At 48.6% G+C, this 69,721-nt stretch overlaps 4 protein-coding genes across 7 annotated transcripts in view; 3 read left to right on the top strand and 1 right to left on the bottom strand.

The window, feature by feature from the left end:
- COPS7A (COP9 signalosome subunit 7A) overlaps positions 1 to 3,132 on the top strand; it is a 7,262-nt gene extending 4,130 nt beyond the window's left edge. For 2 of the 3 annotated variants that reach the window (XM_019476536.2, XM_006271397.4), the window contains 6 exons: positions 176 to 251; positions 557 to 645; positions 723 to 925; positions 1,469 to 1,574; positions 1,874 to 2,025; positions 2,518 to 3,132. In XM_019476536.2, coding sequence (XP_019332081.1) covers positions 176 to 251; positions 557 to 645; positions 723 to 925; positions 1,469 to 1,574; positions 1,874 to 2,025; positions 2,518 to 2,557 — 666 coding nt within the window. In that variant the 3' untranslated portion in view covers positions 2,558 to 3,132. The remainder of the gene's footprint in view (positions 1 to 175; positions 252 to 556; positions 646 to 722; positions 926 to 1,468; positions 1,575 to 1,873; positions 2,026 to 2,517) is intronic. The other variant, XM_059720427.1, reaches the window with a different exon arrangement.
- Positions 3,133 to 14,699: 11,567 nt separating this feature from the next.
- Positions 14,700 to 24,421, top strand: LOC109280377 (transcription factor HES-7.1-A). Its single transcript, XM_019476325.2, has 4 exons — positions 14,700 to 14,865; positions 21,447 to 21,542; positions 21,825 to 21,906; positions 22,332 to 24,421. The coding sequence occupies exons 1-4, from the start codon at positions 14,770 to 14,772 to the stop codon at positions 22,772 to 22,774; spliced, it is 717 nt and encodes a 238-aa protein (XP_019331870.1). The 5' UTR covers positions 14,700 to 14,769; the 3' UTR covers positions 22,775 to 24,421.
- Positions 23,820 to 29,405, bottom strand: MLF2 (myeloid leukemia factor 2). 2 transcript variants are annotated; one of them, XM_059720428.1, is made up of 9 exons: positions 29,252 to 29,405; positions 29,019 to 29,092; positions 28,698 to 28,824; positions 28,248 to 28,283; positions 26,586 to 26,639; positions 26,007 to 26,132; positions 25,494 to 25,653; positions 25,166 to 25,405; positions 23,820 to 24,421 (listed from the first exon to the last, which is right to left on the bottom strand). In XM_059720428.1, the coding sequence occupies exons 2-8, from the start codon at positions 29,066 to 29,068 to the stop codon at positions 25,227 to 25,229; spliced, it is 732 nt and encodes a 243-aa protein (XP_059576411.1). In that variant the 5' UTR covers positions 29,069 to 29,092; positions 29,252 to 29,405; the 3' UTR covers positions 23,820 to 24,421; positions 25,166 to 25,226. The 2 variants fall into 2 exon arrangements, with proteins under 2 accessions (XP_059576411.1, XP_059576412.1); XM_059720429.1 differs by lacking the exon at positions 26,586 to 26,639.
- A 7,701-nt stretch (positions 29,406 to 37,106) lies between these two features.
- Positions 37,107 to 44,317, top strand: PTMS (parathymosin). The gene is made up of 5 exons (XM_059720430.1): positions 37,107 to 37,447; positions 39,189 to 39,260; positions 40,683 to 40,764; positions 40,907 to 40,974; positions 44,095 to 44,317. The coding sequence occupies exons 1-5, from the start codon at positions 37,400 to 37,402 to the stop codon at positions 44,143 to 44,145; spliced, it is 321 nt and encodes a 106-aa protein (XP_059576413.1). The 5' UTR covers positions 37,107 to 37,399; the 3' UTR covers positions 44,146 to 44,317.
- The last annotated feature ends 25,404 nt before the right edge of the window (positions 44,318 to 69,721 follow it).

Genomic DNA, 69,721 nt, shown 5'->3' on the forward strand with positions numbered 1-69,721 from the left:
ACCATATCTTTAACCTCCAAACCAGTTAGGGTTGAAGCACTTAGGAAACAGCCTGGTTATGTTAGAGGTGTCCCTGCGTGCCGTGCTAATAGAGCTGGGAATTGGGAGTAGGAGTTCGGCTGTAGTGTACAAAATGTCTTGCTGTTTATATCAAGTGCTCCCTTTCCTCACACAGCTGGCTGAGAGTGAGTTCTCCCCCATCTTCCGTCTGCTCACCGTCTTTGCATATGGGACATATGCTGATTACTTGGGTAAATACATTCCTCTCTTACAACACCTTATGCCATGTTTCCGGAAGCGGGTGAGGCATCAGTTTAGTCTCCCAAAGAGCAGAAATGGTTGAGAGACAGCAAGAGGGAAGGAACAGCAAATGACATCAGGAAAAGGTTGCACAGGAAGCATCTGCCTGGGCTGGGTAGGGGTCTATGAAGCCAGAAGATGTCTTGCTAGAGCCCCATCATTCAGAATCTTGGAAAGAAAAACCCTGGCCCAGGGCAGGGAGAGGGGATATGGGACATACTCGGCTCTAATGTCTGGCTTTCTTCCCTGAGAGCAGCTGAAGCGGCCAATCTCCCTCCTTTGACTGAGGCGCAGAAGAACAAGCTGAGACACCTATCAGTTGTTACCCTGGCTGCCAAGATCAAGGTAGTGGCTGTCTCTCTCTCCCGGCCCACATTCCCCTTGGAGCTACCTTGTGCTAATTATCATCTCTGTTGCCATAGTGCATCCCCTATTCGGTGCTGCTGGAACAGTTGCAGCTGAAGAACGTGCGGCAGCTGGAGGACCTGGTGATTGAGGCTGTGTACGCAGATGTCCTCCGTGGGAGCCTGGACCAGCGGAATCAGCGCCTTGAGGTTGACTACAGCATCGGGCGGGACATCCGAAGGGAGGAGCTAAGCACCATCACCCGCACATTGCAGGAGTGGTGAGGAGGAAGCCCCCAGGGCCAACCCCACACAGGCTGCAGGAGTGGTGAGGAGGCTCCCCCAAACCCTCTGCCTGCTGTCAGAGGGGGGGAGGAGGTGCACCACCCACCACACAGAAAGAGTGAGCTCCATTCCCAACCCCTGTGTGCTACTAGAGTGATGAGGAGACACTTGAGAAGTGGAAGAGACTCTTCCAAATTCCCCTGTCTGCTGCTGGAGCATGGTGTGGCACTGTGACCCTATTTCCTCACTGTACAGCTCTGTCTGCTCTGGACCCCCTCAGTTCCCATCAGTGACTTCTGCAAAATGAGTGTCACCTCTTTCAGATCCCACCCCACCACCACCACCCCTCCCCATGTCTTTACTGTGGCACTGGTGCTCCAGTGCCCTTTCTGTGTGGCTATATTCACCTCCTCCCAGGGCCAAAGCTCTGAGGCCTCCAGCTATGTCTGGGTGAGAGTTCAGGTCCCACCCATCCATCCTCCCACTTCTCCATTGCCTTTTGGATCTTCCGTGTACTCAGGTTTGTTCTTTCCCTGCAGGTGCCAAGGCTGTGAGGTTGTCCTGTCAGGCATTGAGGAGCAAGTTAGCCGGGCTAACCAGCACAAAGAGCAGCAGCTGGGCCTAAAACAGCAGATAGAGAGTGAGGTGAGTGAGAGGGGCTGGTTATTCCATCACTGTTGACCCTAGGAGTGGGTTGGAACCAGTGCTCTGCATTTACATGACCTTATCTGAACCAGGCAGTGACACTTCCCCCCTGCCATGTTAGGACCTTCTGTCTGGGGAGAGTCAGGACAGCTGGGCACTACTTTACAGACCCTCAGAAGTTCTGTATTATAAAGATTTCCTCCCTCTTCAGGTTTCAAATGTTGGCTAGTATTAGACTTCAGTTTAACTGACTTTTTCATTGAAACTTGTCTTTTGTTCTCGCTTTCCCATCCTGGTAGGTGGCAAATTTGAAGAAGACCATTAAAGTCACAACAGCAGCAGCTGCAGCAGCAACATCCCAGGATCCAGAGCAGCATTTAACAGAGCTCAGGGAGCCAGCTCCTGGCACCAACCAGCGCCAGGCCAGCAAAAAAACTTCTAAGGCCAAAGGGTAAGGAGCTGTAGCAGCTTGGAGTGGCCCTTCCCCCTGTGTATCCAGGGGACAAATCTGTGGGACCTTTGTTTCAGGCACGAACACAGGCATAACAAGGCAGCATTGGCTATGCTGCTGCCACCACTGGCAGTGCAGAAGCTATCTGCCAGCTACACAAGTAGCTGTTTTTGCCACCTCATCTTTCAAGATTGCTGCCCTGGTCTCCCCACTCTCAGTTATGCTACTGAATGAGGGTGCATCCCATTCTCCTATGTACACATGTGACAGCAAGCTTAGCTCTACCTCAGCTCTGTTTGTCCTCCACTAATGGGGGTGAATTGCAAGGGTCCTCAATTTGAAGCAGCAACAGTCTGTTAACCCTGTTTGTGGCCGCACATTTCTATAGCTGCAGGTGGCAGCCACTTTTGTTTATGTGCATTTGGGGAGGAGCCTGTGTGGCCCTTGCTCCTGTCAGAGCTTTTGTTTCTCTCTTTCTTTTTTTTTATGCAGACTCCGGGGCAGTGCGAAGATCTGGTCTAAATCAAACTAGCTGGATCCCTGGGAGGGTGAGAAGGAGAGATTGGGTGGGGGGGAGAAAAAGCAGGTGTCCAGTGTATGACACTTGTGATCTCATCCCCTGTATCTGTATGTCCATTTGGTTCTCCTGCATGTTTGATCTTTCCCATCTTCTATGCACTTTCCCCTGTCTTATCCATCACCTGTACCAATATCTGCTAGCCTTCTACAGCTATCTCTTGTCCTCTAAACTTGTCTGTCCCATGTGTCATCATCCTCCCCACACCCACCCATTTTTCTCTCTCTCTCTCCCCTCCACCCCCCATCACTTGACAGGTAAATTTAAAGAGCCATAGCACTAACTCCATTTCAGTCACCTTTATGCCAACAGAATATCATGGAAGCCTGGAAGGAACCTGCCCTTGCACTCAGCAGCCATTTTGGTTCTGTGGGATCCTTGGACAATTTGCTCCAGACTGCCATCTTGATTGTTTGATCTTTGTTTTGCTGGGTTGGGGTGGATTTTGTGGGGATTGTTTTAAAATAAAAATATATATAAATTATAAATAAATATATATATAAACAATAAAGATAGATCTATGAACACTCCCATCTGTGATGGTGTTTCAGTATGTGGGCAGGAAGTTTCATGCAGATCTTTGAAATCTGACATAACTATGGTATCAGGGATTCCCTGCCCCTCACCTTTTGGTGGAGATGGAATGAGAGGTCCAGCTGGTATGCTGTCATTTCCAATTCAAGAGAGAGATTGTTGCATGGCCTGGGGTGAGGGATCAGAGAGGTACTTACCTCTCTCTTTCTGTGCCCTAACAGGAGAGAGGTTCTAATTTGTGATTCATTCAAGACTGTAGAATGACCAGAGCTCTTGTTTCTGAATATGCAGTTGAGACTGGAGACCAGAACACCTTCTTTCAGGGATTCAACAGACTGACTTTATAAATTAGAAAAGGAAGAGTTAATAATCCATGGGGGGGTGGTTAAATTGCAACTATCTAATTGACCTCCTGCATAACATAGGTTGTAGGATTTCAGCAAGAGGTTTCTGCATTTAATCCATAGTTTACAGATGAGCTGCAGTGTATCAGCTGTCAAAAAAAATAGTTATTGCAGATTTAGTGCTAATTGATGCCATATGCCATTCCTGGACTCTGAGAGTTAGGTAATAAAGCCTTTCAGAAGCTGGCAGTAGCCACTATGACTGATTCAATATGGGAGACGAGGGATATAATGAAGATAAACTATTAGAAGAAGTACCATTGTTCACGCTGAATTCCACAGGTCTGAAATCCGGCATTTGTCAGCATATATCCAGTTGATGTATGCTCCAACTACATTCCCTGTGTAGGTACTAGTTGAAGCAATGTGGCAGAGAAGATAATGAGGAAGTTGGAATGAGAAAAGGGTTGTGGGACAGCTTTCTCTTTCTGCCGGTATTCACTCTTGGCTATGGTAAAGTATACATCTTTATTGAGAGGCTGACATGTGCCTAGAGAATGATCTTTACTCAGGTGATGAACCAAAATTGAGAAAAATCCATTTTAGTTTAAATCCCCCCCGAAAGTAGAAGCCACTGAGAAGGAAGAAAGGGAAATCAGATTGTAAACCATATAAACCATAATGTAGCAACTTATCTTTTTTTATAAGAGAAGCCAAAAAACAAAGGAAATCTATGGTCAGCAGAATTCAGAGAAAGGAGGTTTCCTTTTTCTTTTTTAGGTATGGTGGGAACAAGGAATTCTAACAAAGTCACTCAGAAAAGGAAGGTGCAGTCAGTAAATGTGTGTTTGGTACTGAAGATTGGGTACTGATGATGTCTGATTCTCATGATGAAATACTTTCAATAAACATGGATGATAATTAAACAGCAGGCACTAAAGCTAGACATATTTTTAAATCACTACATTTGGGTAATTTGCAGTGAGGACTTCTTAAAGAGCTGCCAAGGAGGTCTCTAGACCATTAATCTTTATTTTCAATAAGCCTCAGAAGAGGAAGATGGAACAACCAATAGGCCTGTCAGCCTGACATTGATCTCAGACAAAATAAAGGAACAATATATATGAGACTTGATTAATCAAGCATCAAAGGAAATTAAGGCACTGAATGTCAATCAACCTAGGTTTGTAAGATATTGATCTTTGTGTGTTTTTTCCCCCTGAGATTACATGTTTGACATAAAGGTTACTGTTAATACAATAGATTGATAGAGTATTTGACTTGGTACTGCACAGTATTTTGAGTGAGAACCTAGACGGACATCAATTCAATGTGGCATACAGTGAATGGATTGAACACTGGCTAAATGGATAGATCTTAAACTTCAAATGAGGAATCATTATTAAGCAGGTATATTTCTAGTATTATCTCACAGGGATCAGTTCTTAGCTATATGTTATTCAATATCTACTGCTGAGTGTAGACAGACCTAACAATTCTAGTCCTGTTCCATCCAGTGTTATAATGATTTAGCTTGTGTATTGCTAAAGGAGCATGCAGAGGTAACAGTGGATGCATGTTGCCAAGCAGCAGCTTCCCCTCCCCTTTTAAAGTGGTTAAAAAGTATGTTTGCCCATAGCCTTGATCCGTGACTGAGAAGTAAACCTAGATCTACGGGGTGGTCAGCCTCAGCCCATGGACCAGATCCAGCTTGCAGAGCCACTCTGTCCAGCCGGAAGGGTTTCCCACAGATCCAAAACTTGGGCAGGGGGCAGGAGGTGGGAAAGCAGTGGCAGCATTAATTGCTGTTTCCCTGCTGTCAGTTTTCCAGGCCTGTGGGGAACCCCATGGGCCAGATAGAGTAATCCTGCATGCTAGATTGAACCTGTTGGGCTGAGTGGATGTAGTGTGGACCCTGTGGAGGTGGCACAGGCCCAATCCAGATGGCATGGACCTGATCCAGGCAGCACAAGACCAAATGGAGGCAGTGGGGGCCCAATCCAGGTAGCATGGGCCTAGTCTGCCAGTGCAGGGCTGAGTGGAGGCAATACAGGCCCAATCCAGCCGGTGGACCAGCCCTGTGCTACTCATTTGACCCACAGGACCAAAAGATTGAGCACCACTGACATAAAAACATTCTTTATTAACATTTGCAGACAAAGATTAGGAGATAGATAAATAATCCATTTGTGATTGGTACCACTTGTTTAAATGGGTGCAAATTAACATTTTAATATAGCCAAATATAAACTTGTACATCTAGAAACCAAAAATATGGGCCTTACTTCTGTTTGTTTTTTGAACACCCTCCAGAAATCACTCCAGCACTGCTCTTGTTTCAGATCTTAATCTTGCTCAGATCTGTGGCGTCTTTTGTTCATATCTCTAGTTCATTTGTGTCTTTCCTCACTATGTCCTTCCATCTCAACCTTGGCCTTCCCATTTTCATTTTTTCCTTTTGCTTCAGTTTTCAATTCCATCACGCCCTGTACTTTCTCCTTTATTATACAGGCTATGCCCTAGTCATCACATTCTAGCTTCCTTGGCTTTCTTAGTGGTGCTCCTCACACAAAGTCGTTTCCTATTGTTGTCATTTTCACATCACTCAAAATATTCAATATTCACCTTGGTATTCTTATCTCAAGTTGCTCCAGTGCCCTTTCATCCTTCCTTTTTGTTGTCCAAGCATCTACTCCATGCAGTGACACCCATGTCACCACTGACAGAACTTTGTCTTCAATTTACCCAATATGTTTTTTACAGCACCTAAAACTGTTTTCCATTTATTCCTCCCTGTTTGAACTGCCTTTCTTTCTTGCTTCCTAGCTGCCTTCGTTATATTATGCAGATCTAAAGTACTTGAACATCCATGCTTTGTTTAGGGCATACCCTTTCTTGTATTTCACTACGTCTTCCAACCATCTTGGCAATTTACCATTACTGCTGTTCATCTGGTATTTATTTTTAGGGCAACTTTTTAAAAACGTTTCTGCTAATTCATATACTTTTCCTGCCCTTTCTCTTCTGTCTTTGCTGTTACAATATTTTTGCAGATGATCATGTTATATGCAGGAGGCCTCTGTGTCTCTTCACTCTGCAGATTCATTGTTAACCAGGAGCATGCTCACTGTTGAACCTTGGTTGAACCTTGCCACAATGTCAAACTCTTCTGTCCTCCACCCTGCTGTTCTTGTCTCTGTACATTGCTTCTACAACACTCACAATCTTTCAAAGCTCCCTAATTTATGCAGGATGCATACATTACCTCTCAGTGAACAGAATACCCTCTCCAGGTTGACAAATAAGTAGTTCAGTTTCTTGTTCCCCTCTAAATGTTTCTTGCTTTTGTCTCATCTCAAATACTGCACCTGTAATTTCTTTACCCTGTACAAATTCTTTTCTTTATCCATAATCCTTTCACATGCTCGTCAAGCTTTATTCTCTATAGTGTGTACAACTTAGCACACCACCTTTGTACTTATGCACAGCTACTATTATACTTTCCTCCCAATTCCCTTAGGATTCATTCTTCGTATCCAACTTGCTTCAGCAGTTGCCAGATCCACTTGATTCCTTCTTCCCACATCACTTTAACTATATAGAAATTTCTGATGGATCACACCTTTTACCATATTTCATTTTTTCCACAGCTATTCTACTTCCCTTGTTATCTCTGGTTCTGGTCCCTCAACTTTTTCTGTTAAATCCATTGTTTCTCTTTAATTTTCTACAGTTAGTTCTTCAAGATGGTCTTCTTACTGGTTCTTGGTGTCCTTTCCTTTAGTCAGGATGGTTTCATCTTTATCTCCTGTTGATGCTGCATTCCACACACAGCGCATCTACACATGCTGCTATGGTGATATTGTTACTGCGCCATGATTTAGTACTTCCTTTTGGAAGCAACCAGCCCATGCTGTGCTGTATGCATGGTGCACAGTTATTTTTAGCAGCTACTTCGCCATAGCAGCATGCTATACTGGCAGAGCACATTGCTATGGTGACATAGCTCCTGGTCACATGTAGATGCCTGTGGATGCTGCGTCACTGTAGCGCAGGGGCGGGCAATTATTTTGGGTGGAGGGCCACTTACTGAGTTTTGGCAAGCCATCGAGGGCCGCAAGACAGGCAGCTAGGGGCAGATAGATATTAATTTTCTAAACTTTTTAGGGGCCCCGCAGGCCAGGTAGAATGGCCTGGTGGGCCGCATCTGGCCCGTGGGCCGCATTTTGCCCACCCCTGCAAAACGCATTGCTATGGCGACATACTGTCATGTATAAACCTGCCCCCTTTCTCAATGCTTTCTTTTTATATTTTTTTTTCCTCCTCCTGCTACTTTTAACGTGTCATATCATTTTCCCCATTTGTTAGCTTTTCGGGCTTCCTTTTAGTAGCTTTATATCTTTTCCAACTGATTTATAATATCTAGTTTTTTGTCATTTTTCATATTACATCCATTCTCCAGCCCTATGATTTGTATAGCTAAGTTCTCTTCACTCTTACCTCTCCTCTACATTGCTCAATGTTTTGTCCTTTCAGAGTCCACACTTTAGTTCTTCCATTCCTCCTCTTTGAAAATCCGGTTTGGTGAGCATATTGCTGGTCAAGACCTGGGTTTCCTAGATACAGCTTTGCTAAAATCTTATAGATTCATAGATGTTAGAGTCAGAAGGGACCTCAATAGATCATCGAGTCCGACCCCCTGCATAGGCAGGAAAGAGTGCTGGGTCTAGATGACCCCAGCTAGATGCATATCCAACCTCCTCTTGAAGACCCCCAGGGTAGGGGAGAGCACCACCTCCCTTGGGAGCCCATTGCAGACCTTGGCCACTTTAACTGTGAAGAAGTTCTTCCTAATGTCTAGTCTAAATCTGCTCTCTGCTAGCTTGTGGCCATCATTTCTTGTAACCCCTGGGGGCGCCTTGGTGAATAAAACCTCACCAATTCCCTTCTGTGCCCCCGTGATGAATTTATAGGCAGCCACAAGGTCGCCTCTCAACCTTCTCTTGCGGAGGCTGAAAAGGTCCAGTTTCTCTAGTCTCTCCTTGTAGGGCTTGGTCTGTAGGCCCTTAACCATACGAGTGGCCCTTCTCTGGACCCTCTCCAGGTTATCCGCATCCCTCTTGAAGTGCGGTGCCTAGAATTGCACGCAGTACTCCAACTGCGGTCTGACCAGCGCCCAATAGAGGGGAAGTATCACCTCTTTGGATCTATTCGTCATGCATCTGCTGATGCATGATAAAGTGCCATTGGCTTTTCTGATGGCTTCGTCACACTGCCGACTCATGTTCATCTTGGAGTCCACTAGGACTCCAAGATCCCTTTCCACTTCTGTGGCACCCAGCAGGTCATTTCCTAGGCAGTAGGTATGCTGGACATTTTTCCTCCCTAGGTGCAGCACTTTGCATTTCTCCTTGTTGAACTGCATTCTGTTGTTTTCTGCCCACTTGTCCAACCTGTCCAGGTCTGCTTGCAGCTGTTCCCTGCCCTCCGGCATGTCCACTTCTCCCCATAGCTTTATGTCATCCACAAACTTGGACAGAGTACACTTCACTCCCTTGTCCAAGTCGCTGATGAAGACATTAAAGAGTATCGGTCCGAGGACCAAGCCCTGCGGGACCCCACTGCCCACACCCTTCCAGGTTGAAACCAGCCCATCCACCACGACTCTCTGGGTGCGACCCTCTAGCCAATTCGCCACCCACCGGACTGTGTAGTCATCCAAGTCACAGCCTCTTAACTTGTTCACCAGGTTGAAGGTTCATCCTCTGAGACCACTGCTCTGAATGTCCAGCAGTGTTGGCAGAGCAGAACTTTATTGGAGGACTGGCATGGAGGAAGTGGACTCAGTACTTTTCTCTCTTGAGACATGGGAAGCAACCCATCTCTCTACAGGATTTCAGCAAGCCTGGCTGAAGATCAGATCCAGTCTCAGTGGGTGCATCTACACAAGGCAATTACTGCAGAACTGCCTAATTTGCTACACAGTAAAGTCTCAGCATCAACACGTGAAGCCATATTAGGGTCAGTAAACTAATGAACTCTGCTGTAGAATAGTACTTGAAAACACAAGTACTATCCTACAGCAGTGTTCTTTAGTGCACAGCAACATATGTGTAGATGCTGACAGGGCTGGCTGGGACACAAGGATGCTAGCTAGCCCTGTACTGGAGTAACTTTGTGCCCAAGCCAACCCCTCTGCAGCATGAGCCGGGTCAGAGCACTCCAGGCTGGCAGGCTGACCCCCCCAGACCTCTTGTCAGCTAGGGCTGCTCCGACCCAGCTCAACGTGCTGCAGTCCTGGGTGCATGTGCAAACATGGCGCTTGGGAGCAATAAACTCCAGTGCGATATGTGCTGGAGTTTATTACATTGTATTAATTTAACGCCTAGATGTGCCCAGTTTGGTGAAGATCAGTACCATAGTTTGAACAAAGGCTGTGTGCACAAGGGCTGAGTAGAGGACAATAAACAAGAGCAAGCCCTTTTCCCCCAGGTACCCCTAGAACTCTTGGAGCAAATCACCCAAAATTCATGTCAATAAGCTTGCTACAAGCATCTGCAAGCTTGATCAGTAATGATTTATTATTTTCTTTCAAATGTGGTTAGAAATATCAACTAGAAATTGAACCAAGATGCAATCCCAGTGGGAATTCACCAAACCATGGTTATATCCCCATTCCATGGTTATTCCTTATTAAAAAATATGTTTTGAGACCTTTCAGTAAGCCAGGATATAATCCACTTAATATGTGTCATATTGATTCTGCATTATGGTAAATTTTAATCAGCACCATGGTTTACAAAGCCTTGCAAAAGCTCAAGTAAATGACATTGACTTAAACTCATCAACAATCTTAGTCATTCTGACAAAGTCTGTTTTCCATGAAAAGGTACTGAATGGCTTTGAATATATTCCCATCTTGTATCTCAATTATTTTTAGTCCTTTCTCCCCAGAAGCTCCCCACCTTGGGTCTGTCTCATCTCTGGAAGGTCACAGGGCTCTGCATGTTGGAATTTTCTAGGTGAGAGTCAGTTTTCTTGCAAAGGAAAATGATAATGCTCCTATGTATAAAATCCCCACACCCTCTGGGAAGAGGAGACTGAGGAGGAGCAAGTCTGGACCAAGTAGAGGGATGACAAAGGTCTTGAGGTGTTAATAGGGACATGATACCAGGTTTCCTCTGATCACCTGTCAAATACCTGTGGCACCTCATGCCCTTTGAAAGAGGAACCCAGGTGAAACCATTGGGAGGTGATTCCAAGAAAGACAGGAAAATCGGAGCTCTAATAAAGAGGATCAGTAGGACAGAACCCAAGTGCTAAGAAGTTGCTGAGATCCAATAGGAAAGAGAGTCAGGCCATTTCACACCCACTCTAGCCTTTTGATATGGGTCTCTGTAATGGTAAAGGAGCTGTGGCACCTCTAAGGAGAGCTGAAGGACATCTATCCTGCATGATAATCAAATCTGACTTGCCTTTCACAAGCCCTCACAGGGTGGGCACAACTACTCCTGTAAAAAGGAAGTGAGGCACAGAAGTGAAAGGCATTACTACAAAGTTCACCTATGGAGAACTGCCAGTCCCTCTGCTCCACTTGATTTCACTCTCTTTAGTCAAACCCTGTTGCAAGCCTCAGGCTTAAGGGTCTTAGATGCCTTGGATCCTTAAACTAAAATCCTTGCTTCATAGTCCAGGATAGGTTTAGCTCGGCCCTTCTTCTTCCTCAATTCAATACAGAGAGTGCCATTCTGATTTAAATTGCAGCAAAGCACACTTAGCGCATACCTCAGGAAAGACTTCCTAACTGTAATAACTGGAGGAAAGTGTAACAAACAGTGTAGGAAAACTGTGGGATCTCGTTCCCTGGGTGTTTTAAGAAGAGGCTGGTGGAAATTTGTCTAGGATGGTTTAGATATAGCGCATCCTTCATCTCTGCTGAGATTGGACTATGACTTTTGAGGTCCTTTCCACCACTGACTGTGATTATTTTCTATATGATACTATTCGTATCCTTTACATCTGCACAGCAAAATGGAGTGACCAGACCAGGGATAGGCGTAAGCGTGTTTACTTTACTCAGGCTAGGATTGGTGATAGAAACAGGAAAGACATGACAACATTGGTGTCAACAGAGAAGCCAGCAACCAGGGTACAAGCCTGATCAGGACCCTAGAAATGTACTCTGCTGTCTCATACTGATGTCTTGTGTTTACAAGTCTTCATTATTCTTATGCCAGCTACCTAGCTTACAGGTAGTGTGCCTTCTTGTACTACAGTCACACCTTAATTTTGCTGTGTAGAAATACCCTGAGCTAGGTCTGTTCTTTTCTGGGTTAGCTATCATGAAATGGCTCTTTTCCAAGAGTCAGTGATACCCTTGTTTCCTTGATTGTCTGCCTCTGATTTGATGTGCTTTCCCCAGGAATGGCTGCTTTGTGACCTAGAGGAGTTTAGGGCAACATTTTAAAAAATATTTTTCAGGTTATGGGGAAATTTTCACTTTTTCAGAATGCCTTCTATTGTATTTATTTTGGTGGGTACAAATTATAAGACATTTCAAAAGTATATATTTCCCAAAATAAATGGGAAGAAGAAATATCTTAAACTCCTTGTTTCGCTTAAAACTGAAAACTGAATAAAATATGTTCATCGCAGAATGAAAATATTGCTGGAAATGTTATTGCCTGACTTCAATTAATAGACAGGATCATAGATTTCCCTCTGCCCTTCACCCAGACTCCAGGCTTTTTTATTTTTTTGCTCAATCCAGCCATGACTTTGAATCTTACAGTCAGGGAGAATGTGAAGATTAATTAATTAGTTAACTTTTGTAAATCACTTTGAAGATAGCAAGAGCTAGATAAGTGCTGAGCATTGTTATAAGTTTCAATTTTAATTCTGTTGTTTTTAACCCTGTTCTTTTCCGAAGGAAAGCAGATGGACAAGAAAAGGTCCATGTACAGCAGGAGGAACTGGATATTGGATGCCAGGATTGTGCTTTGAGTTCTGGAAAAGGTGTGGGGTCCAGTAGGGCAGGGGTAAGGGGACTGGGAAGCAGGACTTCTAGAAGCTTGTCCTATGAAAGCAGAAAGGCTGCACAAACACTATAAGTTCAAAACCTCCTGAACAGCAGCTTATTGCCAGCCCATTTTTTTTAACCATTACAAACGTAGTTAAACAAGGGAGAAGTGCACAAACTGGGAGAGAAGGCCTGGAAAAATCTCACTGCATTCACTTTCAGCTGTCCAGCATGAGCTCACTGAATCTTGGAGCTGTCAGTTATTTCCTTCCATCCAACAACCTAGTTTTGTGCTACAGTCCTAGCTGGAGCTAACCTCCTCACTTGGGAGGGCGCTATGTCCTTTAGGGGTTGCCCTCCCCAACTCCCCCACTACTGACTGCCACTGACTCTTCCTGTCCACTCTGAGGGGCTGAGACTGTAGTGAGAGGCTGCCGCTGGCTTCCCAGTGAGAGGCTCAGTCAAAGCTTCTTGCACAGCATAAACACTTGCTTTGGCTTCTGCTGCCAATTACAGCCAAATTACAGTCACACACTCCCCCAGAGATGGGGCATTACCAGCCATTAGTCAAGTGTTTTGAAATCAGTCTCCAGCACCACAGGGGGTTTGGAAAGAAGCAGGATGGGTTGAATGCATGTGGGGAAAACTAGTGGAGGAGGGTTCAGGGGGATCAAGATAAGGGAAACTTATCAAGGTTGTCTTGAATCATGATGGCCAAGGAGGGTGGGAAAATTTCTCTCTGCATCAGATTTGATAGGGACTGGCTGTGGGTGCACAGGACCTGGAAACATCATCACTCCCTTTCTTTCTGGTTTGGAGTTCAAGTTCCTCAACACTAAACTGAAGCAGGGAAATTCTTCCCTCCAGCTCCCGGCCTCAATCCACATTAGGGTATGCGTGAGAGCCTTCTCCTGAGCAGGCCACTTCCTTCCCAGCTTTGTGGGGAAAGGAGAAACTCTCTTCCCAACCTGGTCCTCTCCAAATGAAACTGCCTTGTTCATCTCATCACTTCTAGTCTTTCCAGCTGAATAGTCTGTCCACATATTAAGAGGGTATCTGGATGGACCAACGTGCCATTTAGATTTAGATCAGCGCCAGAGACAGCTTCCCTCAAAACAAAGAGGCCAAGTGACATCTACATCTGGAAACATCCTCTGGAGCAGCATTTCTCAACCTGTGGGTTGCTACCCAAAAGTGGGTTGTAAGAACATATGAAAGGGTTGTGAACAAACTTTAAAAGTGGATCCTCCTTTAAAGGAGAAAAATGTGGGAACCACAACTTTTTGAACTTGAAGTTCCAGCCTTCAAGGGGCTGCTTGGGGGTGCCCATGCCCTCCCCCTCCCACTGTGGGGCTGGGACCTGGGGGTGGAGGGCACTGTGTCAAGACTGGCCATTGAAGTTTACAAATGGGTCCTGGTACAAAAAAGTTTGAGAACCACTGCTCTGGAGGGCAGGCTCAGGCAGATGCAAGAGGGGTAACTGGCTTGTTTGCAGCTTGGAGGCTGATGGGTTACCAGAGCCTGAACCAAAGGGCAGAGGGGAAGTCCCACCTCATGATGCCTTAAAATCCAGGCTGCCTCTTCTGCGCAGGGATCCTCACAACAAACAAAGCGGGGAGTGGGGGGGAGCTGTCCTGAAGGGCTTCTCCCACATGTCTCCCAAAGCGTCTTCCCTCCACGGTCACCAACACATTGGCTAGGGTTGCCAACTCCGAATCTATTCTGGGAGCTTTCCGGAACGCCAACGCGCCTGCGACAGCGCCGATCTGCCCACACGCTTGCATATATCACTTACGGATGACGGCGCGTAGACTTTACGTCAGGAAGGCAAATGCACATTACCATTACATTTAAAAAACCCGCTGGCCTACTGCATGCATGGGTTTCAACCTTTAATATTTCTTGTAATGAATGCATTATCATGTATCTCCCGAGTGACTCTCAGCAATCTCCTGGAGATTTCTCTCTAATGCCTGGAGACTCCAGGGCAGTGCGGGAGGGTTGCCTACCCCAAGGGTGGCCCTCGCTGGGTCTGGGAGGTTTGTCGCCTCTGCAGAGCGTGCTGGGGGTGAGAAGGGCCGGAGGGCTGGCGGGGGGTCCGCTGGGGCCGAGGTGCGAGGAGGGCGTGGCCGGGGCGGGAGGCGCACCCCCCCACTCCCCTCCCCACCCCGGGGGGACTCCGCGCGGGCCTCCGGCCGGGAGGAGCATCCCTGGGCGGGCGGGGGCTCGGGGCTCGGCCCGCGGGCAGTGCCCAGCCCGAGCCGGGCAGCATGGACGTGGCCCCGAGCCGCGGGGAGCGGGGCGCTGCGCCCACGCCGCGCCGGGCAGCGCAGGGCGCCAGGTTCCCCCCCAGCCTCTACAGGAAGGTAAGAGGGGCGGGTGGGACCGATCCGGATCGCGGCCGTCCTTGGAGCGGAGCCCCCGCCCGCTCCCCCTCGTCTCCTGGCTGCTGCGGATCCCCTCCCCTGCCCAGCACGCAAGTCCTGTGGAGACAGAGGCGGTGTCTGCGCTAGAAAATCAAAGGCGCTTAACTGCTTTGATTTAAAAATCAATAACTAAATGAAGCCGCATCAAAGGAAGCCGAGTTACAATCCACTCACGTGTGCTTTCACCCAGGAGCTCACCCTGCTCCCGGCTGGATGCCAGGCAGCGAAGCCGCATCCCACTCGGTCTGACTCCGAAGCCAGTGGTGTGGGTTTGTCTGCCTCTGAGAAAGCAGCTTGCACGAGGGCCTGGCTCAGGCTCCCCTGGACGGGTGGCACCTAGCAGTGGCTGGGCAGATCCCCCAGTTAGTCATTCAGGTGCTTGGAGCCTCCTGTGCTGCTGTGTCCATGTCCCTGTGTCCCTGATGCCCCTGGTGACTGCAGCCTGTGCTTTGACTCAGTGAAACCCCATCCACTGACACTAGAAAGGGTTGCTTTTGTCACTAGAGAAATGTAAAGCTAGAGAAAGCCATGGAGTTACATGGTGACCAACAGCCCCAGCAGAGATTTCATTTTCATTTTTACCTTGAGTATGGCCTGACCCTGCCTGCAAGGAACTCTGAAGGTGCCAGTACATGAAAGACCGGTCCTCATGACAAATCCACTTCAAACTGGGTTGTGCAGAGCAGTAGGTTCACCTTGGCTGCCTGCACCATTCATCCTGTATCAGTACTGCAAGGGAATCTGGGCCTTGGCTCCCCTCACTTCAGTGGCTGAAGCCAAGCTGGGGAGTACTGGGGTATTTTCCTCAGGTGTCAGTGTACCATACAGGCTGCCTTCAGAATGGAGGGGTAGGAGGCAGGAAGACTGGTCAGGATGGTTCTATAGATCCAGCCAGGCCTTGTCAGAAACTGTGGTTACTGCCAGTTTTCATTGTAACACATACATTCAGGCACTAAGTTACTGCCAAATCCCTGCCTTTGAATCCCTGTTTCTGACTGCAGGACTCTTCTTCCCCTTCCCCACTACTTCTCATCATTCAGCTCTGAGCTGGAAGATTCAGACTCTCTCAGCAGCTCCACATGTGCCCTCTACTTGTTCTTGAGCCATCAGCATCTCATAGATTTCATAGATAGACATTAGGGCTGGAAAGGACCTTGCAGGATCATCTGGTCCAGTCCCCTGCCCAAGTGCCCGGAAGTCTGCTGGTGTCAAGTGATCCCAGCAACATAAGCATCCAAGTGTATCTTAAAGATGTCTAGAATAGGTGCTTGCACCACTTTAAGTGGGGAGTCCATTCTAGACTCTGGGGACTTGGACAGTAAAAATTTTTTTTCTTATGTCCAGCCTAAAACAGTCTTCCCAGAGTTTGTGACCATTAGACCTCATCTTTCCTTGGGGTGCCCTGATGAACAGGCATAATCCTAGTTCCTGGTGCACACCCCTTATGTACTTGTAGTCTGCCACCAAGTCCCCCCTGAGCCTTTGCTTCTCCAGGCTGAAGAATCCCCATGCCTCTCAGCCTCTCCTCATAAGACTTGTTCTCTTGTCCTCTGATCATGCACGTGGCTGTCCTCTGGAGTCTCTCAAGCTTCTCTATGTCCTTCCTAAAGTGTGGAGCCCGGAACTGGATGCAGGACTCCAGCTGCAGCCTTACTAAGGCTGAGTACAGCGGGAGGATGACTTCCTGGGTCTTGCTTGAGATTCATTAATAGGTGCAAGCCAGGGTTTTGTTTGCTTTGCTGGCTGCAGCATTGCAATCTCCCAAGGAAGCAGGACCTGCTGCTTTACTCCTCCAGAAGCAGGCTTCTTTCTCCCCCACTCCAGCATGGGGAGGCAAGGTGGTGACCAATTTTCAACCTCTTCCTGTAGCAGACCCAGTTAGGGGCGGAACCATTCATTTAGAGCAGACAGCTTTTCACACAAAGTCCACATAAATTGCTGAAATCGCTACCAGATTTCACTGCACGGAATATTTCAGCTTGATTCAGAAGGATCATATACTGGTAAGGATAACAAGGATCTCCAGAGTGATAATAGCAAATACTGAAAACTGCCTGTTTTCAGTACAGGCAGCTGTGAAAAGCCTGTAACCTAGGGCTCCTCTTCTTGGGCACAGGCCACTCCCCTCTCCCCATGTCTGGAAGAGTAGTTGCCTGTGGGATCCCTGCAGGGTTTCCTGCACCTGTCCCTGGAGTATCTAATACTGGCCACAGTCAGAGACAGGACACTGGGTGAAATGGATAGAAACTGATAGGAACTCCAGAATGGAAGAGACCTCTTACATCATCAAATCTAGTCCTCTGCTTTCAGGAAGAGGACTATGTCATATAATCCCTTTCATCAGCATATCAAGTTTCATCTTAAAAGTGCTTACGGTTTTTTGCTCCCATTCATCCTATTGCAAGGCTGTTCCAGAAACACAAGATTCCAGAATTAGAATCTTCTAATTTCCGGCCTATATTTATTCACAGTCAATTTATATCCATTTGTTCTTTTGCCCTCGTTTTCGTTGAGCTGGCATAGTTCTTCTTCCCTGATGTGTTTGAACTAGGCTGTTCTTCCTTCCTTTATATGTTTGCAGACTAGTCACATCCCCTTAAGTCTCCTAAGACTTAAGGGATGTTTTTACACATGCTCTGGGGGCGGGGCACTTTAATTAGAGTGGCACTGAGAGCCGCTTTAATTAAAGCACCTGCAGCATCTTGTGTATCAGCATCCCCATGCTTCAAAATAGCAGCAGGGGTGCTTTATCTAAAACTTGTTGAAGGAGCTTTAGATAAAGCACCCTGCTGACATTTTGAAGTGCGGGGACTCTGATACACGAAATGTGGAGGCTGACTGGGGTGTGGCAATTGCCATGTTCCTGCAGACTTGATTAATGGAGACTGCTCCAACACACAGTAGTTACAGTGCATTGGAATAGCCTCCTGCCTCATGTACAGGCACCCTAGGTGCTTAAATCCAAAATACGATCCAAGAAAACCAGCTAACAGTTGCTGAAACCTGGAAGTGCCTTTTTTTCACTTTTTCACCCTCATGTTGATGTTTCTTTGCACACACAGAGCTGCTCTGGCCAGAGCAGTTAGGTACCTACCTACTACCTACACTCTCCTGGGGTCCAAAAAAACTCACTGGAACAATACCCAGGTGCCCTGAAGGGCTTGATCTAGTCAAAGTGTTCCAAACCTCTCATAAAAGGCTGGCATAGCTACTTTACTTTTAAATCACCACTGCTCACCTTTTTAATAGCCTACTGGTTAGAGGACTTGCACTGGAAGCAGGAGATGGGGCATCTAGGTCCTTCAAACCTGCAGCTCCCACCTTCCAGAGTGTTGTGACAACCTTGCTATAGTGAAGCACTGGAGTGCACACCACACCTGTTCTATTGAAGCAAGGCTAGTATTCAGAAAATAACCTAAGAACCATGGAGCCCAGAGAGAGAGAGCACAAGTGGGAGTGGGATGCTGTAGCTCAGTGGTGGGGATTGTTCCTGAGAGGGTGGAGTTTGCATTCCAGTCCCTGCTCCCAGGATTATTTCTGTTGTGTGTCCAATGGCTGCTTCATGGCAAATGAATTAACAGTGAGGGAACAGGGACCAGGACCCAAGAGAGTATCCCTGACTATAGAAATAAGTGCACCTTGGCAAGTGGTCCAGGTCAGTTTGTGTGACTCACCTGTCTCCCATTATTGCTTACCATTCCATCAGTTTTTTTGTCATTTGCATGCTTCATCAGCATCAGTTTTGTATTTTCTTCCAGATACTGGAATATCTTCCAGATACCTTTTTTACCACTTCTTTGAGATCTGTTAGTCAACTAGTTGTTATCCTATTTTATAAAACAAGTTAAACTGATTCTGTATATTGCAATTTTTCAAAATTAGAATGTTGTGGGGTTGAGCCAGATGCCTTACAGAAATGCAGCTGCCTTTGTTGACCAATCCTGCTCTTTCATCAAGAAGCAATATCTGGCCTGTTTGACAGGATTTTGTATAAAGCTATGCAGATTGCTATTTCCATCATTTATTGCTTCACTGATTAGCTTCCCATGATTTTTTCTTGGGTTAATGTTAAAGTAACTAGCTGTCATTACTGGACCTTCATTAAACACAGGCACAATAATTTGCTTTTTCTAGATCTCTGGAACTTTTCCAGTGTCCCAACATGTGGTAAAAATCAACATCAATGGTCCAGAGAGCTCCCTGGTTATTTGTTTGAACACTCTAGGCTGCAAGTCACCCAGAGCCACCAACATAAAAAGTTTAATAGCTGATGTTTTACATTCTCCATAATTACTAAGAGACTAAAAAGTATTTAGTTTTCACTATAAAATAGGAATGGAAGAGATGCCATACTGGGTCAAGCCACAGGTCCATCTAGCCCAGTAGTCCTCAACCTTTTTAGATCCAAGGTCCTCACTGGACCCAAGTCACTCCTCAAAAAATGCTAGCTCTCAGCTTTCACTCATTCTGTGTCTACAGAAAAATACTAGAATACTTCTGTTGCAAAGAACTCAGAAAACCCACAACAGGTCAGAATATTTTTGACACTATGAATTCCTATTTGAAATCTCTGGGTTTTTCTTGTGAATCATGCCTACGTGTGCATCCATGACAGTGCTAATATTGAGTGGCACCCCTAAAAGTATCTTTTGTCATCCTGGTTGAGAATCACTGATCTAACGCAATATTCTGTGTCTTAGTGCCTGTGTGTCTACATGAGCCACTGACTGTGCAGTAAGAACTACACAGTCATTTAGTATTTGTATACCCAACTATTAAATGACTGCACAGTACCCAGAGTTACTGTGCAGTAGCATTGCCCAATGGCTTTTAGGTGATTCTCACTGTGCAGTAGCTCATTTCTAGTACACAGTAGTGTCGCATCGTGCTTCCTGCCATGCAACACTACTGCACAGTAGTAATAAGCTACTGTGCAGTCAGAGTCTCATGTAGACACGCCCAGTGTCACAGACCAGATGGTAAGGGGAAGAATATTTATGCTGGATTTCCTATCAAGGCTGAGCTATCACTTGCCCCTCTTCCCTTTCAGCTTCCAGCATGCAGACGGCAAGGAATTTCTAATTTGGAAGTTGTACCCCTAGCTATCATGCATAATACTGGTGAATCTATCCTGCGTGAATCTTCATATCCTCTTTTGAACATGGTTAAATTGTTTGCCTCTGCTTTGTCTTGTATATCTTCCACACGTTACTGGTAATTCCACACAGTGTGAAAAAGAACTGCCTAATGTTTGTTTTAAAGCTGCTCTGTAATAATTTAATTGTATGGCCCCTAGGTCTAATTCTAGTTTAGATATGGCCATCCTACTCCTTTCCAGATACAACAAATATTTATTGAATCTTTTTGTCTTTTTTGCATCACCCTGCCATACCTATTATTTGAACTATGAGCTAGGATTTAATTTGTTCCAGACATCTTTAAACATTCCTATTATCATTAATTCTGCTAGCCATAATTTTTTCAATATATATAGCTCCCTCATCAGTTGTCTACATTTCCTAATTATCTACACATTGCTATCAGCTTCCCCAGTTTTCCAATGCACATAGTGAATTTGCTTTGCTCTTGTCTTCAATTATTTTGCCCATCTCAATCTGCCAGTGTGTTCATCTTGTACTCATCCTTCCTCTATGCTGCTTGCAATGATTTCCTAACATCTGTATGCCAAGCATCCATTTTCTTCTCATTCCAGACCTATTTCTTTTGCAAGGAGCAGAAAAGCCAGTGAAGCAGATCAATGTAGCACCATCAGAAGCCCTTTTTCAAAGTAACAGATAAGGAAGTGTAAAATAGGTGTTCCCATTTGTGCTTGTTTTTGATAGATTAAGGTGGTCTGGGAGGACTACCTTTGCCCCCAAAATAAAGATTTTTTTTTAATGTGATTGATTTTCACCTTAGAAATCTTAGGAACATCAAACTTGATTTTTCCTGATTTTGCTCGGAAGTATGGATCAGGACTTTTCTCAGCCCATCTTTGATGGTGCACAATGTTGAGCGTTCTCATCTGTGTGGGTATTCACTTTACAAAGGCAGGAATAAAAATCAAAACAATTTTCAATAGTCTCCATTTTAACCTAAACACAGAAATTGGATTGGGGTCCTTGGATTGAATTAGTTGGATGAAACCAGTGCAAATTCCTGTGTGTATACCTTTGTATGTTTAAGAATTCAACTTGAGTCTTTTTGGTTTTGCCCACACACCCTAGAACAGGAATAATTAAATTTGTTGTAATTCACATATTTGTTATTTTTGTGCAGTTCTGTGTACAGATGCTCTTATTTTTGGATTAAGGATATCCTAATTTTAATTCAACTATAACGTCAATAAATTTAGTATCCTGCTTTGATTGTAATTTATCCAAAATGACTGTCCTCATACAGATAGGCATTGACTTAGCAAAACTGCAAATTACATCAGGTTTCATTCTTCCAGTTGCCATTTAGGGATAAAATTGGCCTCTGTTTCTTTCTAGCCTTCACCTCTTTTACTTTTCCCACAGTCCATCAAGCCCCTGGTTGAGAAGCGCCGCCGTGCTCGGATCAATGCCAGCCTGGAGCAGTTGAGAAGACTCCTTCAGCAGAACCCAGAGAAGCAGGTGAAGTCAGCCATTAGGCTGGGAAAGGGAGGTTAAAAAGTAATCATATTTCACCTTCTTTGTCAGCATCTCAAAACTGTTAGAATTGGAGACAACCCGTTGGGGAACTTCAAAACTACCAAGGCATGGGCAAGATCAACACTGTCTTCCTGAAACTCACTCACTAGTTGATAAACAAGTCAAATCCTGCCCTTGCTCCTGTCTCTGATTTTCTCCTTCTGTCTGCATGGTATAGGATAATTTTCTAATTGACCCCTCTGCCTTTTTGATCCCTTTCCCCAGGATGCTAGAGCCCTGTCACGGCTGGAGAAGGCAGAGATCCTGGAGATGACTGTACAACAGTTACAGAGATTGAAGAAACCAGGTACATTATTTTTATAGTTCCTAATACTCTCCTACCTCAGGCCATGGGCCGAGGGCCTAGAGAGAGAGAGCATGCCTAACATCTTGAGGGTCTGAGCCTCATAACTGGGTTAGGGAGTGGTCAACCACAAGCTGAATCCAGACAGAACTTGGTTTACTACTAGACAGACACACATAGAGAGGACCCAGATCCCCACTCTTTAGCTCAGTTGTATCCATTGCAACCAGTTATGCCTGTGTAAAGCTGCTGCCACTGCCTTTCTGCCCATTTCCTGTCAGATGTAGTTCTATCCCTGAGCAGAAGGTATTTGAATTGGCAATACATGGAAGCATGGGAGCAGAGGTGAGGCCCTTACTTAGGAAGGGGAGCTAAGGAGTTTCATAGTTCTCTCTTATACTGATGCTTTCTTCCCCTTCTCTCCTCAGACATTGCTGCTTCCAAGGATGGCCAAGATTTTGCTGCTGGTTACTGCCATTGCCTCAATGCTGTCAGCAACTTCCTAAGCTCGGATGGCTCTTCATTGAATCAAAACATAAAGTCTCAGATCTTGCGCCAGCTGGAGGATGCATCTAAGGTCAGATCCACTGTTGCCCCGAACCAGTCTCCTAAAATCTGGCAGCCCCAGGAGGCTAATTTGCCTTCCACTAAGCCACATCTACGCCAATCCTCAGCCTTCTTTTGCGTAACTGCTCCTGCCTTGCTGCCTCCTGGAACCGCTATGACCCTGCCAGCTCTAGAAACCCAATCCCGCCCCAGGGAACAGATGTCTCAAAGTCCTGCTTTGGGGTCACAGCTACCCCTTCTTCCATCACTCTCCCGGACTCTTACAACCCCCCCTGCCACACCGCAGATGTGGAGACCTTGGTGAACTGCAACCTGGAAGACTGTCCCCACCTGGTTTACTTACTAAGCCAGAATGGAAAGCGAGGGTGCATGGAGCCACCTTCTTCAGCAAAGGAGGATCTACCCCAATCAACCATATCTGGGGCACTGTGAATACCTGCTCCCAGTTCTGCACCTTATTACCACTAATGGAAAGTTGGTACATAATAAAGGTCTGCTGCAACTGGCTATTCCAACAGATGTTCTAGAACAGGACAGCATCTAATGAACAATTGTGGAACAATCCTTCCACAGCCGGCACATAGCAGGGCACTCAGTGGAAAGGAACTTCATAGCCCTAGGCTTTGAGGTGATGCACTGACTGCTATCGTTTGGCCAGTGCCTAGTCCCCGTCAGCATAGCACTGATATTGTTTAATAGCATGAAGATATTGAAGAGTTTCAGTAAGATCCTGCAGCAACAAAACCTGAAGTATTACTGCCTTTAGTCTATGCCAAGGAAATTTATGAAAGAATCCTCTGACCCAGCATCTACAATAACAAAAAGACTGGACTCAACATCCCAGGTCCTGTCCAGCCTTTGTCCCTAGATATGCTACTTTTTATAATTCACCCTGTAGCCCTTTGGTTATGGGAGGAAGATAGCTAGTCTCAATATCACCACACCCAGATGCAGAAAAATGGTTGGAAATTAACTGAAGTTTTTCCCCTGTGATATGTAGGTACCCCACAGGATTCCTCAGTTGATCATAGTAAACCCCTAATAAAGACCAGCCAAGCATATTCATTTATATATAAAAGTACAGCAGTGCAAAAGGTGGTTTTTTTTTTAAACAAAAAAACCTAAAACATTTACATCTTGTCATTGAGATTGTTTCTAAGTTAGCACTAGGAGGAAAGAGAGTTGGAAAACAAAAGAAATCCATTAGGTTCTCTCTCAGATCTATTTGCCAAGAAAGTGAAGGGAGGTGTTATTGGAGGGAAGAGGGTTGTTAGGGCAACAGATCTGCAGCAGGCAGATCAGTTCCCTCAGGACAGATTAAAGAAGCCAGAAAAAATGACCCAACTCCATTTTCTTTAGAGCTTTTGTTCCTTTATTCAGTAGACATCTAGTTACAAGTTTCAGAAATTAAAAAAAAAAAAAAGTGAGGGAGTTGATTGGAAAGAGGGTTCAACGGGTTACAAACTGGTCCAGCTCTTGTTCTGCTCTACCTCCCATATGCACATCCTTTCACCCTCCCCATACTGTAACAGGGAACAACAGAGGAAGTGGGCTTTCCTCTCACTAAGGGGACTAACAGGGAGCCCAGGAGAATTTCTTCACAATTATTTCAGTTCCAGAACCAGTCAGAGCCAGGCACAGAAGAACTGGACAAGATGAAAAACAACCCCTTGGTACTGGCCCTTTGCACCCACCAATACTGGCAGAAGTAACAGAGCCAAAAGGGAGATCGGAAAAAAGAAAAGGAGAAATTGAGGCAGGGTTATAAACGTGTCCACTGTACAACATCAACATCCCCATGCCTCCAGCAACACCCCTACTGGGCAAAGAGACTAGTGCAGAGGGTTAGTTGCTTTATTCAATTCTTAAGAGGATGGGGGAGTTTAATATTAAATTCAAAAAGGGTCCAAGCGGTGTTTTGAAGGGGCTTCATCAGTTTCACTGTCTGTACCTGGGGAAGGTGGCAGAAGAGAGAAAGCACAAGTTAGAGGTGTATGAAAAGGGGGAAGCACGAAGAGAAATCCAACCAACCAAAAACATTGCAATTTAAAATTCAAATTTATGAATCATGCCAAGTTCTAGACCAAACCCCAGCTGACCCTCTTTGGACCATTGGGAGGAGGGCAGAACCCAGCACCTTGAAACCCAAACTCTCTCACAAAATCCAGTTCATTTATAAAAATAGGTGCAGGTCCTACAAATAATCTCCCAAATTTAATGGAGTGGCATCTGCAAACACTAGCTACTCAGCTTCCTAAAACCTGCTTCTCCATTGCCCTGTACTGTTTAAATCTGCAGCTGCATGTTGAACAATACTAGGGGAAGACCACAAATCCCACCCATTCTGAAGCACACATGGAAGAGCTTCCGGGGGGGGGGGGAGGAGAAATATAGGTGGAGGCATCTTTGTCAGTCTCCCTCCCTTCTCGTCTTGATAGTCCACACAACTCTCTTCCCCCAACATGGGGTCATCTCACCAATCCCCATGCAGTTTGGAACCATATACACAATTTTGAGATTAGCAAAAATAGGATGCAAAATGGCAGAGGGAGAGAAGGAACCCATTACTGGTCCTTAGAGTATGCTCCCCTTCTCTGTTTAACCCTCACCTCAAAGCACCCGTTTGGGATCGTGAAAATGAGATTTAAGGGGATGAGGTAATCACAGTGGGCAGTGGAAAAAAGATAAAACTTACAAGAAAGCATAGGTAGATGTGGGGGTGATCATACTGCACCCCCACACAGTCTGCTCTGGATTCACCAGTCATACCGACGGGACTGTCTGGATGGAGAATCCTCAGGACCCTGGATAGCAAGACGTGTTCCTTCAGCTCGGCGGCCACTGCTGCCTTCATGACGTCGATAATCTAGCCCTCGTTGTGGCCGGTACCGGGATGTCTCTCGTCTCCACTCATCATTAAATGCAGCTGCATCATCTACATTGAGGAAGAGAAACAGCTGACTCAGATTGGAGGGCAAGTTGGGATGTGGAGGTCTAGTGAGCAGGGTGTAGACAGCACTCACTCTCATCCATGTTTATGTAATCTTGCCTCTCCTCCTGGTCCCCTGTACGATGATTCCTTGAGCGCTGCATGATGTGTGCTCGCTCCCCAATGTGGTGCCCAATTGACATTTGCTCTAGGCCACTGTCCGAGTCCCGCACAGTTCGTCTCGTCTCGCGGATCTGAGGGTGGAGAGCAGTTCAGAATCAGACCCTCAACCTCACCCTCCTAGTCTCCTCTAGCAGCCTCCAATTCCTCCATGTGGCATCCTAGATGTCCCATCTCCTGTCCTCCTTCCCCCCCGCCAAACCACCACCAAGCTTCTTTCTACTGCTTTGAGAATGGCAGACATGTCAACAAGGGAGAAACAAGCTCCTTACTTGGCCTGGGACACAACTCATTGAGTCATGGCTTTTTGAGAACTATGAATCAAAGCCTGTGAAGAAGTGCTGTGGGCAGCCAGGGTCAAACAGTGACCAAACCAACTGCCAGGTGCCCTGCCTGGTATTAGGTATGAAAAGACAAGTCTCCTCACCCCACCAGGTGCAGAACGCATCTCTGAGGTCTCCTGATAAACTTTGGGGCCATCACCCAGGTTGGAATAGGAGATAACTGTTGAGGAGGTAAATGTCTGACAGTTGGCACCACTTGTCATATGTTCCTGAAAAGGTGGAGAAAGGGGAAGGAAAGAGACCAAGATATGTGAAAAATATCAGCTTTTCCTAGGTTTGTCTACTGGGGTCAAAATAATGCTGAGAGAGCTCACCCCATGTCAAATACATCCTCCCATTAAAGTCACCTTTGTTTTTCTGAAAGGAGGGGGCCATCCTTTCTCTCTGCATCCCTCCTTGATCCCCCCCTTTCTTCTGCCCCCTAGAAGAAAGGCACACCCCATGCCACCTTTCTATTTCTGCCTCTGCTCTGCAAAAAGAAGGTTACTCCCTACATTGTTCCAAGTTGTAGCCGAGGCCATATTTACAGCTCAGGCAGGGGTAATGTCATAGAAGCAGCAATAGCCCTGGTGGGAAAGGTGGAAAATAGGAGACACTGGATGGCAGAAGTGATGTCAGTGTGCGCTTGTTAATGCAAGAGAAATTTCAGAGAAGGTTCTTACCATGTTCCCAATCATGTCGTTCATCATTCCGAACATGTCCATGAAACCACCTGCCTGGGGAAGGGAATGGATAGAGAGAAGGTAGGAAGGAGGAATGGAGCCAGGTCAGAAGGGCACGGGGGAAGAAGAGAAGAATGAACAAAGTAAGATGCACAGAAATGACTACTCTAAACTAGGGCTTTCTTTCCACCTTAACAGAACAGGCCAGATCTCAGGACTATAGAGAGCTCCCCACTCAGTCTCTCCTTCCCAAGATCTCAGACCTTCTAGGTGTAATGGAGCTCTTATCACTCCCCTGATGGATGCTCCCATTTCCCTGTAAGCATCCAACTGAGATCAAGTTTTAGCAAAATTTAAAGCCTAGGGTATACTGAGGCAGCCAGTTCCACAGATTCAAGATGCAATATGATAACAACATTAACTTAACAGCTTTGATTTGCTCCCCTTCAATTTGGCTGAGCAGGCTCTTATTAAAGGAATTAAAGGAGAACAAGATTCAGGTACTCTTGTTGGCCTTTCCTGTCCCATCCATGTTTTTTAAAGTGCTCTTTTTTAACTGAACTATTCTAAGATAAACACTCCATCTTCTCAACCTCTTCACATGGTAGAGTCTTGAGAGATAGGGATGGTTCTAGTTTCCTGTGCTCTATTTCTGCTATATCCTTTTTAGAGAGGTGGCCAGAAAGGAATGCCTTCCAGGTAAGGGTCTCTCACCAATTTACCTTGGATCATTAGAACAGCTCCCCAATTATTTTCCATCTCATTATTGTGTATGCTAAAATTTTGTTGATTTTTGTGACAGCCACTGCCCACTGTGAGCAAAGATTTCTGTTGTTCCTCTTTAATGATGTCCAGGTCATTTCACTGCACAATTACAATTCCCAATTCAGATTTGGCACCTGTCCTTGGAACCTAACAAACAGCCCTACTCTGAACTTCTTGTAGTGCACTGTACCTGTGACTCTCACTCAAGATCCTAATTCCAAAGGTCATGTCTGCTCTTTCTAGACATCAGTATACCACTTTTATTTATTAGTTTGTGGTACTGTACCTCAGCAGAGTCATGGCTGAGATTAGGGCCCTATATTACAAGTATAAACATTTACGAAGACACATTATCTACTCCAAAAAGCTTGTAAGCCAGAAGAGAATAGACAAACAAAGGATAGGAGGCGAAGAAGAGGCACAGAGAGGAACTAATTCTGGGTTCTAGTTCAGTTCCTGACTCACTGGCCCCCATCCAATAAAGGCCTTCCCCCAAGCAAGACTCTGGTGTCTTTTGTCCTTCCTGTGATCACTGCAACTGGATAGCTGGTAGCCTCACTTAGAGGTAGCTGCTTTTTAGTTCTGCTGGCTGTACAACTTCAGGATAAAGCTACGTGCTGGCAGGGTTCGAATTATACTTTGACTCTTTGGGGGGGGGTCTGCAAAAAAAATTAAACCAGTTCATTGATTAACAAGTCCACCTAAGTGAAGGAGAAATCCGATCAGAGACACCCCTCCAGGTTATGATTTTCAAGTCTTAGAGGGGGCTCTCGTTTCTTATGGGGGTCCAACCTCCTTCCCCCCCTTAATTTGCACCTTGTATGCTGGGGAACTGAGAGTCTGGATGCTGCAGTCTGGGGAGGAGCCCCAAGCTGCACAGGGAAATTGAAGACTTACCGTTCCCAGCATCCCAAAGGGCGAGATGGCTACTGCCTACAGGGGACAATAGAGAAACAAAATGAGAAGTGATTCCTCAGCATTCAACTCCAGGATTATCTCTTTCACAGGAAGCAGAGCAGGAGACATAGCAGCTACCCAGGGTTTGAGAGAACTTGCCACACCAACTCCTGTATGTCTCCCCCCAGAAAACAGCTCTGTTCCATGGAGAACAGAGACAGAAGTTGCACTTCTAAATTTCTTCTGGTAATTTAGCTTTGGGCAACCATGCCCCCCCTGCATTGAGGCCATGGAACAGAGCTTTCCAATGAAGGGGTGCAGTGCTTCCAGTCTGGGGGGCTTTTCCCCTCTCCTCATTCACAAGAGAGCAGCCCACCCTAACTAGAAGCAAGGCTTGGGAAGTGGGGAGGGGGTGGAAGGGGACCACAATGGCACCTGGTATCCTTTTACCTGCATTCTGCGGCCCGCCTGGCGCGCCCCGGGCATGGTCCCATCAGTGATGCTGAGGAATGGGCTGAATCCGAAGCTGCCAGATAGCATGCGGTTCATGTGCTGGCGGTGGATGGCAAAAGGGTCCCTGCAGGAGGGGAAGAAAGGCTGGTGAAGACGGGACATGAGCCAGCAGAGCTCCAGAGGATCCATCATGCCCCAGGCCTGGGCCCCGAGACCTGAGCTGGCCAGGAGCCGGCAGCCCAAACGAGTGGTCTGGCACTGCCTGCCCCAACCCCCGCGACAAACACCCCCCACAAGGGGCCGCGGGGTCACACTCACATTGCGAACATGGGGTCCTCGGGCTCGCCATCCCTCATGAACCGGAACATGCTGCCCTCCGATCAGGGCCGGCTCTGCAGGGCGGGGCACAGGCGGGCTCAGGGCGCAGCCGAGCCGGGCCTGGCCCGGCCCGACCCGCAACCCGAGATCCCCCCGCTCGGCGCAGGCCCCGCACCTGCCTCCCGCCGGCGCTCCCCCCAGTGCCGCCCGCCCGCGCCCCAGGCCCCGCCGACCTCGCCGCCTCCCCGGCCCGGCGGGGCTGCGCCCCCGTCCGCCGCCCGCCCGCCCGCCGTGCGTGGGGCCCTCAGGCCGCGGCTCCCATGGGGCCAGGGCAATGCACGGGATGCGATCCACCGCCCCAGCCCTGTTGCCGCCGCCGCCGCCAGGCCCGGCAGGAAGTGATGCCGCGGCCCGGCCCCGCCTCCCCGGCCCAGGTCCCGGCTGTCGGGCTGCAGCACCCGTCCCACCCGGGCTCGGCTGGACGCTCCGGACTCCCCCCGCCGGCGCCTGGTCCCGCCGCCTGCGCCTCCACCTGCACCTGCTGGGAGCGGGCGCTGCGCCGGCTCGGCCCCGCCGGCTTCCAGCCCTGGCAGGGGGCCTGGCTTTATGCTGCCAGGAAACAGCCCCGTGAAAACGGGGAGAAGATGGGACTAATGCCAGGGGCTCCGGGCTAGAGGGTCCCGTCCCTCTGCTCACAGGGGCTCCGGGCTGAGGCCGGGTTTGGGGTCAGGAGGGAGTTTTACCCCCTGGGCAGATTGACACAGACTGGGGGGGGAGGGGTGACCTCTGCCTGGGATCTTCTGAGCCTGCAGCGAATGTGACCACCTTTCAGAGAAGCAGGACGTTAGCCACTGTGGTTCCCCTGCTTTACCTGTGGCAGGGGAGGGTGTTGGGTCTGCCTTGTGTCATCTTATGTAGAGTTTAGGTGACGGACAGAAGCAGGGCGTTGGTTGCTGTGGTCCCCCTGCTCTACCTGTGGCAGGTGAGGGTGTTATGACGTGTTGTATCAGGGTTGACACTAGTTTTACTAAGAGGTTAGATTATGGATTTGTATGGGATGGTTTGGATAGGGGTGATCCTGCCTCAGGCAGAGGCTGGACCAGATGATCTCTGGGGGTCCCTTCCAGCCCTACTTCTCTATGATTCTATGTATGTGCTCTGAGCTGTGAGGTTGGAGGGAGGGATGGAGGAGCAGGGACCCTCACATGCTGTATACCTCCTTGCATTCCTGCCTGGCTTGGAGGTCTTGCTGTCTTCTGGGCCTGGGAAATCAGAGGCCTGTTTGTGCCTTAGCACATGAGAAGAAGTTGTGCAAATAGAGAATCAGTGCTTGTTATTTGGCTGTGGGCTTGAAAGGTTTTTCAAGCCATTTTAAAGCTAAAGCTTAACAAGTCTCCAGTCCTAGAATATCCTGTGCTGCTGTAACTTTGTTTTCACTGAAAAAAGCAGTAGAGGGGACTTTGATCAAATAACTACAACAAACCTACCAAGACTTAACAGGACAAGGAGCAATGGTCTCAAGTTGCAGCAAGGGCAGTTTAGGTTAGATATCAGGAAAAGCTTTCTTACCAGGAGGGTAGTAAAGCACTGGAATGAGCTACACACAGTGGTGATGGATACACACACACCTCTGGATGGGAAGATAATGGGGAGCTCCAATGGAAATGTACAAATGCATGTCTAATATAAATACATCGCAGGCATGCCCCCATACATATGAATGCAAGATATACATGAAATGTAGAACACATGCAAACGGGCACACCCCAAACACAAAGGCTCTGTGTACAGAAACACATGCATACATGCATGCAAACATACACATATCGACTCTTGCACAATACAAAGCTCAACATTTGACATGTTCAGTCAGTAACAGTCATCCAAAACTGCAAATTCTCATTGCCAATAGACCTACCAAAATAAACACTCCCATCAACACATACAAACCACAAACAAGCACAGAGCTCAAATACATGCATGCCCATACACAGACACACAAAACCCTGCATGGTGCATATGCATATACCAAAAAAATCCACACGTGCATACATGCCTTCCCCTATCACCATGCACACATATCACACTTTGTTCCCATACAGAGCTGTATCACATAACCCAAGTACCTCCCTATTTTTTGCTTGTCTGACTAGGATGTCAAATCCAAAAAAGGAAAAATATTCTGCTGACTTTACAAAGCCAGCTTAAAGGAAAGATCAGGGTTCTCAGGCAACAGAGGCACTTAGGATCTTGTTGCATAGGACTCTTACCATGTGTTTCATTTACTGGTAGAATGTTGTAAGCATTACCGTGCTGCATTAAATGTTCTAGAACGCATGCTGAGCAGTCACACAGCAGTGCTCACTACAGTCTGAGCCTGCATGTTTCATAGGGTGCTCTGGTAAGCGAGGTCTCTGCTCCTGGCAGTGGGTGGAGAGAGGCGTGGGAAATTGATCCCGGGAGTGAATGCTACTCCTGCTGTTGGGTCCTGCCAGTACCCTGGGACTGGCGCCAGTTTGTAACTGGTGTGATCAGCAGACTGTGGCTCCCAGCCCTGGGGCCACAGATTGCTTGTCTCACCTACGTGGAGCCCCACGGATGGTGGCAAAACACGTACCACTCACTACAATCTGGAGATACACCTCCTGTGAAAAGTCCTAACTTCTGTGATATGAGTGCACTCAGCATGTGCTTTACTGTTTGAACATATGGAAGCTCACATTGTAAATGCAGTTAACATATCCTAAATGAAATATGTGACAAGGCCCTTATAATCCTTGGGAAAGGAAGTTGTTAGTATGCAACCCTGTGGATATAAAGGTTGAACTATCACATCCAGGCCATGTGAGAAGCAAGGGAAGTCACAGACAGACCATGGAAGGAATACAACAGGATATAACAAAAGTGTAACAAATAAGAAGTAGAGAGTCATGGACATGGCATGGGAGCGCAAGTAGTAATCAAGATAGAGAATAATAAATAGGACAAGCGAGGAGAGCCCAGAAGAGCAGGAAGAACCACAGGTAAGATGTGTGAAGGAATTGCAGCGGGCACAAAGGGAAGTTCATAGATAGGAGATAGGTAAATCATACAGAAGATGCAGGGAGCAGACAGATGGGAGGAAGGCAGAAGGAATCTCAGATTGGACACAGGGTAGTCACAGGTAAAATACAGGGGGAATCACAGGTGAGACATGGGAGCCACAGCTGGGATGCTGGGGGAATCTCAGATGGAAGATGGCAAGAGTGGCACACAGGACATGAGAATCACACGGAGCAAACTGCTCTTCTACTTTTGCAGCAGCAGGACATTAACAGTGACCTTGTCTCCTTGCTTTAACTGTGGCAGGCTGGGGTGCTCTTGTGTGTTTTGGGGCATTGTGCCTTGTAGCTGTGTGAGATGGTTGTTTGTGCAGTTTTCAGAACAGGTTATATGTACACTTGTCCAGAATGGTTTAGGCAACGGTGATCCTGCCTTGAGCAGTGGCTTGGACTAGATGTGACCTCCTGAAGTCCCTTCTTGCCCTACTTTTCTATGACATGGGGTGTCGTACATAGGAAGCACAAGGAACAGATTTTAGGGGCTTTACTATCCTGCTACAGTAGAAAGTAACCATAATGTAATGGGGCCCTAATAAGCTCAGGGCCCATGACATTGTATGGTTTGCGCTACCCTTATGCTGTCCAGATGAGGGAGCCACAGATGGGATGGAGGGGGAGATAGAAGGGTGACAGGGGAGTGGCAGATGGGACATAGGGGAAGTAGCACATGGGATGCAGGAGTAACTTGGGTTGCAGCTAGGACTTAGAGAGTCATGGATGGAATACAGGAGACAAGGAAGCCGAGGCAGAACAGGAGAGGGATTGAAAATGGGAAACTGGGAAATCATGGATTAGTCATAGACAACAGACAGGCATGGGGCAATCACAGATGGGATATACTAGGGGAGAGGAAGACGGAGTATGGGGATGTTGCAGACAGAACACTGTAGGAGCAAAACAAGGTGCTGGAGGATCACAGACAAAATGCAGAGGAATCACAGATAGGATCTAGGGTGGTTCTCAACCTTTTTTGTACCAGGACCTATTTGTAAACATCAATGGCTAGTTCTGACCTAGTGCCTCTCACTCCTGATGCACTGCCCTCCACCCCCAGGCCCCAGCCCCCCAGTGTGTGAAGCATGGGCACCCCCAAGCAGCCCCTTGCAGGCTGGAACTCTGCCATCCTGCAAAGGAAAAGCCACGGCTTCCCATGTTTTTCTGCATTAAAGGAGAATCCATTTTTAAAGTTTGTTTATGATACTTTCATTTATTCTTGCGATCCACTTTTGGGTTGAAAAACACTGATCTAGGAGAGTTGAAAACAGGCTTTGGGGGAAACTAGAGATGGGGGCAGTTGCAGATGGGACACATGAATCACAAGGAGTCACAGGAAGAGGGAGGATCCAAAGAAGGTAGATGAGGAGAAATTCCACGTGTGATGCTAGGGGAGTCTAGGACTCAGGATAGTCACAGACAGGACACGGGGGAGTCACACACAGAACATGGAGTAGTTACAGAAGGCATGTGGGGAGGCTGTAAATGGGATGTTGGGACAGCCACAGATGAGGAAAGGGGCAAGTCACAGGTAGGACATGGAAATGGGAAAAGTTAAAAATGGGAAGCAGCATAGAACCCAGGGAGAGGCACAAACCTGACTAAAAGCAAGAGTCACAAGTGAGAGCCTGAAGGGAATAATTCATGGAATGTATATGAAGGACTCACAGACTGTAGGCCAAAGAGTGTCACAGACTTAATATAGAGGGGGAGCACAAATGAAATGCAGAAGGGAGTGAAATGTCACAGCGGAGTTCAAAGGCAGTCACATATCTGATTTAGGAACAGTGGGCATAGGTGGGACATGGAGAAATGAAAACAGGATATGGGGTAGGTGTTGCAGATGAGACATGGGTGGGAAAGGTCAGGCACGGCATAGAGGAGAGGCATAGCTATGATTCAGAAGACGGGAGAGGAACTGAAGGGACAGAGTTGTAGATGGGATGCAGAGGGGAATTACAGATGGGAAATGGCGAGAGGGACATTAATGAAGTGTTGGGGAGGGGGGGTCACAAATTGTGCATATCAGTCTGTGTAGCTGACCAAACGGCTCCATCTTAGCGAGGACAGGACACAATACCCTGATGTAAGCAGGTGCCTCTTTGTGTATCAATATCCGTTTAGGTATCATGCGCCATTCATCAAGACATCTGGGCACAATGACATCACTAACAAAAAGCATGTGCGCCTCTTCCCACTGTCTTCGATGCTGATTTCAATGCAGCTTCCCTTTGTGTCTGAGTATGCGTTTGTGCATGCAGTAGCGTGAGAATGTCTCTGTCTGTATCTCTGTTTGTGTCTGTGTGTTATATTTCTGCATTTGTCTGTGTGTGCTTGCTGCATACAGAGAGGGATCAAGGGGCTGAACAACAAGGTTGCTGGCTGGAGTCTTGTGGTTTGAGCAAGGCACTCCCCCTGCTGGAGGGAAGGGGAGTCGCTGTCTATGAATACTAGGGTGTTCTGGCTTCTGGTGTGCATTTCTCCAGAATCAAGGATGAGTATTTTATTGTGGGAGGGGGATAGGAGTAAGAGGACACTCAGGCAAAGCAAAGTCTTTGAAGTCTGACTGGCAGCTGGACACAGGAGGGGCTGACAGGAAGAGAGTTATGCAAAGGGGAAACAGAAGAAATAGCTATTGCACATCTGGCAAATTTCTTTGTCTGAGTGCCTGCCTTATATTCTTAGTGTGTAAACCCCTTGGGGAAGGGAGTATACATACATGTGTTTATGTGCAGGTGTGCGTGGACTTGTGTAATACGTGGTTCTGTGAGGCATTCATGGGTTACGTATATTCATAACATTACCTTCTAACGTAAAAATACTCAACCTTGGTTCTGTGTGTTTGCATACCTGAGCTGGTAGAGGCTGCATTACATTATGGATACCTTCTAACATAGTGAGTTAGCAAAGCATAGAGCCCCTAAAATCTGTCCCCTTTGCTCCCTGTGTACAACACCCCGCGCATATCCCCATGCATGCGCATATGCTGGTCAATATACCTGGGTTTTGATGTGCATTGTGTATGGGTTCTATGACTGTTTGGATGTGCAATGTGCATGCTTGTTCTCCAGCTAGGGACAGCCCTTGTGACATTCAGCCAGATGAAGCTAACAAGAGAGGCAAGAAGTGCCTGTTATGCGGAGGCAGGGACATTTATTTCATTAGGACAGAGTTTAGAAGCCAACAACTCCTCTCAAACAACCGTCAGAGGGGAACAATTTTCCCTGGGGAGGTTTAGGACCACATCAGCTGACCCCAGTGCCTGTAGAAGCAGAGCGCTTGTGGAGGAAGGCTCTGCATCTCCCTCCCTGCTATGCCATCCCCCAGCAGGGGGGCTAGAATTGAAGTGGCAACCGTGCATTCCTCCGAGCCTGACATCTGAACTTGCAGTCTAGAGCAGCAGTTCCCAAACTTAGACAGATTGCACACCGCCAATTTAAAACTATACAACCTTAAGTACCACCAGCAAATGTTTCCAGTTCAACCTTAAGAACCACCAGCAGATTTCTGTTATATAAAGTGATTATAAATCTGTTAACACGTACCACTGAGAGGTTGGTACCTGTACCACAGGCTGGGAACCGCTGGTCTAGACAGGAGAGCAGCCAGTGCAACTCTCTCCGATAGACAGCAGGTGTCAGTGTTGCACACCTAATCCTGAGCTCCTTTGTTTCACCCCTGCTCAGCCTTGTTCTGTTGAGCTGCCTGCTGGATGAACCAGAAACGCGATTGACCTGAATCTCCCCGGAAGCCTCGGGGATTCGGTGCAGCTGCTGCCTGTGGCTTCCCAGGGACAGAGGGTGGGCTGGGCTCATAGCTGCAGACCCGAGGTGGAGCCCTCTCCAAGGGCCAGCGGGAACGGAGACCGCGGCGGGCCCTTTGTGGCGGCGACTGCATCACCTCCTTTGTCTGGGGCCAGGGCCTGGTGGGCCTCTCGCTATTCCTGCAATATAAGGAGATGTGAAATGAATGGAGGCGGGAGCGCTGCTCATAATGTGGGGAGAGGGATACCTGGTCCCTCTTGCTCCTCTCGCACAAGCAGTGATGGGGCAGTAGGGCTGTTCCCCATCCCGCCACCAGCTGGCCTCACCTCGCACAGCACAGGCGGGCGGGGGTGACCCCGCAGTGAAGGACACCAGGGGTCCGAGCGGAGCAAAGGGCCCGCCCCCGGCCACACTGGTGCCCAGGCCCAGCCGCTCTGCCACCAGGGCCCAGGCCCTCACGCACTTGCCCCTCGGCCCCACGTGGCGCAAGCCCCTCCCCGGTTGCCACGGGAACCGCCCCTCCCTCCAGCTGGTCTCGTTCTGAGACCCGTCTCCTTCAGCCTTTTCCCTCATTGCGTAATTTTTTTTCCCCCCAACGGCCAATGAGCGCCCTGTTGCCAGGCGGACGGCTCATTTGAATGGCCCAATCAGCTGCCAGCCCGTTGCTCCCTCCTTATATGGGGAATTCGGAGCCTGCACAGGAGCGCCACCCGGACCGCGGACCAGAGCGCGGGAAAAAATACCGCCCCCCTGGTTCCCGCGTTGGGTCCGGCCCCGGACGTGACTGCCGGGCGCGGCCGGGCGCGGGGCCAGCGGGGCCGCAGCCCGAGTGGAAAATTCCAGGGAGGAGGGAGTAGCAGCCCGCGGCCCCAAGCCGGGCCCTGGAGCGCCGCCACCGCCGCCTGCCCCATGCGCGCAGCTGGCCTGGCACGTGGCGGAGCTGCCACGTGCCCCCACCCCGGGGCGCTGCAGGGAAGGGAAGGCCCCGGGCAAGCGTGCGGCCCGGGGGGGTCGGTGCCGTCTGCCGAGCCCCAACCGCGTGTCTGGCCCCGTGCGGGAGAGCTGGCCGCTGCGAGGGGTGCTGGGCCCAGGCCAGAGCCAGCGGCTGACGGCCCCCTCCCGCCGCGCGCTCGTGTGTCCCGGCGCCCCGCTCCGGGGCAGGGAAAGCAGCGGGGCCAAGGTCTCGAGCGGGCTGGCGGGCAGGGGCGCCAGGCGCTGCCCGCCGGCTGATTTGCCCGGCGCCGCGCCAGCCCCGGCGGGCACGGGGAGGCGCGCTCCGCTCCACTCCCTCCCTCTTCCCTCCTCCTCCTCCCGGCACCGCTCCCTCCCCCGGTCCCTCCTTCTCTCGTCACCGGCCGGGCTATAAATCCCCTTCCCGGGCATCGTCCCCCCCGCGCGGGCGGGCGACCCTGGCACTCTCGGCCCCCGCTGTAGCCGTGCCCTTCGCCTCGCGGGACGCCCGCGCCCCTGTGCCGCCGCCGCCGCCCGCTCAGCCCGGGGAGGGGCATCGCGGCTGCCCGCCATGTCGGACAAGCACGCCGAGGAGGCGCCGCCGGAGCTGAGTGCCAAGGTGAGCCCCGGCGGCGCGGGGCGGCGTGCGTGCCCGCTTCGCGCCTGCACCTGCCCCGCCCGCGGCCGGGAGCGGGTGAGACGCGCCGCGCCCAGCCCGCCCCGCCGGGGAGGGGGCACGCGCTGCCCTGCCACCCGCCCTCGCCTGCCCCCCGCCGTGCCGGGGTGCGAAGGATGAGGTGCGCGGGGTGTGTGCGCGCTGCTGGAGAAACATCCCCGCTCTTTGAACTGTTTTTCTGGGAACCGGCGGGGGAGGGAGAGGGGAGGGGCGCGGGGCAGAGCGGATGCAGGGAGCAGATGGGGCCATTGTGCCTGACAGACGTTCTCCCGCCGGCGCGGGACAAAGGCGGGGCCCGCCTGGGGGCGGGCGGGAAAGGCCCTGGGGAACGTGTGTCACCCGCTCGGGTCTTTCTTCCTAGCCCGAGTAGGTCAGGGGCTGAGTTGCTCTGCTCTCCCCCAAAACGCTGCCCCGTGTGTGTGGACTCCTTGCTGGCCTGGAGCATGCTCCCCAAGGACAGTGGAGCTTGGGAAGGTGTTTTCCCAACGGAGAAAACCTGGGGTCCCCACGTTCCGAGGCGGGGACAGGGCTGCGGGGCTTGCTTTGCGGGGGGGGGGATGCTCCCAGGGCTGGGGAATGAGATGAGGGTAGAGGGGGCTTTCCCGGTCAGACAGAGGACACTAGAGCTGATCCTGCCCTCCCCTCTGCGAGGGACACTGCCCTGAACTTGGTACTGGAGCAAGGGTTTTTCTGTGCCGGGGGCGGGGAAGTTTCTCTGGCAAAGACCACACGGCTGGTGACAGGAATGGCCTGATAGGACCAGCCCACTACGTCCTGCGGCCGGAGTCGGGGCTCTGGCCGTGGGCAGCCTGGGGAGGCGGCGGGACCCCCCTGGTGGACAGTTATGGCATCGGTTCCAACAGGGGTTGCCGTTTTCCTCCTAATGGTTGGCCTATTTGTCCAGCCCTGGAATTTGTGTTTTATTACGACCATCTTAAAGTTTCTCCTGTCTAAATATAACTCTTAGATTTTTGTTGTTTTCCGTATGTGTCTGATCCACTTTAAAAAATCTCTTGGTCTCTGTGTAGTATCCTATGGGGATTAGGTCTTACTTGCCAATTGTGGGTTCTACGTGAAACATTTCCATTCCTCAGGTTTAAATCTGCTGCTTTTCCTTTTCCTTGTCTGTCCCTCTGTCCAATGCCCTAATTGTTATTTTTTGTTTGTTTGTTTACTTCTTTTATTTTGCCATGTCTTCTCTTGTTCCTCATTGCTTTCAACTTTAACAGTCTCATCCTTTCACTCTCTTTGCCACTGTGGGCTTAGGCACATTGGTGTAACCAAGCAGCACACATAATGACATACAGCCTTATGCTGTTGTAATATACTTGAATCCAGTGTAGAATTATCTTGGGGGGAAAAATCAGGAGTAAAAAAATGCTGCCGTAAGTTATAGTGGCTTCAGTATTGTGTAGTAGAAAGCTACGTTTCTTATCCCTTTGCTATGAACAGACTACTGCTGCTCTCCTTCCACCTGGTGGTGAAGTGCAGGCAGCAACCTTGGGATAAACTGGTGGCTTTGGATACTTGAATATAAGTATATTCCCTGAAGCATCTTGGTGGAACCACACTCCTTGGTGTAATTTCCATTGGCATACACAACTGATATAAATAATATTTGTGCCAATGTGCTATGTGTCCAGGTATCAAATCTTGGAATGATTTTTTTTCATTCTATATTTAGGACCTGAAAGAAAAGAAGGAAAAACTGGAGGTGAAATCTATTCACAAAGAAAAGAAGAAAGAAGTAGTAGAGGTGAGGCCAAATGTAGTCTCTCTTTGGGATGCATGTTTGGAGGAGGATTTTGGCAGTAAGAGAGGCAGTTGGCATGGGGAGGGGTAGCTTGGGACAGAAAGAAGGAATATAGGAGAAGGGCAGGCTACTGCAGTTTAGGAGGGAGGCAGGTGGCAGCTGAATGCCAGTTAGGTGAGGGAGTTTTGGAGATGGGATGCATGGTTAGTACAAACCAGGAGGAGGAGAAGGACCATCAGAGATATAGGCCAGGGAGCAAGGAGAAGGTAGATGGCAGAAAAGGGTGCGGGTGAACAGGAGATGGTATGGAGGAAGAAGGGGGAGTGCAGAGCCTGGTCCAGGTTGGGGAAATAGCAGATTGGAAAAGGAAAAAGGTGCAAGGGAACTACCTTGTAAAGCACTAATTTACAACCTCAAGGCACCTGTTAGAAAAAAACAGCTCTTACCTTCTGTTGTTTCTTGACTGTGGGGAGCAATTAGAGAGAAATTCTTCTGTTGCAAGGAACTCAGAAAAAAAATGGGTCAAAATGTTTTTGACACTATGGATTCCTATTTGAAATCTCTGGGTTTATCTTGTGAATCATGCCTAGGTGTTTGCGCACCTAACAGTGATAATATTGAGCAGGACCCTTAAAAGGATCTCATGGCAACCCAGGGTGCCATGGCACCCTGGTTGAGAATCACTACTGTAGAGACTGAGAAGGAAGAAGAACAGTTTGGGGATTTCAGGAGGGTTTCAGGCAGTAGGGTGGTCTGTGTAATAATAGAGCGAGACCAGAAGTTATGTGGGTGATACAGTTCTGTGGGAATCTAGGGGGTTTTAGTGCTAAGGGAGCCAGATGACAGAGGATGCATGTTGAGAAGGGAGATGAAAGGGAGGCAGGTGGCAGGGGAAGCATGGGCTGGATGGGCAGGTCAGTGAAGATGGGGTGGTAGAGGCTGGGGGCAGCTCAGGGAGATAGGTGATGGTGCAGTGGACTGGGGGATGGTGAGAAAGTGGGTTGCATGGGGAGACAGCAGTGCTTGGCAAGGAGGGTTTTGGTAGCGCAGGCCTGCTGATATGGCTGGAACCAGTAGTATAACTGAAGTAGGGCAACCAAGGTAGCAGTCCCAGGTACCACCTTTTGAGGGAAGCAGGTATGCAAAAACAGGTCCTGCTGCAGCTGGTGGCTGGCCATGCTGCTGCCACTAGTGGCACAGCCACCAGCGCTGCCCCATGCATCAAAGGTGCCCAGTGTTTGGAGCTTCCGTGTTAGGTTTCTGGCAGGAATGGTTTGCCTTCAATCACCTGCATATATGGATTGCAGTCTTGATGCAAGTGTGGCACCTGCATGAGAGACAGGGGTCTTTGAAATAGCTAGGTCTGTTAAGAGGAAGGTAGGGGGAGAGTGAGTAAGAGCCAATTTTTTTTTTTGTCTTACTCAGGATGAGGAGAATGGAGCTGAGGAAGAGGAGGAAGAGAGTCCTGAGGATGTTGACGACGAAGAAGGAGGAGAAGAGGACGAAGGTGGGAGTTGTGTATGGGAAGTTGAGAGGAATGAATGACCTTGCAATGTAACAGTCCCCTTCCTTCCTCTCCTGCATTCACAGTATGGTTGGGTTCTCTTGATTATTGCCTCTTTTAACCCATAGTTTTTGCTTATGTTTAGATGGAGATGAGAATGGGCAAGAGCAGGATCGACACACAGAGAAGCGATCTGCAGAGGAGGAAGAGGAGGTGGGTGATGGCACTAGGAGTGAGAGCGTGTGCCCTACCTTCCCAGGAAAGGGAAAGCCCATGGGGGTGATTTTGCTGAGGACTGCCAGAGCCACTCAGATCCCACCCAGGGCTACTGGATACATCTGATGTGAATGGATAAAGAACCTTTGTGGATTCTACATGAAGCTGATCTGGGCCCTTCTCCCATATTTATCAGGCCTAGTGTGTTTGAGATGGTGTCCAGCCCTGGATCCCATACACACAAGTAGTCTTTGGGGGTTACATAGGAATTTGGATTCCAAGTGAAATTAAGATTCTACAGGGAAATTCATAGAGATCTAGTGCTCAGGGTGGGTCCCTGTGGGTCACAGGTATTAAAAGAAGTGCCATTCTAGGTTAGAGCAGCAGTCTAGCTAGTTCAGTAGCTTGTTTCCAACAGTGGCAATAATAGATGCTCTAGAGCAGTAGTCACTAACCAGTCATTTGCGATTGACTGGTTGATCTTGGAGCCTCTGACAGTCAGTCTCAATCTCTGGGGGCTGAGCGTGCATGCACATGTGCTCTCTGCTGCGCGCCGTCCGCCACCCCCGACTGAGATTGAGCCCGGGCGGTACACAAGGTAGGCACTGATCACAGCCTGAGCAACAGTACACAAAGGTAGGTACCGATCGAAGCCCAGGCAGCTCATCCAGGCACGGGGGGGGCTCCTGTCACTGCATGCACCCCGACAGAGGTTTGTGGGGGCCACGTGCCCCCCTGATCTGTGTGTGGGGCAGAGGCAGCTGCCACTGTGTGCTGGGCTTTGTGTCCCAAGCCCCACTGCACCTCCCTAGGAGTGCTATGACACCACATGTGTCCTGCTGCCAGGCAGGAAGGGGTGCAGCTTAGCCAAGTGTTGGGACTCATGTGGCATCACATCGCTCTCAGGGCATCTGCAGCAGAGCTTGGGGCACAAAGCCCAGTGTGCAGCAGCAGCCACCTTCTCCCTGTGCACAGGTCGGGAAGGGGGCATGTCCACTTGGCCTCTGCCAGGGTGCCTGCAGCAGCAGGAGCCCCTCCATGCCTGGATGAGCCTCCTGGGCTCGATTGTCCCACTACCTGTCCTGGCTGGGGCCCCACACACCCCAGCCCCTACCCCATTCCCTCCCCCACTGTGGGGGGGCCTCAGTCACCCCCCCCTCCCCCCCACCTTTCCCTTCCCTCCCTCACAGACTGACCTGCTGTGAAGGAGGCGGGATGCGGTAGATCCTAGGTTCTACTTCAATTAAAAAAGTGATCTGGTACTTAAAATTTAATAAGAAGAAATTTATAGGAACAGCACACATTTCATATCATCCCTGGCATCCATTGCCATTGGTTGAGGGATGTCAGAGGATACCTCCCAGACTGTTCTATTTACCATATTTACTCACATACCACATGCCCCTGAATAAGATGTATGCCTTGTTTTGACATGGCAGAATGAAAAAAGAAAGACTTTCCAGTCTTCCCTGCCACAGCATGGGCTTAACATGGCTGAATGCTCCCAGCTGTATGCTGGAGGGGTGAAGTCCATTCCTTTACATCACCCTCTTGCTGTAGCAAGATAGTTAGAGGGTTAACTCTCATAGCCCCTGCTGAATTGGCAGTAGCTTTTTTAGTTTCTCTTGGTATGGCAGCCGCACCCCTTATCTTGGTTGCCCTTCTCTGTACCTTTTCTAATTCCATTACAACCTTGAAATGAGACCAGAACTGCATGCAGTATTCAAGATGTGGGTGCACTATGGAGTTAGTGGCAGGATGATGTTTTCTGTTTTGTTTTCAAGTCCCTTAATGATGCCCAACATTTTTATTGGCTTTTTTGGTCACCACTGTACATTTTAGTGGGTGTTTTTGGAGACTTATCCTCAAAGACTCCCATGTTTCTTTCCCGAGTTGCAACTAGTTCAAAACCCATCCTTGTGTACATATAGTTGAGGTTATTTTTTCCCATGTGCATTACCTTGCACTTGTAAATGCTGAAGTTCATCTGACAGTTTTTTTTGTCCGCTCACTCACATTGTGAGACTTTTTGCAGCTCCTCACCATCAGTTTGGGATATGACTACTTGGAATAATTTAATATAATCTGCAATTTGGAGATTTTGGTGTGCACTTCCTTTTCTGGTCATTTATGAAAATGCTGAATAAAACTCAACCCAGGACATATCCTTGGGAAACCCCATTACTGACTTTCCTCTATCCTGGAAAGTGACAATTTACCCTCCCCTTTATCTGCTATCTTCTAACCAGCTTTTGATTTATGAAAGAACCATCCCTCCAATCCCAAGCCAAGTCTGTTATTTTAAGAGCCTTTAATGAGGGACATTGTCAAAAGCCTTTTTGAAACCTAAATATATCAGTTTCCAAATGCTTGTCCAGGTCCTCATTCACACCCTCAAAGAATTTCAGCAGACTGGTGTGGTGAGACAGGATTTCCCTTTACAAAAATAATGCTGACTTCCCCAGTGTATCATATTAATCCAGTGAGAGCTGATTTTATTCTCAATTATGGATTCTAACCAGTTTGCCAAGGATAGAAGGCAGGATTGCTGTTCTGTAGTTCCCAGGATCACCTCTGGAGCTCTCTTTGAAGATGGGTGTTATGCTGACAACCCACCAGTTCTCTGTCATGGATGCTATTCATAACAATAGGTAACATGCTATTGCCAGCATGTCTGCAGTTTCACATTTGAGTTCTTTTAGAGCTCTCCTGTGAATGTCATTCCATCCTGGTGACTTACTAGTGTTCTTGAGTTGTTCTAAAACTTCCTCTGTTGTCACTTCAATGTGATTCAGCCCCCGCTTTAGCTCTGTTTGCTAGGAAGAACTGATACTGTCCATGTACAGGTTATGCGAAGGCTGTATTAGGGTTGGTATAATTTGGACAGATTTATCCATGTTCTTTTGCCATGTCCATCATTGGAGTGTGTGCAAATGCTGTGCCCGTGTAAATTCCATACAGACCACAGATTTGGGGGAGCCATACAGTGGGATGAACTACAGGCATATGTTCTGTGGCTTGGTGTGTGGGACTGTTTCAGGCTGGATGCATTGTGGTATCTATAGCCATTTGGCCATGCTGATCTCTCTTTTTTTTTCTCTCTCTCTCCTTGTACAGGATGAAGTGGATCCAAAGAGACAGAAGACAGAAAATGGGTCTTCAGCTTGAGTCCTCTTCCCATCCATGCGCCGTCCATTTCTCTCCCTTCCAGCCCACGCTTATACTGCCCATTTAGTCTCTGGCTTCACACAGTCTCAGATGAGGAAGGATTAAAAATGTTGCCAGATAGGGAAAGGGGCAGTTTCCCTTCTTTCCCAAGGTCCAGTATGCTTACAGTGCTCCCAAACCTGAGGCTGTCCTACTCCCCACACCATCTCTACTACTGATGCTTCCTGTGCTCTATTCCCCAAGACCCAGCAAAGAACCTAAACAATCCCAGCTGCCAGACCCATCACATGACAAGCACATCTAATCCCTTTTTACTTGCCATCTTTCACTAATCTGACCAAGATTCTCACCTGCCTTTGACCAGGGTTCTGAGACCTGCCATAGCCTCCCTGAGGTATCAAAGGGGACGGATTCCATGTTGACATTTTCCCATCTTAGGCCTTCCTGTATCTGCTCTCCCTCATCCCTAAGAGAGAAACAAAAATAATATTACAGCAAATAATGCTCTTATTAAACCATACACACAACAGAAATTTACTTTTAACAATTTTTTTAAATGTTTACATGACCAGCAGCAAGCTGGACCCTGGGAATTTTTTTCAAGAAGATAAAAAGTTATTTTTATGTATAAATTCATCTAAGCTGCAGGTTTTTGGGTTTTTTTTTCTCATTTTGAGGCTTTTATTAAAAAAGAAAAAAAACAGAAAAAGTGAGAACTAATTGGGGACCAAATTTTGATTTTTCATCCTTCCTTACAGATTTCCTTGTTGCTGTTTGTTTGGGGGTTTGGGGTTTTGGTTTTTTTTTTTTTTTGGTAAATTAAAGTTGATCCAGCTGCAGGATTTTCTATGGCACAGACATCACAAGGATGATAGATATAAATATATATATTGTTTTCAACTAGCACTGTAAATAAAAGCATTTAAAAAGATTTCAGACAGTACATTTAGTGAGTCCCAGTCTGTACTTTGATCTAATAACTCATAGATTGGTTTGTTGAAGAAAAGTACTTCATGGGTTGACTTAACTAGTACTTATAGCAGAATGGGACCTTGAGTTAGTTGAAACAGGTAGGTTAATTTCCTCTGGTCTCTGCATATTCCCATTTGTGAGATTGGTGCCCTCTGTAGAGCAGCATCTTTATATTTCACTTTCTCCTTGTCTGTCTTGGCAAGACTGGGACAACAGGTGAAGGGGCTTGACTTCTGAGGGTCACAACCCAGGGGATCAAGGGCACACAAGGTCAGGATGCAAAGGTACAAAGTATAGCAAATTATAGGCACGAGTCAGGGACTCAACCAGGTGGGTCAGGAGGCTGAGCTTTAAGGGATAAAGACATGGGTGATCATCGTGAGTATAGCCATGAGCCTGGAGGGGAGGGGGTGGGGAGCAGGGATCCAGGAGGTCCAGAACAGAGCTATAGCTGTAAGGGACTGGGAGGTAGGTGATCATCAACCTAAAGCTAGGAGCTAGCTGTCAGGAGCCTGGAGCTAAAGGGTCTGGGCTGGAGTCAGGAACGGATTCAGTAAGCAGGAACCAGGAACAAATGGGAAGCCAGGAATGCAACAAGCAGGACCCAGGGAATGGGAAACAAGAACCCAAGAAGGAAGATGAAGAGATGAAAATGAGCCCCAGCTTAAGAAACAAAATGGACAGCCTGCCTAGAGAGGGGGCCACACTGGGTTGCCTGCAAATGCGTATGGGTAACACTGTTCTGGGCCATCTCAGCCTCCAGGAATGGAGGCAAAAATGCTTTTCTCAGTCTGAACTAGCTCCACATTCAGGATGCTTCCTGGAGCCTGCTTATAAACGATGCACTCACTGAACAGACCAAAGTGAAAAACCAGAAGGAAGTTCACACCTAATGTGTGAGCGCTGGTGCAAGGTAGGATGTAGAAGGGAAAAGGCTCTGTAGCTTCCCATTACCCTTCCCAGCAAGTTCAGAGGTGCTGTTAAATGACCAGGAACACTGCAGTGAGATGGTGAGAAAACCTCCCACATCCCTACCCTGGCCTCTGGGATGCTATGCCCAGGAAGCCAGGAACAAGGAGTGAGAAGCCCAGGACTAGACAAAGGCATTGGTCCTGTTGAGCAGCCTGCTGGGTAGTGAAAGAATTACTGTTTATAAGCAGGCAGCCACACCTATGTTGGCAACAGGTCAGTTGGTGGTAGTTGGGCCACAAGCATCCATGTCCACTAGGACCGGGTGGGGATAATTTAGCTAGCTCACTGGCTTCTGTACCATCCTTCTTCCTCCTTATATTGCGTGGTCTGCCAGGTGTTTATAGACAGGGCACAATGGGAACATTGAAGAAAGCTACAGGTTATTTTACTGGAGAGGCTCTGAGAGCCCAAGCCTCTGCCCCAGATTACAGGGGATAAGGCTGCACAGACAGTCAGATCTGGTCAAGCTCTCAAGCTTTCACAATTCCCAAGGCCCACTGTGCTGCTTGGTGTCATCCCTCATAGTCTTCCTAGGACCCATCCTGGCTTGATTATAATCCAGGCAGAGTACAGCTGTGACACCCTAGAGTGTTAGTCCTCATTCTCTGGCCCCCATCAATCTGACCTTGGTTCAGAGTTGATCCAGACAGTACATACCTGGATTTTTTATGTCTTTGATAATTTTTATTTAGATTTTGAATGACAATGGGAAGAATGGTGAAGGAAGGAATTTTACCTTGTGGTCAGATTAGTATGGATTGTGAGGGGTTTTGCCTTACTCCATGGGGGGTATGGCCCTCTACTTGGGATTTCTTGCGTGTATATTAACAACCTTTTACAGAAGCAGGGCGTTGGTTGCTGTGGTCCCCCTGCTCTACCTGTGGCAGGTGAGGGTGTTATGACGTATGTTGTCTCAGGGTTGACAGTAGTTTTACTAAGAGGTTAGATTAAGGATTTGTATGGGATGGTTTGGATAGGGGTGATCCTGCCTCAGGCAGGGGGTTGGACTAGGTGACCTCTGGAGGTCCCTTCCAGCCTGGCTTCTCTATGATTTCTTTGATAATTTCCTGACAAATATTTTATAAAAACTTTCCTAGGTTCAATCAGGTTTTTTTAAATGCTTATCCATGCAGGCTACTATTCCCTGTGGCAGGGAATGATAGCCACATACTCAAGATGCCCTTCTAACTCCCTTTGCTTTATTTTGGAAGACAAAATAAACAGCCTGAAATAAGAGTCACAGGATAATGTTAACTCCTGGGGGAAACCCAGTGGCTTTCTGCTCACTCAACCACTTTTATTCTTCAGGGCAGTGCTTGTGCATAGCAGGAATAGGGACCTCTGCAGCTGCCTGTTCCACTATAGAAATTATTCTGGCAGCTAAAGCTTGTGTGTTTGCTGTTCATGGTATTTTCATTATCAGTGATTTAGTTACTCAGCACACGAGTACTGTCACCATTCTTCATCTCCTCCAGGTCTGGCAAGCCAGTGGTAATTCCTTGATTTTGTGTAGACATGTTATGTTCCTGCTGTAGGACTGATCTTCACGAGTGCCTCTGACGCCATATCAGCGCAGATGGCACCACTGGTGACAAGTGTTCCAGCTCCTCCCTGCTTGGGGTGAATGTTTTCTCTAGCTCACAAGAGGGCGACTCTTCAGCCCCATTGCCACAGACTTGCTTCCAGTGCCATTTCTGGCTCCAGACCTCACAGGGTCGATGGTCCCTGACTGCAGGCATTTGTTAGATGGCAGCATTAAGGTTTGTGCCTCCTAGTGCAATGGGAACAAAGGGTTCTTGTGACGTGAGCTGCTACAGCGTTTGGTCAATAAACCTAGAGCTCTTGAATCTGTCAGGATGTTGTTTCAGGACGGCTCAGACTCGGCTTTACCAGCCTCTCAGCTAGAGAATGGGGTGGGACTGCTCTGATGGGGCTTGATGAAAAGGGCAGAAAGAGGCTGTTTGTGAGGTGCAGGCCATCACCGGGGCTGGAGGCCCAGAATGGGGCTGTGTTTTGCAGCGAGCGTTGCTACATAATGTGCTCTGCAGCAGCTCAGTTTTAACAATCAGAGCAGTTTGCTAGTGAAAGGATCCCAGGTAGTTCACATGAACCTGGGCCCATCTAGGGCCACAGGCAGTTGGGGCTCTCTCATGTCTTCAATGGCCCCTTTGCAGTCTGGTTCCTGGGATGACTCCTGGTGGAGGATGTGGACAGTTTCTTTATGAATGTGCACTCAGGCCAGGTTGGAATGGCCACCTCCAGCTTTCCTTTCCCCATGGTCCCCAGCTGACCCTCAGGTCAGGTCTGGTGCGGGGGCTGGGGCAAATCAGCATGCATGGGGATCCACCCCTGCCCCGATCCCATGCGCCCTGGATGTGAAGAAGCCACCACCACCGCTGGTGGTGGCAAGGGGTGGGGGTAGTGAGTGGCCAAACATGAAGCTGGTGGCAGTGGGACAGTTGCCATAGACACTCCACCCAACTCTGCAGAGCCCCCCAAAGTGCAGGGCCCAGGGTGGTTGCCCCGATTTGCCTCCCTCCATCGGGTCAGCCCTGGATGCTGCCAGCTCCAGGCAGCAGAACCAGCCTCCTGTGATCCGGCAGGCAGGTCGGGGGCTCGCCAGCACCCCCGGGAGGGCTGTGGGGGTTGTGCCAGACTCCTCCTGGGGGTGCGGGCCCACAAGCTGCCTGCTGGATGACAGGAGACTGGTGCTGCCGGCTGGGGGCAGCAGCAGCACCGATCTTCCCCACACTTGGTGCAGAATAGCCTATGAGCAAAATGTCGAAACAGCATCAAAACAGCGAAACAGTTTTGATGAAAAGAAATGAAACTCAAAACAAAATACTGTTCCATCAAAATGTTGAAACAGAAGTCGAAGCGGAATGGTGCTGTTTCGCACAGCCGTATTTTGAAGTTGCATTACATTGTTCAGAAGTCCGTGCCGTGCTTTGGCACTATGGTTTCTGTTACGTAGCTTCCATCTGTTCACGGTCTGTTTCTCTCATGAACAGTTTGTGCCCATAAACATATTGATGAAACTGCTGACAGTCCCAAACAATCCCCAGCATACCTTTCAAATTAGCATGGGTCTGTGGTCACTTAGCACATCAGAAGCACATGCTACTGAGTGTCAGAAAGACAATTTATGCTGACTAAGATCACAGACCCTGCTCATCTCAAAACATTTCAGTACCTCTGCTTCTGTGACAGCTCTTCATAATTTCCACAGCTTGCCTCTGGCTAGTCATGCCAGTATTGTTCTGTATTGTCCTGTAGCAGCACGCTGAATGGAACTCCTAATGTTAATCGTAATTCAGGATGAATTTCTTTAAGCTGTAGACCAACATGCATTAAATCTGGGTCTATGAAAGTGGGTTTTAAACCATTCCATGAGAGACATAGACAGATTTACAGACAACACCACTGCAGAGTGGGTTTTCAGAGGTTGAGGCTGAAGTGCAGCTTTATCACTAGGCAAGTTGTCTCCTAACATCCCTTTCAGCCTCCATTTCTCTAAATTTTCAAGAATTAAACCACTGAGTTTATGAAAAGTTGCCCTAGAAGCTTCCAGAACATTCGAGTCTTTGTTTCTGTCTGTTGTGGGCGTATCAGGAAGACTCATTGGTTTCCTTTGTCATTCAATTCTGAGTCCTTATGATGCATGGATGTTGTCCACCTCCTAACCTGGCAGGTATTGAGTGAGCAGTGTCCTCAGGTACAGGTGCTGTTCATGCTAGGGTACCAAATGACCATCTGCCTGGCCATGCTTGCTGCCCAGTTCCAGTGTCTTTGCATGCTCTTTTGCATAGCAGCTCAGGTAAAACTGACTCTGGGATTTGAAAGACTGTTTTCTGTTTTTTGAGGCTCTCAGCAACATGCCAGAAGAGGAAGAAATTAGAGAGTCCCTGGAGGATACCCTTCTGTGGGACCATCGGCAGACTGTCTTCTACTCTTTATGGTCAAGTGAAGTAAACATGGACTGGCGGGAGAGGAGTCTGCTGAGAAACAGGGAGGTTGAAATGGGTAAATTTAAAAAAGCCCTGCCCTGAGCTCTACTTTCTACACAGAGATAGATCAATTGGAGGTGCTACTGAGCATAATAAGCAGGTGGCAATAGCTAATTGGAGAGTGGCAACCCCCAACAGCCTCTGGTCTGTAGCCAACTAGTCTGATGTGAGCACAGTCACCACTGGATCAGTCATCTGATGGGTATATCATCTAGTAGGTGTTGGAACCACATTTTCTTGGACTCTCCAAAACACAGGTGGTCATTAATGGATTTGCCTCTGTCCTACACACTCCGAGTCACAGTACGTAGATTCATAAATTGTAAGGCCAGAAGGGACCTTGGAAGATCATCAGGTCCGACCCCCTGCACCAAGCAGGAAAGAGAACTGGGGGTCAGGTGACCCCAGCAAGGTGACTGTCTAGTCTCCTCTTGAAGGCTTTCAGGGTAGGTGATTGTACCACCTCCGGAGGGAGCTTAATCCAGTCTGGACACCCTAACTGTGAAGAAGTTTTTTTCTAATGTTGAGCCTGAATCAATCTTCCAGGAGTTTGTGGCCATTACTCCTGGTTTTCCCCTCGCCAAGTCCTTGATGTATTCCCCTGATGTAGCAGTAAGCTCCTACCAGGTCCCCTCTCAGCCTTCTTGTCTGTAGGCTGAAGAGTCCCAGATCCCTCAGCCTTTCCTCGTATGGCTTGCTGTGTAAGACTTTGATTATACAGGTGGCTCTTTGGACTCTCTCAAGCTTTCCCATGTCCTTATTACAGTGCGGTGCCCAGAACTGGACGCAGTACTCCAGATGTGGTCTCACCAGTGCTGAGTATGGCAGAAGAATCACTTCCTTGGTTTTGCTGGAGATGCATCAATTGTTGAATGCCAGAGTATTATTTGCCCTACTGGCTACGGCATCACACTGCCGGTTCATATTCATACTGTGGTCTATTATTACCCCTAGGCTCCTCTCACTCGTGGTGCTAGTCCGTTTGGTGCCACCAAGCCTGTAGCTGTGTTGGGGGTTGCTTGTCCTGAGATGGAACATTTTGCATTTCTCGATGTTGAACTTCATCAGATTCCGATCTGCCCAACTTGCCAGCCTGTCTAGATCTGCCTGGATCTGTAGCCTATCTTCAAGTGTGACCACGCTTCCCCATAGCATACATGAACCACAAGGGTTATTTTATCATGCTGTAGGGTGTCATGGACCACTAGGATGACTCACGCAGGTAACAACTAGAGGGTCTGGTAAAGTATGTGGTGCCAGGGTGTTGCAGAACTGAAGACTTTCCACCATGATGACATGGGAAGCATTTGCCCTCAACTCACTGAGTGTTGTGTGGATGAAATAACAGTCCTTTTCCCCTGCTACTCAGAGACAAAACCTACCTACCTCTCTCTTGGCTCATAAAATGTTAACCCACTAGAGACCAGGAAGGATTTGTTCTACTACTTCCTCAGTAACTGCTGTATGACTGGGGAGAACCACTTTGGACATTGCAGAGAGCTCTGGACATATGGCACCTGGATACTATTCATCATTGCTTTACAATCTGTCCATATCCTTCTTGAAATGTGAGGTTCAAAACTGGACCACTGTTGAGCAGGGAGGAAGAATCACTTCCCTTGATTTGCATGTAACACTCCTGTTAATACAATCCAGTATGCTGTTGGCTTTTTTTGCAACCAGAGCAAATTTTTGGCTCATATTCAGCTTATGATCTACTGTAACCCCCAGATCCTTCTCTGCAGTACTGCACCCTCGCCAGTCACTCCCCAGTCTGTATTTGTGCATGTAATTATTCCATCCCAGGTGGAGGACTTTGCACTTGTCCTTGCTGAATTTCATCTGATTGATTGCAGACCATTGCTCCAGTTTATCCAAGTCATTCTGGATCCCAGCCCTGCCCTCCAGAGTGTCTGCAACTCTACCCAGACTGTCACCTTTTCATAGAAGGAAAAAGTTAACTCAGTCAATTCCTTCAGGACTGTAGGGTGTGTCCCATCTGGTCCTGCTGACTTGAAAGCATCTAGCGTCTTTGTAAGTAATCTCTATCCTCTTCTACTGCTCTAGGCTTTCTGTCTCTCTCCCTACCTTTGTTGCCAACTGTACTTGTCATCTGATAATTGACCTTATTTGTGAAGATAGAAGTAAAGAAGCCTTATATACTTCATTTTTTTCTACATCATCCATAACTAGATTGCCTTCTCCATTCCATAAGGGGCCTACGGCTTCTTTGGTCCTTGTCTTACTTTTGACATACTTGTAGAAGCCTGTTTTATTGCCTTTTATGTCCCTTGCCAGCTGCATTCAAATTGTGTCTTGGTCTTCCCAGTTTTCTCCCTGCATGCCCATGCAATGCTCTTATACTTTTCCCTAGCACTATGAACGAGTTTCCACTTGTTGAAGGATTCCTTTTTGAGTTTCAACTACTGAAGAGATCACTGTCTAGCCAATCTAGTTTCCTCTTGTAATTTCTATTGTTGCGTTATAGTGGGACAACTTGTTCCTGTGTCCTTAAAAGGCCTTCTTAAAGCACAGCCAGCTCACCTAGACTTCTTTTCCCTTAGAATTGCTCTCTTTCCTTCCTCCCCTTAGGATCTCGAGGTCTATCATTTCATGGTTACTGTCACCCAAGTTACCTTCCACCTTTACATTCTCAACCAACTCCTCCCTGTTTATGAACGCGAAGTCAAGAAGAACTTCCCCACTACTTGTCTTCTCCACCTTCTGTACCAAAAAAATATCCCCAATACACTCCAAGAATTTGTTGGACTACTTGTGCACTGCTATGTTTCCTTCCCAGCAGATGTCACGGTAATTAAAGTCCCCCATGAAAACTAGGTCCTGTGATTTGGAAACTGCTGTCGGTTGTTTAAAGAAGGCCTCATCTACTTCTTCCTCCTGGTTTGGCAGCCTATAGCAGATTCTTCCCTGCTGCTCTGCTCTGCCTTTACCCAGAGGCTTTCAACAGGTCTACTTCCCACTTCATACTGCACCTCAGAGTACACGTAAATCTCCTTTATATATTGGGTAACACTTCTTCGTTTTTCTCCCTCCTGTCTGTCCTTTCTGAACATGTTATACTCATCCATGACAACATAGGCGATGAGTAGGGGAGGCACAGGGGGCATGTGCCCCTCCTGAGATTAGCCGCCACTGCCATCACCACAGCTGCCTGCAGGTGGTCCCTGCTCGCCACCATCAAGCCCCTGCTGCCACCACCACTGCTTGCCATTCCCCGCCAGCCACAGGAGGCATGAGTCGTTTATGCATACCAACATGCAAGTCATATGAACTATCCTACCATGTCTCTGTAATCCCAATTACTTCATAATTCCTTAATTCTACTAGGACCTCCAATTCTTCCTGTTCATTCCCTATTCTTTTTGCATTAATATATAAACATTTCAGGTTTTTAGCTGATTGTCTTATCTTCTCCCTAAAAAAACTGCTAAAGCTTCTGCTATTGCCTCCCCTTATTAAATTTGTATTCAGGTCCTCATGATATTTTTTTACTTCTGGGCTTTTGTCTCCATCCCATGGTGAACCTAGTTTAAAGCCCTAGGTTAGCAAGCCTATTGGCAAAGAAAATCTTCCCTCTTTTCATCAGGTGGACCCCATCTCTTCTCAGTAGTTCTTCCTCTTGGAACACCACCCCATGGTCAAAGAAGCCAAAGCCCTGCTGGCAACACCATCTACACAGCCATGTGCTAATTTCCAGCACCTGCTCCTGTCCAGGCCTTTACCCTTGATTGGAAGGATTCATGAGAACACTCATGATCACCTCATGCCTCCCAAGGCTGGGGGGGCCCAGCGAATGCACATAGGCAGCAGCAAGGGCATGGTGGCAGCAAGCAGGGACCGCCCGCAGGTGGCTGCCGCAGTGGCGGCAGCAAGTGTCGGGGCCGGGGGGTGGTGAGTGGTGACCGCCCACAGATGCTAGCGGCAGCAGCGGCTAATCTCAGGAGATGCATGAGCACCCGTGTGCACCCATTATGCATCACCAATGAGAACACTAGCTGGGTTTCTGTCTCCTTCACCCTTGCACCCAGAGTGATGTAGTTACTTTAGATCTGCTCATGGTCACTCCTGGCAGTATTATTAGTGTCCACATGGGATAGTAGTTAGAAGGATGGATGAGTCTCAGCCACCTTTCTGGAATGTCTTGGATGTGGGATCCCAGCAGGCAGCAGACTTCCCCAGCTAACAGGTCAGACTGGCAGAAGGATGCCTCCATGCCAAAAAGGGGGGAGTTGCAAACTACCAGCCTTTGCTGCTGCCTTTTGGCAGTAGTGGTCTTGATCTTCCAATGAGCTGGGGTATATGGCTTGGTCTCTCTTGCTGCTGGAGTAGGTTCGTTCTCATCCAACGCAAGGACTTCATACTTGTCCTCTTCAGAAGAGGACTGCAGTCTGCTGCCAGAGGTGACAAGCAGCCAGCTTCCACCTTCCTGACCATCTGTTTCTTCTGTGTTTTTGTGGCTTTCAGTACCTGTTTTGGCTGTTCTTCTTTCATGATGCTGGAGGTCTCTTTGTGCACTGAGTTGATCATGCTTATGGATGCTTCTGGGCCTATCCACCTCCTCCTGTAACTCCCTTACCTGATTCCTGAGAGAATACACCAGAAGGCACCTCTCACACCACAAGCATTCCTTCATTTGCCTGTGTCTGGTAGGGGCATGTAAGCCGCAGCCCTGGCAAACCCAGAACAGGACCTGAGTGGAAGCCCTGGTGGTCAGTGGCTGAGCCTGGATAGCAGAGGAAGCGCTAGCAGTGGCAGGGGCCTTGGCACTGCAACATCTTCCAACCATCCTGCTGATTCTTCTGCTACCTCTTTCTTCCTCTTCTGCTGCTACTTCCCAGAAAATTCTTCTCAGTGACCCCACTGCAAGGATCAAAGGAGACACAGGTGGTAGAAATGGGGGAGTTCACTCCTACTGACATCCCTGCATGGTGATGCAGGGTTCTCAATTTTCTCCTAGATTGACAGTCCTTTTAGTTCATTCAGGGATATTTTCCCACTGGAATGGGACATAGGCGATTACTTTCACAGAGCATCCATGTATCTACTTGCAGAAGGTGGGAGGGATGCAAGGTAGGGACACACACCATGGCTGCAAACAGACAATGCTCTTGTGCTACCTTAAAAATGTTTAAGGCAGCACAAAACCTGAGCAAATAGAGGTTGTTGTGCTCAAAATGTAACTTCTTAGTGGTATGCTAATGGGTGAATCCTGACTCCACCTTAACAGCAGCACTGCCAGCATGTAACTAGGAATACAGAAAAAGCTTAAGAAGGTGAGAAGCTCATGTGCTTATGGAAGCAGCCAAGAATGAAGGGGTGTCACATGGAAAGCCATACCAGCAGATTGTAAACTGAGGCCTGGTGTGAGAGGGGTCATTTGTGAGTGTGCAGCTGACACCAGAGGGGCAGCTGTTCAGTTTGTCAACTAAGACTGTTTACAAATGCCACCCTCAACCAAGAGTCTTCCTAAGTGGTATTTAAACTCTGCAACAAAAGCCATGAACAGTCAGAAGGCTGAGATGTGCGCTATGTTGGTCAACCCTTGCTTCCATCTCTGAATGCCCTGGAACAAGGGATTTAAACTGACTGATAACTCACCCTCCAGTACTTTAGCTCTTTCCCTTCCCCCTAAGTGCTCTCAAATAAGGGACCTATGAATTGCCATTTAAACCACCAATGGAATGTGCATTGAGTGTGTTGGGGTAGAGGAACCAAATCTGAAGGACAGTGGTCCTTTTTCCCCTAAAACAGGTAGCAGTAATCATTTGTGCCTATACTATTTTTTAAGAAAAAAAATAGGTTACACACTGTGCACAGGGCAGCAGAACTGAGTGTGGAGCCCAGAATGGCCTAGCAGGGTAAATCCTACATGACACTGTTGGGCTGACCAGTTCCATATCAGGATGAATGAAGCAGACAGACATAGCCTATACTGAGTTGATCTTTTCTGTATCAGAATGACTTGATTCATCCAGGGTTTAAATATGGAAAGAGCTGATTTGTGACATAATGTGGCTATGCGTTCTCTGTCTGTTCAATTTTAATTATGATTTTAATCCTTTTAATATGTGTAATGCCCACACACACATGGGTTGTGTATGGCAGAGTGTGTGCTTTTGATTGTTGTGTATTGTGTTTTTTGTGTGTTTTTTTATGCGGGCAAGATGGCCCGTTGTTCTGGCCATATGTTCTGCACGTGGAAAGCTGGGGCCTTGTGTGGCAGAATGCCACCTCTGTCTCTCTCCAAAACTTTGCTATGTGACAATTTGGTTAATATGGTCACTCCAAAGGGTAGACTCCTCTGTCTCATCTCTTTAGGTAACTCTGAGTTGTAACCTGAGCTGGATACATTCCTGAGGGAGGGGGGAAACCTGCTCCCTCTGCCTAGTGACTGGCATCACATACCTGGGTCAGGGGGCTTAGGCTCCCTATTGTTCTAAGCAATGCCAACCTGACTGGGAGGGGGCTAGACACAGCCAGTCTACCCAGCAACCAGTGATGCATTTCAAATTGGTTGGCTGGCAGCCAACAGTTGCTGGCCTTCATTGGATCAGGTAAATGAGGTTATAAGGGTTATATAAGTGAAGGACTGCCCAGGAGGAGGGGCAGTAGCCATGATGAAAAACTCAGAGAGAAGCTGGACCATCTGAAACTTGCTCTCTTTCTTGAAACTCATGATCAATGAACTGTCTGCCTCAAGAGGGCATCTCCACCTGCCTCTGGATGATACTCATGAGTAAGCTACCTGAGATCTAACTAGATATATATATCTTGCAGTAACTCAGATGCATGATCAAAAGCTACTCAGCCACCCTGTTTGCTCTATGGGAGTTCTCTGATATTGTTCTACTCTGTACCGTATTCCTAACCTACTTCTTGTAACCAATAAAGTTCTCCTTTGTACCTAACGTGGGAGACTTATTGGGAGAGGAGCTAGATTATGCCTTGGGGGTCCCCTGGTTTGGCTGAATAAGGGAGACCACTATTTGTGCTTCAAACTGAGGGAAGCACCCCAAGTTCTTGCAGTAGGTCAAGTACCCTTAAGGACTAGTAGGCCTGTGTTTCCCAGGGGGCAAAGGGATCTAGTCCAGACCCTGGGTGGTGGCAGCGTTACCCCCAGGCTAGCAGGTGTGCCTTAGGAAGAGGGTTGGCCAGGTGTGAGGCGCCCCCAGGGAGACACTTGGAACCTGGAAGGTGGTTGGGCGTAGTGAGGTGGATGGCTTAATACAGAAACACCCCCTACGGGCCCACCACACCTTGAATCTGGGCAAAATATGTAAAATACTCTGGCCAAGCCAGATGCCACCAGCAGCATTGGCAGTGGCCAGCGGCAATCACTGACTGCCCACAGACGCTGATGGTGGTGTCAATGGCCGGGGCGGGGAGGGGGATGGCAAGCAGCTACCACCCCAGGCACCTTTTCGTAGGGGGTGCACTACCACGCTCAGGGGATGCACGTGCACCCCCTATGCATCGCCAGTGGAGGTCAGTGCTCTACCATTTCTCCAGGAGCAACGGAGCCCCTTGCAATGCAGAAGTACCCACCCTCTTGAGCAGCTTCCCTTGGCACCGTGAACCTATAGATTCATAGATTCATAGATTCATAGATGTTAGGGTCGGAAGGGACCTCAATAGATCATCAAGTCCGACCCCCTGCATAAGCAGGAAAGAGTGCTGGGTCTAGATGACCCCAGCTAGATACTCATCTAACCTCCTCTTGAAGACCCCCAGGGTAGGGGAGAGCACCACCTCCCTTGGGAGCCCGTTCCAGACCTTGGCCACTCGAACTGTGAAGAAGTTCTTCCTAATGTCCAGTCTAAATCTGCTCTCTGCTAGCTTGTGGCCATTGTTTCTTGTAACCCCCGGGGGCGCCTTGGTGAATAAATCCTCACCAATTCCCTTCTGTGCCCCCGTGATGAACTTATAGGCAGCCACAAGGTCGCCTCTCAACCTTCTCTTGCGGAGGCTGAAAAGGTCCAGTTTCTCTAGTCTCTCCTCGTAGGGCTTGGTCTGCAGGCCCTTGACCATACGAGTTGCCCTTCGCTGTACCCTCTCCAGGTTATCCGCATCCTTCTTGAAGTGCGGCGCCCAGAATTGCACGCAGTACTCCAACTGCGGTCTGACCAACGCCCTATAGAGGGGAAGTATCACCTCCCTGGACCTATTTGTCATGCATCTGCTGATGCACGATAAAGTGCCATTGGCTTTTCTGATGGCTTCGTCACACTGCCGGCTCATGTTCGACGAAGCCATCAGAAAAGCCAATGGCACTTTATCGTGCATCAGCAGATGCATGACAAACACTAGGTGCAGCTCATAGAACTCTCTGGTATGGGCCCCTTCTGCAGCCCATTGCTGAACGGCAGGTATAGGGGTACCATGCAGACCCCCAGAACTACCTTTCAGATTTCTGGTTAGGGGCTTGAGCCACTGGTATAACTTATGGGGTACCCCAAAATGTGAACCTGGCTCTTCTTGCTACTGACTGGTGCCCCTCAGAAGGGTTACATATGTAATATACATAGATTTGTTAACAGGCCTGTTCATCTCTGTAAGAACACTCCCTGTTTTAGGTTACTTCTATTTGTATAGGAGCCTCCATTTTTTCTAGACTTAGTAGAACTCCTTTGTTACTGAATGTGTCCTACATGACTAATCTCATATCTGGAGGGGGTGGGGCACTGTTGTTTTTTGTTTTTCTTTTTGCTCTTGTTCAGCTTAAGGTCTCTTTCTTTGGGGCTAAACATTATGCATTTTCTCATTATGTTGCTGGTTACTTTTGACCCAAATCAGTAAATCATCAGCAATTTCTTCCATCTTCAAAGATCTGGGTCATGATATTTTGGTGAAATTCAAGTTCTGGGTCAACCCAAAGAGGAGTTGCTTAAGCATACATCTTTCAAAAGGAAGGTTGAAACAGAGTTCACTTCTCTATCACTTGGCCTGCAAACAAAACAGAAAATACAGTTGAAACTTGAAATTCTAGTATGTGGGTCCTGACTCTCCTCCTGCACTGAAGTCAGTGGGTTACAACTGCATAGAAGTGATGTAGGCAAAGGAAGAGTTAGGCCCATCTTTCCCAAATGTTCCTATGCAGTAGTGCTGTCCTTGGAATACTAAGAAATTGCAGATTCCAATTTCTTGGATCCATACAGAGCAAAGTGGTGGGTGTTTGGTTTTTCCCATGCTTCTGGGTTTTTCTGGTTGCCTCATGGATCCAGGCAGAGACGACCCAAGCAGGGTGCAGGGCATGGGGCAAATCAGCCTGTGCGGGGCCCTGCCCCCAGACGCAAGGAAGATGGCTGCAGATTCAGAGCAGGTGCTGAGTGGCTGGATGTGAAGCTGGTGGAATTGCTGTGGCTGCTCCACCCAGCTCCGTGTGTCCCCCAAAGTACAGGGCCCAGGGCAGTTGCCCCGATTCGCACCCTCCCCCCACCCCCCAGGATGGCCCTGGATCCAGGAAGAAATTTTTCCCCTCCTGTTGCTCGAGATGTCAGGGTTTTTATTTACCTTGCTCAGAAAAGTGGAGACTGCGGCTAAAGCTGGGGATTTTGATCAGGGTGTGCCAATGCTCCTTCCAGAAGTAAACCCCAGAGCAGGGGTAGGTAATGTTTTTGGCTGGAGTGCTGAAAAAACCACAATGTGTCTACTTTGTAAGGTGCCAGAGTACCGGCATGCCAGAAAAACAAAACCTGGGCAAAGGGTACATGGCAGGATGCAGAGTATATGAATATAGTTAATAATAATAAATGTTGTTCTTTTTTACAATAGATACTAGGTTTTCTAAAAATACTACACCTAGTGACAATAAATAAAGCCTCACATACTACCTTTGTTCTTGTGTATTCTTTTTAGTTAAGCACGTTGAGATGAGAGAAAAAAAGAGAGAGAAAGAAGAGAAAAAGAGAGAGAGAGGTAAAGAGAAAGGAGAGAAGAGAGAGAAAAGAAAAAGAGGTAATGAAAGAAAAAAATAAAGAGGAGAGAAAAGGGGGAGAGAAAAAGAAGAAAAAGAGAAAAAGGAGAGAAAAAAGAAAAGAAATAGAAAGGAGAGAAGAGAGAGAAAAAGAGAGAGAGAAAAAGAGGGAGGAAAAGAGAAAAAGAGAAAGAATGAAGACAAAAGAAGGGAAAAAGAGACAAAAATAGGTAGAGAGAAAAAGAAGAGAAAGAGAGAAAGAAAAGGAGACAAAAAAGAAAAAGAGAAGAGAAGTAAAAAGAGAGAAATAGGAGAGAGAGAGAGAGAAAGAAAAAGAAGAGAGAAAAAAGGGAAAAAGAGAAAGAGGGTGTGTCCCTCGCTGTCAACATACCCCACTGCTACCAGCTGTGGCTTGGGCACGCTTGTCCAGGTGGAGGGAGGCAGTGGCACCCCAGGAGCAGCCACAAGGGCTGGGGGGCTCAGGCCTCCCCTACAGTCCTGGAGTGGGGGAACCTGGGCCCAGGGCTGGGAGGGAGGTCCTGACCAGGGCTTGGGCAGACAAATGCCCTGTCCCACCCTGGTGGGGGCAGCACCAGGGCTGCCCCAGGACTCCACAGGCTCAGGCTACTGCTGATGGGCAGGTGGGGGCACCCAGTGGCACCTGAGGTGAAGCCTGGCACAGCCTGGCCCACGCAACTCCACAGGGATGGGGTGCAGCTTCCCTGCCAGTGAGGTGGGGCAGGATGCCAAGTTTGTGGGGCTTCCAGTTCCAGGTCTCCCTGCGTACCAGGCATAGTGTGGGTGGGGTGGAGCCACCCCGCACTGTGGGAGCACCCTGGGCGATGGGAGCAGTTGCCGCAGGAAGTCCCTGGGTCCAGGCTGACTGACAGCCTGCAGCGCAGCAGCTCTGTGCAGTGCCTGCCTTTGCCCCAGCCCCTGGAGGGGAACTGCAGGTGGGCAAGGCCAGGACCCAGGCAGGCCAGGCCAGGCCAGACAGCAGCAGCGGCGGCTGTAGCTGTTCCTGGGGCCCAGGAGGGCTCACAGGTGGGCCCTCACACCAGGGGCAGCTCCAACCCGCAAGCACTGTGCCCAGCATGCACAGAGGCTGAGCCTGGAGCTGGGAGCCCCTGAGCCCAGAGTCCTACCCCAGCCAGGTGGTGTCCCCTCATGGACAGGGTGGCTGTGCCCCATCCCTGAAGAGCTGTGCAGGCCTGGACCCAACCTGGGGTGCTGCTGGGTGCCCCTACCAGCCATGGCTTGAGTCTCCAGAGCCCCAGGGCAGCCCCTGCTTCCTGCCCAGCCCTCGCCTTCCCAAGGGGCTAGGTGAGCTAGCCAGCACCTCTCACCACTGCCTGGAGCCAACCCTGAGCACCACGCCCCGGCACTTGGCACCCCAGTGCTTCCCCCACCCGGGTGGGAGCATTCAGCCCAGCAGCCCTGAGCAGTGCCTACCTGGGCCCCAGCCTCGCCCCCCACAACTCCCTTCCAGGGGCTAGGGTAGGCTGGAGGGTGCAGCCTGGGGACAGGGTGTGGGGTCAGCAGAATGCAGACAGTGACCCTGCCTCTGTTCTCCTGACCCCACCTCCAGTGCCTGTTGTGGCACTGGGACCTGTAGCTGCTCTGGAGAGCCTGGAGCAGGAAATTAAATGTTTTTTTAAAGCAATTTTGTTGCATGCCTCCGGGCATGCCAGGGAAAATGTCTCCATGTGCCACTAATTGGCACACGTGCCAGGGGTTGCCTATCCCTGATCCAGAGGTTCCTAGTTAGAGGGTCTTGATCCTCTGCTCAGGGTCAGAATGATCACCACATTTGGGATCAGGGAAGAATTATATCCTATCCCCATGGATTGTGGGTTTTTTTGCTGTTGTGTGGAATGATGGGGGGGCTCTTTCTTAGTCTTTCAAGTGTATTTTAACAAGTCTTGCAGCAGCAGGACACTGACAGGCCTCATTTCCTTGATTTACCTGTAGCAGGTTAGGGTGCTTTTGGTGTTTTGAGACAATGAGCCTTGTAGCTGTGTGACAAGCTTATTGTGTAGTTTTAGGAGTAGGTTAGACCAGAGGTGCTCACCCCTTGGCTCACAGGCCAGATTTGACCCCTGGCACCATGTCATCCAGCTTGCTGGTCACCCCAAAGGTGGAAATTTGGTGATCACCAAATTTATGGACCCATGGGGAGCCTCAGGCTCTGCATGCTAAATCAGGTGCCTGACTCCAGCACTTGGAGCTGGGCAGGAGCAGTGCAGGCTGCCAGGGCCAAACCCCAGCACATGGGAACCAGCTGAGATCCCACGTGGCCAGATCCAGGTGCATAGGGCCCAATCCGGGCATTTGGGGCTCAATCCCGCTTGTGGAATTAGACAGGAAATATACACAGAACTCCAGGACTAGACATTCATTCTGGTCCCGATCTTGAAGAAAGAAGGGGCTCTGCAGAGTCTGCAGGCCCAGAGAAATGGACATGAGCATAGGGGCAAGAGACAGAGCCCTGTGGAAAGTCTGTTAATAAGACTTAAGGAGAGAGCAAGCACCAGGTAGAGCAGGGACAGGCAATTATTTTGGGCAGAGGGCTGCTTAATGAGTTTCAGCAAGCCATTGAGGGCTGCATGACAGGCAGCCCAGGGCAGATAAATATTAATTTTTTAAATATTTTAGGGGTCCCGCAGGCCGGATAGAATGACCTGGCAGGCCGCATCCAGCTCCCAAGCTGCATTTTGCCCACCCCTAAGGTAGAGGCTAAAACTGAAGGAGCAACTGAAGGAGCAAGTTGGCTGAGGCCAAGTGGCAGGAGAGACACCCTGCTCAGGACGTAAATTCAGGGATAAGGCCAGAGCAAAGCAGCCCAGTGAAGCACCTCAAGACTCACCCTAGTATTCTGAGAGCAGCCTCCCAAATTTATATTTATTTTCTAACAAGACATGGCTGGCAGCACCCTGGGGAGACAGAGTGAAGAAGAGGGTTAGTTTGCCACAGGGTGCCAGAGCTGTCCTCTGAGGTGGGTCCCGTTACAAACTCCCCATCCTGGAAGTGTGCCCCACATGCCGTGTTCCTAGATGTGTTCTCACACAGCTACTGGCATCAGAAGAGCAGTTACCATCAAGCAGAGTGCTGCACCACGGGAGACGGGTTGGACAGTCATAACTCTGAACTTCAAGAGGAAGAAACAGGGGCCGGGGGGTGGTTCCACTGTGTCAGGAAGTGGACAGGAGGAAGCACGAAAGCTTAAGCTGCATTCTCTTACATTCTTAATGTAGGGGAGCAGGAGGGAGCTCTTTCTAATCTTTCCTATTCTAAAAACAAACAAACAAACAAAAATCAAACAAAACCAGAAACCAATCATAAACAGAAAGGTTTTTTTACAGGGAAGTTAAAGTTGCTTTGTTGTCCTTTGTTCTCTTCCAGAACATAGAAGTTGGCAGTTGGAAACTGAAACCTCTGAGAACTAGGAAAAAATAGGCAGTCATACACACTTCAGAATACCACAAAGTACTGTTAAGGTTGTGCTTTCTACACTCAACCTTAACTGCCCCCGTACCACCTACATGGGTCCTCAGGCAGCTCACCATGCTGAATTACTCCCCAGCCAGCTCAGGGCTAGCTAGGAGGAAGAGGGGCAGTGTTGGGCAGACTAAAGAAGCCTTCAATGTTTAGAGCTGTCGGGGCCCAGCTCTAAGGAACCACATTCCCAGAGAGATTGGAGTGCTGTACCCTGCAGGCCGCATAGCTGTCTTCCAGCCCCCGCGCACACTCTGGTGGTGCTGCCTGGTGCACATGGACTCTTCCCAGGAGCATGTGCACACGGTTCCAAACTGACTTGGGGTAGGGCAGACAGAATGGCAGGTAAGGAGTGGTAAGGCTCTGTTTTACTCCTACGGCCCCTGGCTGTCTCTAGGGGCAGAGGTAAGATTGTGTGCGAGCCACACGACTTTCACCACATAAAACATAAACATTAGAGCAGTGTTTCTCAGACTTTTAAGTAGCAAGTACCCTCTAACTTCTGAAAATTTTAATAAGTACCCCAACACTCATTTTTCCAGGGGATTTTATATTTACAGACTAATGTGTGCCATATGTTGGAAAAAGGGCTATGTATGTAAGGCTGTGATATGACAGATGTCTGATCTGACGTGAGTAGGGTTCCCACCTTTTACACCAGAGGTGCACAACTCAAGTATGTATCTGAGCTAGAGGTGATGTTGGCCAAAGCTAGGAGGGCTGAACCACCAAATTATTACCAGGGAACTTAGCATGCCAAATGTTTTGCCATAGTTTTGAAAGGAAAATAGGGCGAGAGAGAGGAAAAGAGGGCGAGAGAGACAGACAGACAGACAAGGAGGCAGCTGTTGCCAGCCATGTAGCCCAGGCAGCTGGGAGACTGCAGGCCCTGCTGCAAGCAGCCCAGGCTCTGTGGTTGGCAGCTGCTACCCAGAGCCTGGGCTGGCTTCAGCCGGGAGGCTGCAAAGAGCTTCTCCAGGCTCTGGCATTGCATACCTCGGAGTGAACTGGGGGGGTGGCCCGGAGGCAGCGCAGCCCAGAAAAGCCCCGTGTTGCTGCCAGCCCTTGCCTGTAGTCAGCTTGGACTCTGGGAAGCTGCAGCAGGCAGTGGGCAGGCTGCAAACAGCTGCGTTGGGTTCTGCAGCCCCAGCATCAGCTCCATACCGGTGACTGCACGCATGCCTCAGAGCAGAGAACGGGGGAGAGTTGCGCTGCCTCAGACCCCATCCCCACTCTCTGCTCTGAGGCACATGTGCAGTCACTGCCAGCTTGTAACTGATGCTGGGGCTGTGGAGCCCGGTGCAGCTGTTTGCAGCCTGCCCACTGCCTGCTGCAGCTGCCCAGAGCCCAGGCTGGCTAGAGGCGGGGGCCAGCAGCAGCAACAGGCTTTTTCCAGCGTTCGGCAGTGGCATTGGGGGGCAGGTTGGGGAGACCTACAGTGAATACTGGGGTGGCAGCAGCCCCCATCCCATCACCGTAGCCCAGCCCAAATGCTGGGAAGAGCCTGGTGCTGCTGCTAGCCCCAGCCTGCAGTGGCAGCCTGCTCAATGTGTGCAGTGAACTGGGCCCCAGCAGGGACAGGTCATGAGGCAATCCCCACAGTGCAGGAGGGAGCGGGCCAGCTCCCTGCCCCTACCGCACTCCCTCCTGCACTGTGGGGCTCTCAGTCCATGTCCACCCCCTCCTGCCCCCCCACCCCAAGCCCAGGCAGGATAAAGAAAGAAACTTACCTGCCTGTGGCTGGGTCAGCGGGGAGTGCACGGATATCTGTGTGCCCGCCTTCCCACTCCTGCAGCAGCCTGTGGCCAGCTTGTGGTGGGGAAGTGGCTGAATGCGAACCCGGTGGTGGTGGGGAGAATGGTGGCACCTTCTTGTTATGGGGGTTTTTGGCGCCCACATACCCCCTGCCTGTGTCTCACGTACCCCCAGGGGTACGTGTACCATGGGTTGAGAAACTATGCATTAGAGAACTAGGAAATGCAGTTAAGTGTCTTTTAACCAGGTTCTTAGTGACTTCTGTCTTTGGCTGCCCACTTCCTTGCTCTGGCAAGGTTGGAAACTTCTCAGCATCTGCAACTCTTTGATGGCATTTTTGGCTAATTACATTTCAATTGGGGGCATGACCAAGGTACTGTGTGGGGGCAAAAGTCAGCTTCCAGGGCGTACTGTTGTCCCTCAGTTACCATTCTTTTCTCTGGCATGCCACGATCCAGAGTTGAAGGTGTCACTAAACAGGATGAAGCTGATAGCCCAGAGACCATGGGGAGGGGAGGGGAGGGGGCAGAATTCCTCCACCCTGGATACACTGAGTAGGGGAAAAAGCTCTGTGCAGCTTTTTGTCAGATGTGGGCATTGAGGATTTATCAGCACAGGTCAAAATATAGCTGCAACATATATGGCTTCTAACCACAAGGAAGGAGATCTCCAGCCATCTTACTCTGTCCCCTGCCCCCTGAATGCCCTGGGAGAGACATTTGGGGTGAGGGGTGGGGAGGGGGGGAGGCACTCACAAGGGTATTGAGGCTTGTAGAGTTGTGACCTGCCCCATTCCTCTCCATGATGGGTTCTCTGTTTTCACCTCTGTGCCTACGGCTGAGACTAAAACTGAGCCATCATCTGATTAACACAGGGGTCCTCAACTCCTAGCCCGCAGGCCAAATCTGGCCCACAGAGTCATGACATCTGGCCCACTGGGCTCCCCATGGGTCAGGCAATTTAGTGGTGGGGAAGCAGTGGCAATTAATACTGCTGCTGCTAAATTCCTGCTGCCAAATTCTCAGGCCCTGCATGGCCAGGTTCGGGCTAGGCCATGTCCCCTTCCCCCACATGGCCGGGTTGGGGCTGAGTTACCCCCCATCCCACTCTGTGCAGCTGGATCAAGCACTGCTTCACCTGCCCTGCAAGTTGGATCAGCCCCACTGGCTGGATATGGACTGTGGATGGACCAAGCCATGTCCATCTAGCCCACAGGGCAAAAAAGTTGAGCACCACTGGATTAATAGATCATTTTGAGGGAAAGGAGTCTATGTTTTAGCAACTTCTTGACCAAATGGCCCAACATTTGCAGTGCAGACCTTCTTTACCTGTCAGGATGCATACGGATGCTTGCAAATCTCCTGCAAGCTAGAGGTAGGAAAGTCCCTATTCATCTTGATGGGTGTTCACTCTCAATCTTAATAGTGCTGGTGTCAGCACTGCATGCCAGCGGCATGCCCAAGTGTGTCTGTCTGTTTTCAGGTCCCAAGCTTCAGGACTGTGTGTGGGGAAAAAAGAGAACCCTCCTATTCTCAGCTTCCCCTGCCTCAATTGTGCATCCCTGTCATACGCAGTCTGACTTGTTCTATCCTTCATCTTAGCACTGTGTACCTATGAAATAGATGGAGTCTAGCCATTTTCTACTCACTGTCCATTCTCAGTAATACATGCTTATGGTATGCATTGACACAGCATTTGAAAAAAAGGTAACTGGGAGGAGCCATATCTTGACCAAATTAATTCAAAGTTGCTACAGACTCTTTTCCAGACCCTGTTAAGACCAGTTTTCAAGCAATTCTAACTCTTTCTGTGAATTTTAGACCCCACTGAAATGTTCCCTTTTCACCAAACTTCAGCTCTGGCCTCTATGGGCCAACCTTTGTTTCCCTAAAGTCATTTTACGTTATTCTGACTAAGTAAAAAGACTAAAATAGCCCCAGTATAATAGGAATAGGGCATGATCTCAGCAAAGAGCACCTAGAATCATGGAATCATAATGAAGTAGGGCTGGAAGGGACCTCCAGAGGTAATCTAGTCCAACCCCTGCTTGAGGCAAGATCATCCATATCTAAAACATCCTAGACAAATTAATCTATTAGAAAAACTACATGGTCAACCCTGGCACAACCATAAGATGTAACACCCTTACCTGGCACAGGTAAAGTAGGGGGCAATGGTGGCCAGTGTCCTGCTGCTGCAAGGGTTGTTAAAATACAGTTGAGAGATGCAAAGAACAGGGCCACAGTCTCTGCTGCAGAGAAAGGCAACCTTCTCTCTCACAGTCTGTATTAGTCTGACCATTGGGTAAAATTCCTTCCTGGCCCCAAATTTAGAGCAATCAGAAGTGGCGATGCGTAGGGGTGCACAGGGGTGCACATGCACCCCCTGAGAGCGCTGGTGTACCCTGACAGGCTGCGCTCCCCACTCAGGTGATGCAAGCAGGAGCACCAGTGCCCCCCCTGCAAGCACCGACCGGCGAGTGGGAGTGCCAGGATGAAGCGTGGTGGCCACTTCCAGGAGTGGTGCAGCCACTTCCCGGTCGGCATGATCAGCCGTGGGGGACACCCCCTCTTCCCCTGGTTGGTGAGATTGGCCAATTGGCCATGAGGGGGATTCCCCCTCAGTTGCTGACTGGTTGCTGGGGTGGGGCATGTGCCCCCCTGACTAAGGTGGCACCAGTTGCCCATGGCAATCAGTTTGACCCTAAGCAGGGAGGCAAGACCCTCTGTCCAGGAATCTCCAGGTTGAAGTCCCAGCAGGAGCATCCCTGCATGTATGCCTCTTATGAACACCTCCCTAAAGAACCAGAATGAGGGTCTAATAACTTGGATCATTATGCTTTGAAGTTGTCTCTTTGTGGTGAGTACTGGATATGAGGAGCTAGGTCCATGAAAACATATAGATATACTTTTAACAACAGAGTGGGTGTTATATTCAGAGGTGGATTATATGCAAGACAACACAGCAAGAAAGAAGAACCAATATGGCTGTAAGAACTTTGGCAAAAATTGTGCTTTCAGTTACAGTTCTGCATGCCCACTGACTTCAGTGAGTGTGGAAGGATAGAAGTGTGACTAAAATATAATATAAAACATAACTCCCATAACTATTTTTAAATATTTAGAATGTTTAAAAGAAGTTTTACCTATGTAACTTAAAGTTTTCATTAAATGATTTTTAAAAATGTTGTGGGCCTCACTTAAAAACCTCTCTACTCTTTTCTCTTTAGGCTCTAGTTCAGCAAAGCACTTAGGTGTTTAATGAGACTTATGCATTTGTTTACATTTAACACATTCTTAAGTCCCATTAAAGTGTTTTGCTGAACTGGGGCCTGAATTTCCATAGGCACCGTATTTTTGGGGAGTGAAGATGAGAGGTGAGGTGCTGCTTATTTCTCTTTTCGCTCTGCAAAAGCCTTGCTTGGTGACTCTGTGCATACTCCTTCATTCCTCTGTTACTGCAGTATCTCAAAAGGATGCTTTATAGCGATTGAGGTTGGTATAGGAATAGATAGGTGAAATTCTGGTACCTGCACTATACAGACTGTCAGGCCAGCAGCATAACTGAGGGAGAGCAACTGGGGCAGCAGCCCTGGGCTCTGTCTTTTGGTCGGAGGAGGGAGGGGAGCACAAAATTAGTCATGACCACAGTGGAGGCTGATAATGCTGCTGCAATCAGTACCACAGCAGCCAACACTTCCCTGTCGCATGGCTGCCCAGCTACACCTCTGTTAATCAGGCTAGATGATCTGATGGTCTCTCCTACCCTTGAATCTGTGAAAAGGATCACTTGTTTTTTTAGTTTAATTGTTCCCAAACTGTGAGGGCTTTTTGCATTCTAGTTTGTATATAACACAAAGGGTCTTAAATCCCATTTCCCCTGCTTTTTAAAGGGCCACAGCTAAAATGGAATTAAGTAGGGATGGACAATAGAGACACTAATCTCAGGCATCAGTTTTTGAGGGAGTGAAGAATGGTGGCCACTACCATTTCCAGTCTGGCCACCAATGTGACCCAGGGTGCTGAAACTGCCAGACTCTGCCAGATAATCTTTGCAAAAATCCAAACTTGGTCATGGTAGTGGCATATCATGGTGAGAACACAAATTGGATATATGCTGTATTGTAAATATGCCAATAGATAGAAAAGATAATGCCTTTAAGTTGTTAATAAAGTGTCCTGCTATGGAAAAGTCTAAAACCTGGGCAGTTAGTGTCCAAGATAGATGTGTCACTCTCTCATGATTTAGACTTCTGCCCTGCAGCTCCCTACTATTTTAATCTTAGCCTGCCCTTGGCTCCCCACAGCTCTTCCGATATACTACACGCCTCACTTTCAGCTCCTCCCAGTCCTGACCTACCCTTATGCACTGCCCTGCTGACGTACCTCAGTGATGACTTTATGCCAGTCATTGTTTGTGCCTGTGGGGTCTTATGCTGGGA

The sequence above is a fragment of the Alligator mississippiensis genome, chromosome 1 (genome assembly GCF_030867095.1).
Source record: "Alligator mississippiensis isolate rAllMis1 chromosome 1, rAllMis1, whole genome shotgun sequence".
NCBI lineage: Eukaryota > Metazoa > Chordata > Crocodylia > Alligatoridae > Alligator > Alligator mississippiensis.

Bases quoted from the DNA above. Each gene is read 5' to 3' on its own strand.
- MLF2 (XM_059720428.1), bottom strand. From the start codon at position 29,068: ATGTTCCGGTTCATGAGGGATGGCGAGCCCGAGGACCCCATGTTCGCA. The intron at 28,825-29,018 runs GTGAGTGTGACC...CCCCTCCTGCAG, and splicing joins GAGGACCCCATGTTCGCAAT to GGACCCTTTTGCCATCCACC. The intron at 25,406-25,493 runs GTGAGTGCTGTC...TCCTCAATGTAG, and splicing joins TTACATAAACATGGATGAGA to ATGATGCAGCTGCATTTAAT.
- LOC109280377 (XM_019476325.2), top strand. From the start codon at position 14,770: ATGGACGTGGCCCCGAGCCGCGGGGAGCGGGGCGCTGCGCCCACGCCG. The intron at 14,866-21,446 runs GTAAGAGGGGCG...CTTTTCCCACAG, and splicing joins CCCCCAGCCTCTACAGGAAG to TCCATCAAGCCCCTGGTTGA. The intron at 21,543-21,824 runs GTGAAGTCAGCC...CCCTTTCCCCAG, and splicing joins AGCAGAACCCAGAGAAGCAG to GATGCTAGAGCCCTGTCACG.
- PTMS (XM_059720430.1), top strand. From the start codon at position 37,400: ATGTCGGACAAGCACGCCGAGGAGGCGCCGCCGGAGCTGAGTGCCAAG. The intron at 40,765-40,906 runs GTGGGAGTTGTG...GCTTATGTTTAG, and splicing joins AGGAGGAGAAGAGGACGAAG to ATGGAGATGAGAATGGGCAA. The intron at 40,975-44,094 runs GTGGGTGATGGC...CTCCTTGTACAG, and splicing joins CTGCAGAGGAGGAAGAGGAG to GATGAAGTGGATCCAAAGAG.